The 72,089-nt window shown below is 43.9% G+C and overlaps 1 protein-coding gene across 1 annotated transcript; it reads right to left on the reverse strand.

The window, feature by feature from the left end:
* Nucleotides 1-7,515: 7,515 nt before the first annotated feature.
* Nucleotides 7,516-28,710, reverse strand: LOC129845433 (NLR family CARD domain-containing protein 3-like). Its single transcript, XM_055913355.1, has 10 exons — nucleotides 28,556-28,710; nucleotides 24,584-24,700; nucleotides 24,115-24,199; nucleotides 23,757-23,985; nucleotides 21,586-23,383; nucleotides 18,593-18,766; nucleotides 16,022-16,195; nucleotides 8,957-9,130; nucleotides 8,717-8,763; nucleotides 7,516-8,258 (listed from the first exon to the last, which is right to left on the reverse strand). Exons 1-10 carry the CDS (start codon nucleotides 28,681-28,683, stop codon nucleotides 7,720-7,722), a joined length of 3,465 nt encoding a protein of 1,154 aa, XP_055769330.1. The 5' UTR covers nucleotides 28,684-28,710; the 3' UTR covers nucleotides 7,516-7,719.
* Between the last annotated feature and the right edge of the window lie 43,379 nt (nucleotides 28,711-72,089).

Below are 72,089 nucleotides of genomic sequence, written 5' to 3' on the forward strand. Positions count from 1 at the left end.
ATAACCTTCTTTGTTGCTCAGTGAATTGTCCTGACCACGTCCAGTTCTTTCACACAGTAATGCTCCAGCATCCACTCAGAGATTATGCATCTAATGCATTCCTCAAATACTGCAGAGTTGTTAAGCAAGTCCCTGAGATGGTCCTGTTCAACCACATTTATTAGTTTATTTGTCAGATGAAACCTGAGGGGAACACTGTAGTGTCATAATGCATCAACAATGGTTCTGAGGTCCTCAACAATGTGATTCTGTTCCGTAGCTGGGATGCAGTGTTCTTTCCTGATTTTATCAATAAAAAGACAGATATTGTTTTAGAGACCTTCAATCAGCTGCTCAGTGTTGATCTCTGTGGCTTTGAACATATTCAGCCTCTGGCAGACTCTCTACATCGCTCATGTCATCTTCAATGGGATCAGTCCCAGTCTCAAATTCATCATGAGGACAATTCTCATCTAAGTTGTCTCTTAAAAGCTCTCTGTGGTTTTGGTAGATGTGTGACCGATAGACGCTGAAACATCTTTTTGTTTTCCCACACCCATTAACTCCACAGGTAATTAGAACATGTGGTTCATGCTGGTGATAGAGGACAATATGTGTGAGTCGTCTGGACACAGAGAAAGTTTGCTCGTTGCAAAGTGGACTATTGAATAGAGTTGGCATTCTTCAGAAAGATTGTGAACCTTGGAATGATGGGATGGAATCATGGAGATCATTGGTACTCAGCCACTTGCAGACATCATCAAGGGACCAGTCTTCCACAGCCACACTCTAATTCAAGTTGACACTAAAACCAGCAGCTACTCTTCCTGGGGTCCAACAACTATAAAGTTGTATCCAGGTATATTAGACATCTCTTTACAGGACAATGGGACAGTGGTGGTAACAGCAGCTACTCTTCCTGGAGTCCAACAACTGTAAAGTTGTATCCAGGTATATTACACATCTCTTTACAGGACAATGGGACAGTGGTGGTAACAGCAGCTACTCTTCCTGGAGTCCAACAACTGTAAAGTTGTATCCAGGTATATTACACATCTCTTTACAGGACAATGGGACAGTGGTGGTAACAGCAGCTACTCTTCCTGGGGTCCAACAACTATAAAGTTGTGTCCAGGTATATTAGACATCTCTTTACAGGACAATGGGACAGTGGTGGTAACAGCAGCTACTCTTCCTGGAGTCCAACAACTGTAAAGTTGTATCCAGGTATATTACACATCTCTTTACAGGACAATGGGACAGTGGTGGTAACAGCAGCTACTCTTCCTGGGGTCCAACAACTATAAAGTTGTGTCCAGGTATATTAGACATCTCTTTACAGGACAATGGGACAGTGGTGGTAACAGCAGCTACTCTTCCTGGAGTCCAACAACTGTAAAGTTGTATCCAGGTATATTACACATCTCTTTACAGGACAATGGGACAGTGTTGGAAGCAGAGGATGGACTTCTGGATCAAGTTATGAGCCCCCAAAACATGGGGAAAAGTACTTTGCAAACCAAGCTGATGTGGATCGATTAGTTTGTAAGCCCATATCACCGACAGGGGTAATGCCTGAATGTAATATGCACTGCATGTTAAGGATACCTGCCATTGTTACCTTATGCACAACTAACACCACTAATATTTAAATGATGCAGTTGTCCCTCCACTTCATTTGTTTGACTCAGTGGTCTGATGGTTGAAGACGGTATGTTGGTATTGTGTATGTTGAATGTAATATTATTGGTTGACTCAGTGGTTGGAGACGGTATGTTGGCATTGTGTATGTTGAATGTAATATTATTGGTGGACTCAGTGACTTAGTGTTACTACCATTTAGTGAAAGGATGGAATGACTTAGTGTTACTACCATTTAGTGAAAGGATGGAATGACTTAGTGTTACTACCATTTAGTGAAAGGATGGAATGACTTAGTGTTACTACCATTTAGTGAAAGGATGGAATGACTTCAGAGTGTTACTACCATTTAGTGAAAGGATGGAATGACTTCAGAGTGTTACTACCATTTAGTGAAAGGATGGAATGACTTAGTGTTACTACCATTTAGTGAAAGGATGGAATGACTTAGTGTTACTACCATTTAGTGAAAGGATGGAATGACTTCAGAGTGTTACTACCATTTAGTGAAAGGATGGAATGACTTCAGTGTTACTACCATTTAGTGAAAGGATGGAATGACTTAGTGTTACTACCATTTAGTGAAAGGATGGAATGACATCAGAGTGTTACTACCATTTAGTGAAAGGATGGAATGACTTAGTGTTACTACCATTTAGTGAAAGGATGGAATGACATCAGAGTGTTACTACCATTTAGTGAAAGGATGGAATGACTTAGTGTTACTACCATTTAGTGAAAGGATGGAATGACTTCAGAGTGTTACTACCATTTAGTGAAAGGATGGAATGACTTAAGAGTGTTACTAACATCATATCAAACATAAAACATTTACAACTGCTCTTTTTATTAACACTGAACAATAAAATAAACCCAACAAGATCTTAGTGAGTTACAGTTCATATAAGGACATCAGTCAGTTGAAATACAATAAATGTAAAATGTAAATGTAATGTAAATACATTCATTAGGCCCTAATCTATGGATTTCACATGACTGGGAACACAGATATACATCTGTTTGTCAGATACCTTAATAAAACAGTAGGAGTGTGAATCAGAAAATCAGTCAGTATCTGGTGTTGCCACCATTTGTCTCATGCATCGTGACACATCTCCTTCACATAAAGTTGATCAGGCTGTTGATTGTGGCCTGTGGAATGTTGTCCCACTCCTCTTCAATGGCCGTGCAAAGTTGCTGGATATTGGCGGAATTGAACACGCTGTCATACACATCTATCCAGAGCATCCCAAACATGCTCAATGGGTGACATGTCTGGTGAGTACTCAGGCTTCCAGGAATTGTGTTCAGATCCTTCCGACATCGGGCCGTGCATTATCATGCTGAAACATGAGGTGATTGGTGAGGATGAATGGCACGACAATGGGATCTCATCACGGTATCTCTGTGCATTCAAATTGCCATCGATAAAATGCAATTGTGTTTGTTGTCCGTAGTTTATGCCTGCCCATACCATAACCCCACCACCACCACCAGGGGGCACTCTGTTCACAATGTTGACATCAGCAAATCGCTCCTCCACACAACGCCATACACATGGTCTGCGGTTTTTAGGCCGGTTGGACGTACTACCAGATTCTCTACAACAACGTTCAAGGAGGCTTAGAGAAATGAACATTCAATTCTCTATTAACATCTCTGGTGGACATTCCTGCAGTCAGCATGCCAACTGCACGCTCCCTCAAAACTTGAGACATCTCTGGTATTGTGTTCTGTGACAAAACTGTATATTTTATAGTGGCCTTTTATTGTCCCCAGCACAAGGTGCACCTTTGTAATGATCATGCTGTTTAATCAGCTTCTTGATATGCCACACCTGTCAGGTGGATGGATTATCTTGGTAAAGGAGAAATGCTCACTACCATGGATGTAAAAAAAAAAGAGACAGAAACAAGCTTTTAGTGTGTATGTAACATTTATGGAATATTTTATTTCAGCTCATGAAACATGGGACCAACACTTTACATCTCATCGCCAATCTTTTGTTATTTTTTGTGGGTTTCATAAGCACGTCTGTATAACAATTCAATAATGATGAGACTGAAGACAAGAATCAGTTCAACCATTTATCTGGAACGTGATCATCTCAACACATAAAAATCCCCATGCTCTGCAGCACAACCCCAATATACAACAAATACATACAAAATAAGTAAGTGGACAGTAAGCAAAACTCAGAGGACTTAAAATGTTTAGTTCTAGAAAGTAGGGCCATGGGACAGGGTCAGAAAGGTCAGTATGTTTGATACCTGGTTACAGAGGTGCCATAACAAGCATAAGGTCCATTATAACACAGTGAAGTAGGGCCATGGGACGGGGTCAGAAAGGTCAGTATGTTTGATACCTGGTTACAGAGGTGCCATAACAAGCATAAGGTCCATTATAACACAGTGAAGTAGGGCCATGGGACGGGGTCAGAAAGGTCAGTATGTTTGATACCTGGTTACAGAGGTGCCATAACAAGCAGAAGGTCCATTATAACACAGTGAAGTAGGGCCATGGGACGGGGTCAGAAAGGTCAGTATGTTTGATAGCTGGTTACAGAGGTGACATAACAAGCAGAAGGTCCATTATAACACAGTGAAGTAGGGCCATGGGACGGGGTCAGAAAGGTCAGTATGTTTGATAGCTGGTTACAGAGGTGACATAACAAGCAGAAGGTCCATTATAACACAGTGAAGTAGGGCCATGGGACGGGGTCAGAAAGGTCAGTATGTTTGATAGCTGGTTACAGAGGTGACATAACAAGCAGAAGGTCCATTATAACACAGTGAAGTAGAGGTGGGAACTAAAAGCAGACATGGAAAGTGAGACACTGTGAGGAGGTCAGGGGTCAAACACTAGATCAAGACAGGTAGAAATGTCAGGGCTGGAAATAGACAGAGACACATTCTGATCATGGCTCAGACCTGACCTGAGACACCCAATCAGAAGATGCCAAAACAAAGTCCTGACCTGAGACACCCAATCAGAAGATGTCATAACAAAGTCCTGACCTGAGACACCCAATCAGAAGATGTCCTGACCTGAGACACCCAATCAGAAGATGTCATAACAAAGTCCTGACCTGAGACACCCAATCAGAAGATGCCATAACAAAGTCCTGACCTGAGACACCCAATCAGAAGATGACATATCAAAGTCCTGACCTGAGACACCCAATCAGAAGATGTCATAACAAAGTCCTGACCTGAGACACCCAATCAGAAGATGCCATAACAAAGTCCTGACCTGAGACACCCAATCAGAAGATGCCAAAACAAAGTCCTGACCTGAGACACCCAATCAGAAGATGTCATAACAAAGTCCTGACCTGAGACACCCAATCAGAAGATGTCCTGACCTGAGACACCCAATCAGAAGATGCCAAAACAAAGTCCTGACCTGAGACACCCAATCAGAAGATGTCCTGACCTGAGACACCCAATCAGAAGATGCCATAACAAAGTCCTGACCTGAGACACCCAATCAGAAGATGACATATCAAAGTCCTGACCTGAGACACCCAATCAGAAGATGTCATAACAAAGTCCTGACCTGAGACACCCAATCAGAAGATGCCATAACACAGTCCTGACCTGAGACACCCAATCAGAAGATGTCATAACAAAGTCCTGACCTGAGACACCCAATCAGAAGATGTCCTGACCTGAGACACCCAATCAGAAGATGTCATAACAAAGTCCTGACCTGAGACACCCAATCAGAAGATGTCATAACAAAGTCCTGACCTGAGACACCCAAACAGAAGATGTCCTGACCTGAGACACCCAATCAGAAGATGCCATAACAAAGTCCTGACCTGAGACACCCAATCAGAAGATGCCATATCAAAGTCCTGACCTGAGACACCCAATCAGAAGATGCCATATCAAAGTCCTGACCTGAGACACCCAATCAGAAGATGTCCTGACCTGAGACACCCAATCAGAAGATGCCATAACAAAGTCCTGACTTGAGACACCCAATCAGAAGATGCCATATCAAAGTCCTGACCTGAGACTTCCAATCAGAAGATGCCATAACAAAGTCCTGACCTGAGACACCCAATCAGAAGATGTCATAACAAAGACCTGGCCAGTAGGCTATATGGGATTTCCTTTCATCAACACCCAGAACATTTAAATGAGGCATCTGTCAATAGAAAGTTACTCTAGAGCTTTAGTGAAAGGATGGAATGACTTAGTGTTACTACCATTTAGTGAAAGGATGGAATGACTTAGTGTTACTACCATTTAGTGAAAGGATGGAATTACTTATTGTTACTACCATTTAGTGAAAGGATGGCATGACTTAGTGTTACTACCATTTAGTGAAAGGATGGAATGACTTAGTGTTACTACCATTTAGTGAAAGGATGGAATGACTTAGTGTTACTACCATTTAGTGAAAGGATGGAATGACTTAGTGTTACTACCATTTAGTGAAAGGATGGAATGACTTAGTGTTACTACCATTATATTTCAGCTCATGAAACATGGGACCAACACTTTACATGTTCCCTTTATATTGTGTATTTACAGGAATAAACTGGTGTGTGTGTGTCCTGTGTGTGTGTGTGTCAAAACAATGGACACACACACGTTCACACACACACACACACACACACACACTGACACGCATTCACATACACACTGTGTGTCCTGTGTGTCAGTGTGTGTGTGTGTCCAGCGTGTGTGTGTGTCCTGCGTGTCAGTGTGTGTGTGTGTGCTCCGTGTGTGTGTGTGTGTGTCCATTGTGTGTCTGTGTGCATGTGTGTCTGCGTGTGTGTGGGTCCTGTGTGTGTGTGTGTGTGTGTCTCCGTGTGTGTGTGTCCAGTGTGTATGTGTGTGTGTGTGTGTGTTTGAGTGTCCAATGTGTGTTTGTGAGTGTCCAATGTGTGTGTGTCTAAGTGTGTGTAGGTCCGGTGTGTGTGTGTGTGTGTCCGTGTGTGTGTGTCCAGTGTGTGTGTGTGTGTGTGTGTGTGTCCAATGTGTGTCTGTGAGTGTCCAGTGTGTGTGTGTCTGCGTGTGTGTGGGTCCTGTGTGTGTGTGTGTGTTTCCGTGTGTGTGTGTCCAGTGTGTGTGTGTGTGTTTGTGTGTCCAATGTGTGTCTGTGAGTGTCCAGTGTGTGTGTGTCTGCGTGTGTGTGGGTCCTGTGTGTGTGTGTGTGTGTCTCTCCGTGTGTGTGTGTGTGTGTCTCCGTGTGTGTGTGTGTGTGTGTGTTTGTGTGTGTGTGTGTTTGTGTGTCCAATGTGTGTTTGTGAGTGTCCAGTGCGTGTGTGTCTGCGTGTGTGTGGGTCCTGTGTGTGTGTGTGTGTGTCTCCGTGTGTGTGTCCAGTGTGTGTTTGTGTGTGTGTGTGTGTGTGTGTCTCCGTGTGTGTGTGTGTGTGTGTGTGTGTGTCTCCGTGTGTGTGTGTGTGTGTCTCTCCGTGTGTGTGTGTCCAGTGTGTGTGTGTGTGTGTGTGTGTGTGTGTGTTTGTGTGTCCAATGTGTGTCTGTGAGTGTCCAGTGTGTGTGTGTGTCTGCGTGTGTGTGGGTCCTGTGTGTGTGTGTGTGTCTCCGTGTGTGTGTGTGTGTGTGTCTCCGTGTGTGTGTGTGTCCAGTGTGTGGACGTGTTTAACTATTCTTGTGGGGACCAGAAGTCCCTACAAGAATAGTAAACAAAGTAAACAGCTGGGGACATTTTGTTAGTCCCCACAAGGTCAAATGCTATTTCTAGGGGGTTTAGGGTTAAGGTTAGAATTAGTGTTAGGGTTAGAATTAAGTTAAATATTAAGGTTAGGAGCTAGGGTTAGTTGTAGGGTTAGGGTTAGGAGCTAGGGTTAGGTTTAGGATAAAGTTGAGGTTTTTGGGTTAGGGTTAGGGTTAGGGTAAGAGTACGGGTTAGGATTAGGGTTAGGGGTTAGGGAAAATAGGATTTTGAATGGGACTGAATTGTATGTCCCCACAAGGTTAGCCGTACAAGACTGTGTGTGTGTGTGTGTGTGTGTGTGTGTGTGTGTGTGTGTGTGTGTGTGTGTGTGTGTGTGTGTGTGTGTGTGTGTCCAATGTGTGTCTGTGAGTGTCCAGTGTGTGTGTGTCAATGTGTGTGTGTGTGTCAGGTTATTATTTCCAGGGACACTGAGGAGTCAACATCATCAACCCTAAACCCTGGATAGAGGGGCTCAGTGAATGTGGAGGTGAATGTGATCAGGTGGGTCAGTGTGTCAGAGGAGGCTCTATAGAAGGACAGAGTGCCGGCTGGCCAGTCCAGATAGACTCCTACTCTGTGGGGGCTGGAGGAGGGGACGTCTATGGTAGTGGGATTATTATTGTGATAGACAGAGTAACTGTTGTCAGAGCAGAACAGACTCCAGGACGTGTTATTGTATCCAAGACAACAGTCCTTAACCCCTCCTCTCCTGCTGATTCCTTTATATGTCACTCCTATATCAGCCCTTCTCCCACTCCACTCTACCTCCCAGTAACAGCGCCCAGTCAGACGCTCTCTACACAGCACCTGTCCCCAGTCCTCAAATCTCTCTGGGTGATCAGGATACGGCTGCTCCTCTGTCCTCCATGTCACCTTTCTGTTCTCCTCAGACAGAGAGAGGCGTCTGTCTACTGTGTTTAGGTCCAGTGTGAGATCACAGACATCTGATGGATGAAACCAGACACAATATTAGAAATCATCATCATTCACATTAGAATGTTAACTCACTTTTCACTAATTCATTTAATGTAGATGTTTCTATGTTCTATGTTATACTGTATGGTAAAACAAACTTATTCCCATTACGCACGCACACACACACACACACACACACACACACACACACACACACACACACACACACACACACACACACACACACACACACACACACACACACACACACACACACACACACACACACACACACACACACACACACACACACACACACACACAAAAGCAACTCTTTGTAAACTTTGGTGTCCCTGATTTCTGCTTCTGTAGAACTACAGCTGATATTTAATATGACCAAGTAAGTAATGATGGTGGTCTTTGACTTTGACTTAACTTGAATTAAGACTTATTCTTAGTCATATTCTTCACAGCAGTCAACACTCACATTTTCTAAGCCCAGGTTTCATTGTGTTCTCTCCACCATGTTCCACACTGTAGCGGTAAGCAGAAGAACAGACATTGAGTGACACACACACACACACACACACACACACACACACACACACACTGACACACACACAGTCAGCATTTAACTTTGTCCAAGTGGTGGTAAGAATGTTTGTCTTAACTAGCCTGATAAGTCAAACATGTCTGATATGAACATTGACATAAACCCTTTACACACTTGAGTTTCTCCAGTCTGCAGTGTGGATCCTCCAGTCCAGCAGAGAGCAGTCTGACTCCTGAGACTCCTGGGTGATTGTAGCTCAGGTCCAGCTCTCTCAGGTGTGAGGGGTTTGACCTCAGAGCTGAGACCAGAGAAGCACAGCCTTCCTCTGTGACTAGACAGCCTGACAGCCTGCAAAGAGTCAAATCATATTAAAATCACACTGATATTCTTTGGTGGTGAAAATAGTGACAGTATATTTTTCTCCATATTCATGTCACACCCTGCTCTGTTTCACCTGTCTTGTGATTGTCTCCACCCCCTCCAGGTGTCGCTTATTTCCCTGGTGTATATATCCCTGTGTTTCCCTGGTGTATATATCCCTGTGTTTCTCTGGTGTATATATCCCTGTGTTTCCCTGGCGTATATATCCCTGTGTTTCCCTGGCGTATATATCCCTGTGTTTCCCTGGTGTATATATCCCTGTGTTTCCCTGGTGTATATATCCCTGTGTTTCCCTGGTGTATATATCCCTGTGTTTCCCTGGCGTATATATCCCTGTGTTTCCCTGGTGTATATATCCCTGTGTTTCCCTGATGTATATATCCCTGTGTTTCCCTGATGTATATATCCCTGTGTTTCCTGGTGTATATATCCCTGTATATATATCCCTGTGTTTCCCTGGTGTATTTATCCCTGTGTTTCTCTGGTGTATTTATCCCTGTGTTTCCCTGGTGTATATATCTCTGTGTTTCCCTGGTGTATTTATCCCTGTGTTTCCCTGGTGTATATATCCCTATGTTTTCCTGGTGTATATATCCCTGTGTTTCCTGTTTCTCTCTACCAGTTTGTCTTACATGTTTATCAAGTCAACCAGCGTTTATCCCTACTCCTGCTTCTATTCTTTTTTGATAGTCCTCCCGGTTTTTGTCCCTTGCCTGTTTTCTGGACACTGTAGCCACCTGCCTGACCATTCTGCCTGTCCTGACCTCTAGCCTGCCTGACCATTCTGCCTGTCCTGACCTCTAGCCTGCCTGACCATTCTGCCTGTCCTGACCTCTAGCCTGCCTGACCATTCTGCATGTCCTGACCTCTAGCCTGCCTGACCATTCTGCCTGTCCTGACCTCTAGCCTGCCTGACCATTCTGCCTGTCCTGACCTCTAGCCTGCCTGACCATTCTGCATGTCCTGACCTCTAGCCTGCCTGACCATTCTGCCTGTCCTGACCTCTAGCCTGCCTGACCATTCTGCCTGTCCTGACCTCTAGCCTGCCTGACCATTCTGCCTGCCTGACCAGTCTGCCTGTCCTGACCTCAAGTCTGCCTGACCATTCTGCCTGTCCTGACCTCTAGCCTGCCTAAACATTCTGCCTGTCCTGACCTCGAGCCTGCCTGACCATTCTGCCTGTCCTGACCTCAAGTCTGCCTGACCATTCTGCCTGTCCTGACCTCTAGCCTGCCTGACCATTCTGCCTGCCTGACCAGTCTGCCTGTCCTGACCTCAAGTCTGCCTGACCATTCTGCCTGTCCTGACCTTTAGCCTGCCTGACCTCTAGCCTGTCTGACCATTCTGCCTGTCCTGACCTCTAGCCTGCCTGACCATTCTGCCTGTCCTGACCTCTAGCCTGCCTGACCATTCTGCCTGTCCTGACCTCGAGTCTGCCTGCCAAACTGTACCTCCTGGACTCTGATCTGGTTATGACCTTTTGCCTATATTAATAAATATCAAAGACTCTAACCATCTGCCTCCCGTGCCATCTGGGTCTCGCCTTGTGCCTTAAACCACACTGCTATTCTTTGAGGGTATCACCTTTTATTTGAAGTATTCTGACCAATTCACTCATAGTGTATTAAAGTGGTCAAAAGTATACTATTTGGTCCCATATTCTTTGAACACAATGACTACATCAAGCCTGTGACTGCAATGACTGAGAAAGATCATGAATGAATCATGAATAATAATGAGTGAGAAAGTTGGAGGCTACAACAAAACATGCTAACCTCTCACCATTACCAATAATAGACTAAAACAAAACATGCTAACCTCTCACCATTACCAATAACAGAGGCTACAACAAAACATGCTAACCTCTCACCATTACCAATAACAGAGGCTACAACATAACATGCTAACCTCTCACCATTACTAATAACAGAGGCTACAACAAAACATGCTAACCTCTCACCATTACCAATAACAGAGGCTACAACAAGACATGCTAACCTCTCACCATTACCAATAACAGAGGCTACAACAAAACCTGCTAACCTCTCACCATTACCAATAACAGAGGCTAAAACAAAACATGCTAACCTCTCACCATTACCAATAACAGAGACTACAACAAAACATGCTAACCTCTCACCATTACCAATAACAGAGTCTACAACAAAACATGCTAACCTCTCACCATTACCAATAACAGAGGATACAACAAAACATGCTAACCTCTCACCATTACCAATAACAGAGGCTACATCAAAACATGCTAACCTCTCACAATTACTAATAACAGAGGCTACAACAAAACATGCTGACCTCTCACCATTACCACTGACAGAGACTACAAGAAAACATACTAACCTCTCACCATTACCAATAACAGAGGCTACAACAAAACATGGTAACCTCTCACCATTACCAATAACAGAGGCTACAAGAAAACATACTAACCTCTCACCATTACCAATAACAGAGGCTACAACAAAACATGGTAACCTCTCACCATTACCAATAACAGAGGCTACAAGAAAACATACTAACCTCTCACCATTACCAATAACAGAGGCTACAACAAAACATGCTAACCTCTCACCTTTAACCTCAAATAAAAGGTGACATTCTGTACTGTCACCTAATATGAAACATTCTATCTCAAATCCAAAATGCTGGAGTGAAGCTGTAAGCTTCACTGTCCAAACACATATGTTGTGGACTATGTATGTCTGGTAAACACATGTGGATCTGGTGAAAAGTTAGTCATTGAGTGAACAGGTTTTTATTTTTTATATTATTTTATTACAATATTTACTAACGACATGCCAGTGTGTCTATGTATGTGGATGACTCAACATGCCACTGGCTTTGAGTAAGACCAGTGTGTCTATGTATGTAGATAACTCAACATGCCACTTTGAGTAAGGCCAGAGTGTCTATGTATGTAGATGACTCAACATGCCACTTTGAGTAAGGCCAGAGTGTCTATGTATGTGGATGACTCAACATGCCACTTTGAGTAAGGCCAGTGTGTCTATGTATGTAGATGACTCAACATGCCACTTTGAGTAAGGCCAGTGTGTCTATGTATGTAGATGACTCAACATGCCACTTTGAGTAAGACCAGTGTGTCTATGTATGTGGATGACTCAACATGCCACTGGCTTTGAGTAAGGCCAGTGTGTCTATGTATGTGGATGACTCAACATGTCACTGGCTTTGAGTAAGGCCAGAGTGTCTATGTATGTAGATGACTCAACATGCCACTTTGAGTAAGGCCAGTGTGTCTATGTATGTGGATGACTCAACATGCCACTTTGAGTAAGGCCAGAGTGTCTATGTATGTAGATGACTCAACATGCCACTTTGAGTAAGGCCAGTGTGTCTATGTATGTGGATGACTCAACATGCCACTGGCTTTGAGTAAGGCCAGTGTGTCTATGTATGTAGATGACTCAACATGCCACTGGCTTTGAGTAAGGCCAGTGTGTCTATGTATGTAGATGACTCAACATGCCACTGGCTTTGAGTAAGGCCAGTGTGTCTATGTATGTGGATGACTCAACATGCCACTGGCTTTGAGTAAGGCCAGTGTGTCTATGTATGTAGATGACTCAACATGCCACTGGCTTTGAGTAAGGCCAGTGTGTCTATGTATGTGGATGACTCAACATGCCACTGGCTTTGAGTAAGGCCAGTGTGTCTATGTATGTAGATGACTCAACATGCCACTGGCTTTGAGTAAGGCTAGTGTGTCTATGTATGTAGATGACTCAACATGCCACTTTGAGTAAGGCCAGTGTGTCTATGTATGTAGATGACTCAACATGTCACTGGCTTTGAGTAAGGCCAGTGTGTCTATGTATGTGGATGACTCAACATGCCACTGGCTTTGATTAAGGCCAGTGTGTCTATGTATGTGGATGACTCAACATGCCACTTTGAGTAAGGCCAGTGTGTCTATGTATGTGGATGACTCAACACGTCAGCGACTGAAATGACTGCAACACTTAACCTCTCATAATGTCTGGAACAGAGTGAATGTAATGGAACACATGGAAACCACGTGTTTGATACCATTCCACTTATTCCCCTCCAGCCATTACAAGCCTCTCCTCCACAATTAACAAAGAGCTGCAGTTAGTTTCAGAGTGGGTGGCAAGGAATAAGTTAGCCCTAAATATTTATAAAACTAAAAACATTGAATTTGGGACAAATCACTCACTAAAACTTAAACCTCAAATAAATATTGTAATAAATCATGTGGAAATTGAGCAAGTTGAGATGACTAAACTGCTTGAAGTAACACTAGATTGTAAACTGTCATGTTCAAAACATGTTGATACAACAGTAGCTAAGATGGGGAGAAGTCTGTCCATAATAAAGCACTGCTCTGCCTTCTTAACAATACTATCAACAAGGCAGGTCCTACAGGCCCTAGATTCTATCTTCTTAACAACACCATCAACAAGGCAGGTCCTACAGGCCCTAGTTTCTACCTTCTTAACAACACTATCAACAAGGCAGGTCCTACAGGCCCTAGTTTCTACCTTCTAAACAGCACTATCAACAAGGCAGGTCCTACAGGCCCTAGTTTCTACCTTCTTAACAACACTATCAACAAGGCAGGTCCTACAGGCCCTAGTTTCTACCTTCTTAACCTCTAACGAGTCACAACCCCGGATCCGGGATCCCCCCCATCAAAAAAGCTGACTAGCCTAGCCTAAAGCCACAGGGATATCATATAATCAAATGTTCATGAAATCACAAGTCCAAGACACCAAATGAAAGATCCAGATCTTGTGAATCCAGCCATCATTTCCGATTTTAAAATGTTTTACAGGGAAGACACAATATGTAAATCTATTAGCTAACCATCATAGCAAAAGACACAACTTTTTTTTCTCCACCATTTTTTTCCTGCATGGGCAGCTATCACAATTTCGACTAAATAAAGATATATATAGCCACTAACCAAGAAACAACTTCATAAGATGACAGTCTGATAACATATTTATGGTATAGCATATGTTTTTTTAGAAAAATGTGCATATTTCAGGTATAAATCACAGTTCTACATTGCAGCTGCAATCTGAAATAGCGTTGGAAGCAGCCGGAATAATTACAGAGACCGACGTCAATTACCAAAATACTCATCCTAAAACATTTCTGAAAAATACACAGCATACAGCAAATGAAAGCCCAACATCTTGTGAATCCAGCCATCATTTCTGATTTTTTAAATGTTTTACAGGGAAGCTGCTAATTCTACAGGAGTAGAGGACATCTTTCAACCAAAAGACGATTGTTCTGGACAAAGGACCACTTGCCCAAGATTCTGATGGAAGCTCATCAAAAAGTAAGAAGTCTTTATGCTGTTAATTCATATTTATGTTGAAAAATGTTAAACAATAATTCCGCCATGAATTACGGTTACAACACTTTCAACAAGGCAGGTCATACAGGCCCTAGTTTCTACCTTCTTAACAACACCATCAACAAGGCAGGTCATACAGGCCCTAGTTTCTACATTCTTAACAACACCATCAACAAGGCAGGTCCTACAGGCCCTAGTTTCTACCTTCTTAACAACACTATCAACAAGGCAGGTCCTACAGGCCCTAGTTTCTACCTTCTTAACAGTACTATCAACAAGGCAGGTCCTACAGGCCATAGTTTCTACCTTCTTAACAACACCATCAACAAGGCAGGTCCAACAGGCCCTAGTTTCTACCTTCTTAACAACACTATCAACAAGGCAGGTCCTACAGGCCCTAGTTTCTACCTTCTTAACAACACTATCAACAAGGCAGGTCCTACAGGGCCTAGTTTCTACCTTCTTAACAACACTATCAACAAGGCAGGTCCTACAGGCCCTAGTTTCAACCTTCTTAACAACACCATCAACAAGGCAGATCCTACAGGCCCTCGTTTCTACCTTCTTAACAACACTATCAACAAGGCAGGTCCTACAGGCCCTAGTTTCTACCTTCTTAACAACACCATCAACAAGGCAGGTCCTACAGGCCCTAGTTTCTACCTTCTTAACAACACTATCAACAAGGCAGGTCCTACAGGCCCTGGTTTTATCGCATCTTGACTACTGTTCAGTCATGTGGTCAGGTGCCACAAAAAAGGATTTAGGAAAGTTGCAATTGGCTCAGAACAGGGCAGCACGGTTGGCCCTTGGATGGACACAGAGAGCTAACATTAATAATATGCATGTCAATCTCTCCTGGCTGAAAGTGGAGGAGAGATTGACTTCATCACTACCAGTTTTTGTAAAACGTGCTGACATTCTGAATGTACCGAGCTGTCTTTTTAAATAACTAGCTCACAGCTCAGACACCCATGTATACCCCACAAGACATGCCACAAGAGGTCTCTTCACAGTCCGCAAGTCCAGAACAGACTATGGGAGGCACACAGTACTACATGGAACTCTATTCCACATTAAGTAACTGATGCAAGCATTAAAATTAGATTTTAAAAAAATGATTAAAAAAACACCTTATGGAACAGCGGGGCCTGTGAAGAGATACACACATTGGCACACACACACACACACACACACACACACACACACACACACACACACACACACACACACACACACACACACACACACTAACAAACACACTAACATACACACACACACACACTGTAGATATGTGGTAGGAGCCTGAGGGCACACAGTGTGTTCTGAAATCTGTGAATGTATTGTAATGTTGTAAAATTGTATGAACTGGCTTAATTTTGCTGGACCCCAGGACCCTAGGAAGAGTAGCTGCTGCTTTAGCAGGAACTAATGGGGATCCATAATAAATACAATACAAAATCTTGTTGACCAACTACAGGAATACTGACCTCAGAGTCTCCAGTTTACAGTGGGGATTCCCCAGTCCAGCAGAGAGCAGCTTCACTCCTGAATCCTTCAGGTCATTGTTACTCAGATCCAGCTCTCTCAGGTGTGAGGGGTTTGAACTGAGAACTGAGACCAGAGAAGCACAGCCTTCCTCTGTGACTAGACAGTGTGACAGCCTGCAAAGAGTCAAATCATATTAAAATCACACTGCTATTCTTTGGTGGTGAAAATAGTGACAGTATATTATTTCAACATATTCAGATACATCAGTGTCCTGAAACATGCCATATCTATTTATAAATGGATGTTTCATTAAAAATGACAAATGATCAAAGTATTGCCTGCAGATAGAAACATGTATAGTACAAATATTTGAGTAGACTGACCAGACCAGTTTAAAAAGCAGTATCAGTCAAAAGACAGACAGTGAGGTATCAGATTTAGATTGTTTTGAGTATACAGTCCACACCATATCTATTTTGACAGTGAAGCTAACATTTTAAATGTGGCTCAATACTTTAACATTTTGGATTTCAGATCAAATGTTTCATATGAGGTGACAGTATATAATGTCACCTTTTATTTGAGGGTATTTTAATACAAATCTGTTTCATGTTTAGAAATGAAAGCACTTTATGTATCTCGTCCCCCTATTTGAAGAAGTCATAAGTATTCTGACCAATTAACTCATAGTGTATTAAAGTAGTCAAAAATGTAGTATTTGGTCTGATATTCCTTTAACGCAATGACTTCATTAAGCCTGTGACTCAAAATCATTGATTGTACTTGCAGTTTGTTTTGGTTGTGTTTTGGTTGTGTTTTTCCCAATATTAAAATGGTGGATGATGACTGGAGTAATTTTCCGTCTAAGTGAGTAGATAACATGTTTCTAAACAATACTAAATTAATCCTGATTATGTCTTGATTAAGAAAAATTATGAATGAATCATGAATAATAATGAGTGAGAAAGTTACAGAGGTTACAACAAAACATACTAACCTCTCACCATTACCAATAACAGAGGCTACAACAAAACATGCTAACCTCTCACCATTACCAATAACAGAGGCTACAACAAAACATGCTAACCTCTCACCGTTACCAATAACAGAGGCTACAACAAAACATACTAACCTCTCACCATTACCAATAACAGAGGCTACAACAAAACATGCTAACCTCTCGCCATTACCAATAACAGAGACTACAACAAAACATGCTAACCTCTCACCATTACCAAAACAGAGGCCACAACAAAACATGTTAAACTCTCACCATTACCAATAACAGAGGTTACAACAAAATATACTAACCTCTCACCATTACCAATAACAGAGGCTACAACAAAACATGCTAACCTCTCACCATGACCAATAACAGAGGCCACAACAAAACATGCTAACCTCTCACCATTACCAATAACAGAGGCTACAACAAAACATACTAACCTCTCACTATTACCAATAACAGAGGCTACAACAAAACATGCTAACCTCTCACCATTACCAATAACAGAGACTACAACAAAACATGCTAACCTCTCACCATTACCAATAACAGAGACTACAACAAAACATGCTAACCTCTCACCATTACCAATAACAGAGGCTACAACAAAACATGCTAACCTCTCACCATTACCAATAACAGAGACTACAACAAAACATGCTAACCTCTCACCATTACCAATAACAGAGGCTACAACAAAACATGCTAACCTCTCACCATTACCAGTAACAGAGGCTACAACAAAACATACTAACTCTCACTATTACCAATAACAGAGGCTACAACCAAACATGCTAACCTCTCACCATTACCAATAACAGAGGCTACAACAAAACATGCTAACCTCTCACATTAACAATAACATAGGCTACAACAAAACATGCTAACCTCTCACCATTACCAATAACAGAGGATACAACAAAACATGCTAATCTCTCACCATTACCAATAACAGAGACGACAACAAAACATGCTAACCTCTCACCATTACCAATAACAGAGGATACAACAAAACATGCTAACCTCTCACCATTACCAATAACAGAGGCAACAACAAAACATGCTAACCTCTCACCATTACCAATAACAGATGCTACAACAAAACATGCTAACCTCTCACCATTACCAATAACAGAGGCTACAACAAAACATGCTAACCTCTCACCATTACCAATAACAGAGCCTACAACAAAACATGCTAACCTCTCACCATTACCAATAACAGAGGCTACAACAAAACATGCTAACCTCTCACCATTACCAATATCAGGGGAGATTAGCATTTATACTGATATTTGTGCCTCTATAAAGTTGTTATTCATCATTATTCATATCTAAACGGTAAAATATATGTATGAATTCCCTCAAATAGAAGGTGACATTCTGTACTGTCACCTAATATGAAAAATTCTATCTCAAATCCAAAATGCTGGAGCATAGCACCAAATGTAAAACTGTAAGCTTCACTGTCCAAACACATATGGTGTGGACTATGTGTGTCTGGTAAACACATGTGGATCTGGTGAACAGTTATCACTATTTGACCAACTACAGGAATACTGACCTCAGAGTCTCCAGTTCACAGTGGGGATTCCCCAGTCCAGCAGAGAGCAGCTTCACTCCTGAATCCTTCAGGTCATTGTTACTCAGATCCAGCTCTCTCAGGTGTGAGGGGTTTGACTCCAGAGCTGAGACCAGAGAAGCACAGCCTTCCTCTGTGACTAGACAGCCTGACAGCCTGCAAAGAGTCAAATCATATTAAAACCACACTGCTATTCTTTGGTGGTGAAAATAGTGACAGTATATTTTTTTAAACATTTTCAGATACATCAGTGTCCTGAAACCTGTCTTATCTATTCAGAAATGGATGTTTCATTAAAAATGATCAAAGTATTGCTTGTCGAGAGAAAAATGTATAGTACAAATATTTGAGTAGACTGACCAGACCAGTTTAAAAAGCAGTATCAGTCAAAAGACAGACAATGAGGTATCAGATTTAGATTGTATTGAGTATACAGTCCACACCATATCTATTTTGACAGTGAAGCTAACATTTTAAATGTGGCTCAATACTCCAGCATTTTGGATTTGAGATCAAATGTTTCATATAAGGTGACAGTATATAATGTCACCTTTTATTTGAGGGTATTTTAATACATATCTGTTTCACAATTTAGAAAACTAAAAGCACTTTATGTATCTAGTCCCCTATTTGAAGAAGTCATAAGTATTCTGACCAATTCACTTATAGTGTATTAAAGAAGTTAAACGGTTAGTATTTGGTCCCATATTCTTTGAACACAATGACTTCATCAAGCCTGTGACTGAGAAAGATCATGAATGAATCATGAATAATAATGAGTGAGAAAATTACAGAGGCCACAACAAAACATGCTAACCTCTCACCATTACCAATAACAGAGGCTACAACAAAACATGCTAACCTCTCACCATTACCAATAACAGAAGCTACAACAAAACATACTAACCTCTCACCATTACCAATAACAGAGGACACAACAAAACATGCTAACCTCTCACCATTACCAATAACAGGGGCTACAACAAAACATGCTAACCTCTCACCATTACCAATAACAGAGACTACAACAAAACATACTAACCTCTCACCATTACCAATAACAGAGGACACAACAAAACATACTAACCTCTCACCATTACCAATAACAGAGGACACAACAAAACATACTAACCTCTCACCATTACCAATAACAGAGACTACAACAAAACATGCTAACCTCTCACCATTACCAATAACAGAGACTACAACAAAACATGCTAACCTCTCACCATTACCAATAACAGAGGACACAACAAAACATGCTAACCTCTCACCATTACCAATAACAGAGGCTACAACAAAACATACTAACCTCTCACCATTACCAATAACAGAGACTACAACAAAACATGCTAACCTCTCACCATTACCAATAACAGAGGATACAACAAAACATGCTAACCTCTCACCATTAACAATAACAGAGACTACAACAAAACATGCTAACCTCTCACCATTACCAATAACAGAGGCTACAACAAAACATGCTAACCTCTCACCATTAACAATAACAGAGACTACAACAAAACATGCTAACCTCTCACCATTACCAATAACAGAGGATACAACAAAACATGCTAACCTCTCACCATTAACAATAACAGAGACTACAACAAAACATGCTAACCTCTCACCATTAACAATAACAGAGACTACAACAAAACATGCTAACCTCTCACCATTACCAATAACAGAGGCTACAACAAAACATGCTAACCTCTCACCATTAACAATAACAGAGACTACAACAAAACATGCTAACCTCTCACCATTACCAATAACAGAGGATACAACAAAACATGCTAACCTCTCACCATTAACAATAACAGAGACTACAACAAAACATGCTAACCTCTCACCATTACCAATAACAGAGGCTACAACAAAACATGCTAACCTCTCACCATTAACAATAACAGAGACTACAACAAAACATGCTAACCTCTCACCATTACCAATAACAGAGGATACAACAAAACATGCTAACCTCTCACCATTAACAATAACAGAGACTACAACAAAACATGCTAACCTCTCACCATTACCAATAACAGAGGCTACAACAAAACATGCTAACCTCTCACCATTAACAATAACAGAGACTACAACAAAACATGCTAACCTCTCACCATTACCAATATCAGAGACTACAACAAAACATGCGAACCTCTCACCATTACCAATAACAGAGGCTACAACAAAACATGCTAACCTCTCACCATTACCAATAACAGAGGATACAACAAAACATACTAACATCTCACCATTACCAATAACAGAGACTACAGCAAAACTTACCAACCTCTCACCATTAACCTCAAATAGAAGGTGACATTCTGTACTGTCACCTAATATGAAACATTCTATTTCAAATCCAAAATGGTGGAGCATAGCACCAAATGTAAAACTGTAAGCTTCACTTTCCAAACACATATGGTGTGGACTATGTGTGTCTGGTAAACACATGTGGATCTGGTGAACAGTTATCACTTGTTGACCAACTACAGGAATACTGACCTCAGAGTCTCCAGTTTACAGTGGGGATTCCCCAGTCCAGCAGAGAGCAGCTTCACTCCTGAGTCTCCTGGGTGATTGTAGCTCAGGTCCAGCTCTCTCAGGTGTGAGGGGTTTGACTCCAGAGCTGAGACCAGAGAAGCACAGCCTTCCTCTTTGACTCCACAGCCTGACAGCCTGACAAAGAGATCATCATGACTTCACAAACACACTGTTAATTTAACACCAGTAGTGTAGAAGGACAATGGCAGATGCATTTGGTTTATTATCCAAAACAACATATAGATTCATCTTCCATCTCCTAGAATTGTATGGTCATAATGTTATACTAATGTGAACATCAATGCATTTTTTCAATATGTTATTCAATTTAATATTATATACATATTATAAGACATATTTCCCTAAACTGAAAATTTCTTTCTGATGATTAGTTCTTATATGTCATTTTATTTACTCACAGAGCAGCTCTGGAGGCTTTGACCACTGGCAGCAGCCTCAGAAGACCTTCCTCTGATCTGGAGTATTTCTTCAGGTCAAACACATCCAGCTCCTTTTCTGAAGTCAGCAACACAAAGACCAGAGCTGACCACTGTGCAGGTGACAGGTTGGGTTTTGAGAGACTTCCTGAGTTCAGGAAGCTTTGGATCTCCTCCACTAGAGAATGGTCATTCAGTTCATTCAGACAGTGGAACAGATTGATGCTCCTCTCTGGAGAAGGATTCTTCTCGATCTTCTCCTTGATGTACTTGACTGTTTCTTCATGGCTCTGTGAGCTGCTTCTTGTCTTTGTCAGTAGACCTCGTAAGTGCTTCTGATTGGACTCCAGTGAGAGGCCCAGAAGGAAGCGGAGGAAAAGGTCCAGGTTTCCCGTCTCACTTTGTAAGGCTTTATCCATAGCACTCTTGTAGACAGTAACTTTATGCTTGTCTCTGAACAGCGCAGAAAGGTTCCTGGACGTTGATTGCGGTTCGGCCATTAGATTCTCATTGTTGTTGATGAATGAGAGGAACACATATACAGCAGCCAGAAACTCCTGAATGCTCAGATGAACAAAGCAGTACACCTTGTCCTGGTACAGCACACATTCCTCTTTAAAGAGCTGTGTGCACAATCCTGAGTACACTGAGGCTTCATTGACATCAATGCCAGCCTCTTTCAGGTCTTCTTCATAGAAAATAAGATTGCCATTAACAAGCTGTTGAAAAGCCAGTTTTCCCAGTGACAGAATGATATCTTGATTCCAGTGCGGACCTGTCTCTTCGTTCCCAAGATACTTTTCATTCCTCTGTTTGGTATGAAACACCACAAGGTGTGTGTACATCTCAGTCAGAGTCTTGGGCATCTCTTCTCTCTTATGTTTCAGCATGTGTTCAAGGACTGTTGCAGAAATCCAACAGAAGACTGGAATGTGGCACATGATGTGGAGGCTCCTTGATGTCTTTATGTGTGAGATGATTCTGCTGGCCAGGTCATCATCACTGAATCTCTTCCTGAAGTACTCCTCCTTCTGTGGGTCATTGAACCCTCGTACCTCTGTCACCTGGTCAACACACCATGAAGGGATCTTATTGGCTGCTGCAGGTCGGGTAGTTATCCAGAGGAAAGCAGAGGGAAGCAGATTTCCTTTGATGAGATTTGTCAGCAGAACATCCACTGAGGTTGACTCTGTGACGTCCCAACAGATCTTGTTCTTCTGGAAGTCTAGGGGCAGTCGGCACTCATCCAGACCATCAAAGATGAACAGAACTTTGTACTTGTTGTAGTTGGAGATTCTTGATTGTTTTGTTTCCATTGAGAAGTGATTGAGAAGTTCAATGAAAGTGTGTTTTTCCCCTTTCATCAAATTCAGCTCCCGAAAAGGGAATGAAAATACAAATTGGACATCCTGATTTGCTTTTCCTTCAGCCCAGTCCAGAATGAACTTCTGCACAGAGACTGTTTTTCCAATGCCAGCGACTCCCTTTGTCAGTACAGTTCTGATAAGTTTGTCTTGTCCAGTTAAGGGTTTGAAGATGTCGTTACATTTGATTGCAGTCTCTGGTCTTGCTTGTTTCCTGGTTGTTGTCTCAATCTGTCTCAGCTCATGTTCATTATTGACCTCTCCTGTTCCACCCTCTGTGATGTAGAGCTCTGTGTAGATCTTATTGAGAAGTGTTGGGTTTCCTTGTTTAGCGATCCCCTCAAATACACATTGAAACTTCTTCTTTAGATTAGATTTGAGTTCACGTTGGCAAATCACAGCAAGCTCATCTGAATCTAGAAATAACACAGAGGATATTAATATTACGTCTGTTTTAATGCATACAGTATTGTAGGACTGTTAAAACGTTTAAATTATATTCATTTATTCTCTTAACTGACTGTATAAATGTGTAAATGTTTTCATAATGCATTACAGACTGGTGTGACTGATTATATTATTATTGGTATTATTGATGGTATTATTAATGTTGTCTCTCTCTATAAATGAATCACCACAACACATCCCTGCTGCTACTTGATGAGGTCACTAGGTGTTGTGTTAAGGCTGCTACAATATCATTGAGTTACACAGCTACTTTATCTGTACTTGAGCTACAGCTTTTAAATGTTATAAAACAGAATTCAACATGAGGCAGACAGATCTTACATTTCTCCAGTGTGTCAGCAAGCTCCTTCTGGTTCATTTTCCTCAGGACGTGCAGTGTGATCTTCAGAGCCCCCTCTCTGGCACTGCTCTCCTGCTTCTCATCTTCAGCATCCACCACTTCCTTATCCTGCTTCTGCCTCTCAAAGCCTTCTGGGAGTTCTGGACTAAGAATCCTCTTGAACATCTTCAGCTCGTTCTTCACAAATGTCATAATATTCTCTTCAAGCATCTGAAATAAATAAAGTAAATAAGTTAAGCAAGAGATTAAATCCTTTCTCATTAACACATTAATGAATGATTGACAGATCAACTTTACTTGAGGTAAACCAAAACAAATGTACATAACAGGACCACATACACTGAATATGGAGGCCAGGTCTGTTTGATGACTCTGGGAAGACTGACCACTGAGAATCTCTGACTCTGATCTCTCCTGTTGGTTTCTGTGGACAAAACATGAGATTACATCTCCTCATCCAGGGAGTACACACACACACACACACACACACACACACACACACACACACACACACACACACACACACACACACACACACACACACACACACACACACACACACACACACACACACACATACACACACACACACATACACACATACACACACACACACACACACACACACACACACACACACAGAGAGAATGTTGTGTTTGTTTAATATTGTTTTAGGACTATGGAAATGGAAAAAAGGATTAGCCTATGGATTATGAAGACAACGAAATAAATGGGAAAATGGGAGAGGAGAAATGACTAGAGACAGTGTTGTTTAACTCACTGACGATGACCCATGAGTTCTTCTTACCTTTGTTCAGTAGAAAAGTCTCCCTCTCTAAACTCTATAGGTTGACTCATAGACCAGTCACTCTTCATGGACACACAGCTGGGTACAGGGGAGGCTGTTCTCTTCCGCTTGATTGGTCTTCAACACAACAGAGACAAACATTACATCTCTCATCTACTCTGAGCTCAGATGGGGAAACATAAGAAGACTTTCATTCCAAAACGCTATATATCACTTTTCAGAAATGTTGGTAAATTCGATTTTATTGTTTGAAGAAATTATGAAAGAGATTGGTGTTTTTTCACTATTTAATCATGGCATGGGTATGTTCAATGACAGACATGTATTTTTTTTAAACTATCACTTGATGGCTTCATTTCAGAGACAAATAATCATGTTTTTTTGCAAAATTCTGTATCTGCCTCACTCTCGCTAGGTTTTACACAGTAATAATATATATCTGTCTCACTCTCAGAGAAATCAGTAGTACTGCTAGGTTTTACACAGTAATAATATATATCTACCTCACTCTCAGAGAAATCAGTAGTACTGCTAGGTTTTACACAGTAATAATATATATCTGCCTCACTCAGAGAAATCAGTAGTACTGCTAGGTTTTACACAGTAATAATATATATATATGCCTCACTCAGAGAAATCAGTAGTACTGCTAGGTTTTACACAGTAATAATATATATCTGCCTCACTCAGAGAAATCAGTAGTACTGCTAGGTTTTACACAGTAATAATATATATCTGCCTCACTCAGAGAAATCAGTAGTACTGCTAGGTTTTACACAGTAATAATATATATCTGCCTCACTCTCAGAGAAATCAGTAGTACTGCTAGGTTTTACACAGTAATAATATATATCTGCCTCACTCAGAGAAATCAGTAGTACTGCTAGGTTTTACACAGTAATAATATATATCTGCCTCACTCAGAGAAATCAGTAGTACTGCTAGGTTTTACACAGTAATAATATATATCTGCCTCACTCAGAGAAATCAGTAGTACTGCTAGGTTTTAAACAGTAATAATATATATCTGCCTCACTCTCAGAGAAATCAGTAGTACTGCTAGGTTTTACACAGTAATAATATATATCTGCCCCACTCTCAGAGAAATCAGTAGTACTGCTAGGTTTTATACAGTAATAATATATATCTGCCTTACTCTCAGAGAAATCAGTAGTACTGCTAGGTTTTATACAGTAATAATATATATCTGCCTCACTCTCAGAGAAATCAGTAGTACTGCTAGGTTTTACACAGTAATAATATATATATCTTCCTCACTCAGAGAAATCAGTAGTACTGCTAGGTTTTACACAGTAATAATATATATATCTGCCTCACTCAGAGAAATCAGTAGTACTGCTAGGTTTTACACAGTAATAATATATATCTGCCTCACTCAGAGAAATCAGTAGTACTGCTAGGTTTTACACAGTAATAATATATATCTGCCTCACTCTCAGAGAAATCAGTAGTACTGCTAGGTTTTACACAGTAATAATATATATCTGCCTCACTCAGAGAAATCAGTAGTACTGCTAGGTTTTACACAGTAATAATATATATCTGCCTCACTCTCAGAGAAATCAGTAGTACTGCTAGGTTTTACACAGTAATAATATATATCTGCCTCACTCTCAGAGAAATCAGTAGTACTGCTAGGTTTTACACAGTAATAATATATATATCTGCCTCACTCAGAGAAATCAGTAGTACTGCTAGGTTTTACACAGTAATAATATATATCTGCCTCACTCAGAGAAATCAGTAGTACTGCTAGGTTTTACACAGTAATAATATATATCTGCCTCACTCAGAGAAATCAGTAGTACTGCTAGGTTTTACACAGTAATAATATATATCTGCATCACTCAGAGAAATCAGTAGTACTGCTAGGTTTTACACAGTAATAATATATATCTGCCTCACTCAGAGAAATCAGTAGTACTGCTAGGTTTTACACAGTAATAATATATATCTGCCTCACTCTCAGAGAAATCAGTAGTACTGCTAGGTTTTACACAGTAATAATATATATCTGCCTCACTCAGAGAAATCAGTAGTACTGCTAGGTTTTACACAGTCAAATGTGACCAACTGTGTCGATTCGTTCGCCAAATTTGAAATTGTGTTTTTTACATTGGATAAAAGTAGAGACTCAGGGCTAGAAAATAGTATACACTACAGTTGAGGAACAATGGGAAAGTCATTCAGCTTTGAAAGTTGATAAACTTGTAACCTCACTTTTGAGAAAATGTCCTTTGAATATTTTGGTTCCTACTGGAGAGCTCTTCTTTGTCTACAGGGCTTTTACTTTGGCAGATAGAGTCACCCATCTAAATAAATAGATTTATTTTATTTGTTATAATTTATTCAAATACATTTTTATTAGTCACATGCGCCGAATACAAAAAGGTGTAGATCTTACAGTGAAATGCTTAGTGCCCCTAACCAACAATGCAGAAAAATACAGATAAGAATAAGAGATAAAAGTGATTAAAGAGCAGCAGTAAAATAACAACAGTGAGACTATATACAGGGGGGGGGGGGGGGGGTACCGATACAGAGTCAATGTGCGGGGGCACCGGTTATTTGATGTAATATTGACATGTAGGTAGAGTTATTAAAGTGACTATGCATAGATGACAACAGAGAGTAGCAGCGATGTAAAAGGGGGGGGGGCAATGCAAATGGTCTGGATAGCCATTTGACTAGATGTTCAGGAGTCAATGATGTATGTATAATAATTATGTATAACAAGTGATACCATGTATGTCTGCATAGCACTTTGTCTTCATTTTGGCAGATTAACTCATGCTTATTTCTGAAGAGAAACTCAGGTTGGAGTTGGAGCTGTGGCCGAAAGGTGGCTGGTTTGAATCCCTGGCCGGCGCTGGAAAAAACAGGCAGAATTGATCTGACCACTGGAGGGCTGCTGGGTTCACATCCTCAAAACATTCACCTTTCGTTGATCAGAACTCTAGAGGTTCATCTTCACTGAACCCAAAAATATATATAACTTTTAGTGAGTCCATATATTAAGGAAGTGATAGAAGCCTTTTTGGTTCTATAAGGAACCTTCTTTTCTAAGAGTGTATAATAAACACGTTTTTCTTTTGATTATTTAATTATCTACATCATGTTATTTCAAGTTCTCCCTTTGGAGCGCAACATCATATTGTTAATAAATAATCCTAATTTGGGCATGGCTATAAATTGGGCATTTGAAGGCATCTAGTTGCGTAATATGTGTTTGATGAAAATTAACATTTTAGGCAACATTATTGGCAAGGGACTTGATGCTACTATGCCAAAGCTATTTAGAGTTGTTAAACGGGTGTGAAGAGTGTGTTGATATAACGGTAATATTGTCAAAATTCTTATGGAACAACAATCAGAATTGGTAAAAACAATATGCATTCCATTATATTAGGCAATAATTAAGAGTAGGCAAAGTGGTCGTTTTGTGTGAAAATTCTATCAAATGTCTTACATTGCAACGAGTACAGTCAGGGTGCCGTGGAACCTCTGCAGTACCTCCACAGACCCCGGACTGAGAACCCTGCAGTACCTCCACAGACCCCGGATTGAGAACCCCTGCAGTACCTCCACAGACCCCAGATTGAGAACCCCTGCAGTACCTCCACAGACCCCGGATTGAGAACCCCTGCAGTACCTCCACAGACCCCGGATTGAGAACCCCTGCAGTACCTCCACAGACCCCGGATTGAGAACCCCTGCAGTACCTCCACAGACCCCGGATTGAGAACCCCTGCAGTACCTCCACAGACCCCGGATTGAGAACCCCTGCAGTACCTCCACAGACCCCGGATTGAGAAGACCGGGGTCTGTGGAGAACCCCTGATTTAGCAGATGGTCTTATCCAGAGAAATTTACAGGAAGTGCATTTATCTTAAGATAGCTATTTATTTTGGAAATAAACTTAATAAATTCTTCATAAAATTGTCATCTTACCTCTTAGCTTTGGTGTCATGTCCCCCAGAGAGATGCATTTTAGAGGCAGGGCCCCCCTCCTCTCTCTCCCCAGAGAGACTCATTTTAGAGGCAGGGCCCCCCTCCTCTCTCTCCCCAGAGAGACTCATTTTAGAGCACTGACCCCTAAACAGAGATCCAGCATGTTGGTTGTGGTTAACACAGTGACAACTAAACAGAGATCCAACATGTTGGTTGTGGTGAACACAGTGACAAGTCATTCTTGAATGTCAATTGTTCTCATTTATCTTTGAGAAATAAAACATTTACTAACAGACATATCGAAACAGTCAGGTGATTTAATGCAATCACATGAATATGTAGTTGTGACATTTCATCTCCATGGTAACTGTCAATAATGATAATAAGTCACTGTTTGTTACTTCTTATGGCTGAAGGGGCAGTATTGAGTAGCTTGGATGAAAGGTGCCCATATCAAACGGCCTGCTCCTCAGTCATAGTTGCTAATATTAGCATATTATTATTAGTATTGGATAGAAAACACTCTAAAGTTTCTAAAACTGTTTGAATTATGTCTGTGAGATTAACAGAACTCATGTTGGCAGGCAAAATCCTAAATTGAAATCAAAACAGGAAGTCAGAAATCTGAGCTTGTATGTATTCACCAGAGTCCCCAATGAAATCCCCTTGAGATATGAATGATTGTGCACTGCCTAGGGGTTCCACTAGATGTCAACCATCAATAGAAATTATAATGAGACTTCTATGATGTTGTGGGAGTGAATGAGAGCAGAATCAGTCAGGTGTCCATCAAGCAGCCATTTTGAGATCACACTTTTTCCTCATGCTAGTCACTTGTGTTCCATTGCTCACGAAGACAAGAAAGAATACTCCGGTTGGAACTTTATTGAAATGTTATAAACATCCTAATGATTGATTCTGTACTTAGTTTGAAATGTTTCTTCGACCGGTAATATCACTTTTTGAAGTTTTTGTCGATATAACGCTGACCAGAATTAGCGTTTGGATACGTATACCAAACGCGCTAACAAAAGAAGGTATTTGGACATAAATAACGGATTTTTTCGAACAAAACAAACATTTATTGTGGACCTGGGATTCCTGGTGTGCTTTCTGATGTAGATCATCAAAGATAAGGGAATATTTATCATATATTTTCTTGTTTATGTTGACGCCATCTTTGCGGCTGTGGTGTTTTACTTTTGAGCGCCGTCTCAGATTATTGCATGCGTTTATTTTTCCGTAAAGTTTTTTTGAAATCTGACACAACGGTTGCATTAAGGAGAGGTATATCTATAATTCCATGTGTATAACTTGTATTATCATCTATATTTATGATGAGTATTTCTGTTGAAACGATGTGGCTATGCAAAGTCACTTGATGTTTTTGCATTTAGTGAATCTAACGCCTCAATGTAAACTCAGATTTTTTGATATAAATATGAATTTAATCAAACAAAACATGCATGTATTGTGAAACATGAAGTCCTATGAGTGTCATCTGATGAAAATAATCGAAGGTTAGTGATTAATTTTATCTCTATTCTGGTTTTTGTGAAGTTATCTTTAGCTGGAAAAAATGGCTGTGGTTATTGTGGTTTTGTGGTGACCTAACATAATCGTTTGTAGTGCTTTCGCTGAAAAGCCTATTTGAAATCGGACACTTTGGTTGGATTAACAACAGATTACCTTTAAAATGATATAAGACACATGAATGTCTGAGGAATTTTAATTATGAGATTTCTGATTTTTTAATTTGGCGCCCTGCACTTCGACTGCCTGTTGTCATATCGATCCCGTTAACGGGACTGCAGCCATAAGAAGTTTTAAGGTAGTTATAGACAGTACAGCAACAACAATAACAATAATAATAATAATAAGTCACTGTTTGTTAAGGTAGGTATAGACAGTACAGCAACAGCAACAATAATAATAATAATAATAATAATAAGTCACTGTTTGTTAAGGTAGTTATAGACAGTACAGCAACAATAATAATAATAATAATAATAATAATAATAATAACAATAAGTCACTGTTTGTTAAGGTAGTTCTAGACAGTACAACAACAATAATAATAATAATAATAATAATAATAATAAGTCACTGTTTGTTAAGGTAGTTCTAGACAGTACAACAACAATAATAATAATAATAATAATAATAATAATAATAATAATAACAATAAGTCACTGTTTGTTAAGGTAGTTATAGACAGTACAGCAACAATAATAATAATAATAAGTCACTGTTTGTTAAGGTAGTTATAGACAGTACAGCAACAATAATAATAATATTAATAATAATAACAATAAGTCACTGTTTGTTAAGGTAGTTATAGACAGTACAGCAACAATAATAATAATAATAAGTAACTGTTTTTTAAGGTCGTTATAGACAGTACAGCAACAATAATAATAATAATAATAAGTCACTGTTTAAGGTAGTTCTAGACAGTACAGCAACAATAATAATAATAACAATAATAATAATAATAAGTCACTGTTTGTTAAGGTAGTTATAGACAGTACAGCAACAACAATAATAATAATAATAATAATAATAATAAGTCACTGTTTGTTAAGGTAGTTATAGACAGTACAGCAACAATAATAATAATAATAATAATAATAATAATAACAATAAGTCACTGTTTGTTAAGGTAGTAATAGACAGTACAGCAACAATAATAATAATAATAAGTCACTGTTTGTTAAGGTAGTTATAGACAGTACAGCAACAATAATAATAATAATAATAAGTCACTGTTTAAGGTAGTTCTAGACAGTACAGCAACAACAATAATAATAATAATAATAATAAGTCACTGTTTGTTAAGGTAGTTTATTTTATTTTATTTTATTTAACCTTTATTTAACCAGGTAGGCAAATTGAGAACACGTTCTCATTTACAATTGCGACCTGGCCAAGATAAAGCAAAGCAGTTCGACACATACAACAACACATAGTTACACATGGAGTAAAAACAAACATATAGTCAATAATACAGTGAAAAAAAATAAGTCTATATACAATGTGAGCAAGTGAGGTGAGATAAGGGAGGTAAAGGCAAACAGATATATGTATAAATAAATAAAAATATAAAAGGCCATGGAGGCGAAGTGAGTACAACACAGCAAGTAAAATAAAAACTAAAAAAAAATAATAATAATAATAATAAAAAAAAACAAAAAAATAAAAATAAAAAAAACACTGGAATGGTTGGTTTGCATTGGAAGAAAGTGCAAAGTAGAGACAGAAATAATGGGGTGCAAAGGAGCAAAATAAATTAATAAATAAGTACAGTAGGTAAAGAGGTAGTTGTTTGGGCTAAATTGTAGATGGGTTATGTACAGGTGCAGTAATCTATGAGCTGCTCTGACAGCTGGTGCTTAAAGCTAGTGAGGGAGATAGGTGTTTCCAGTTTCAGAGATTTTTGTAGTTCGTTCCAGTCATTGGCAGCAGAGAACTGGAAGGAGAGGCGTCCAAAGGAAGAATTGGTTTTGGGGGTGACTAGAGAGATATACCTGCTGGAGCGCGTGCTACAGGTAGGTGCTGCTATGGTGACCAGCGAGCTGAGATAAGGGGGGACTTTACCTAGCAGGGTCTTGTAGATGACCTGGAACCAGTGGGTTTGGCGACGAGTATGAAGCGAGGGCCAGCCAACGAGAGTGTACAGGTCGCAGTGGTGGGTAGTATATGGGGCTTTGGTGACAAAACGGATGGCACTGTGATAGACTGCATCCAATTTATTGAGTAGGGTTTTGGAGGCTATTTTGTAAATGACATCACCGAAGTCGAGGATTGGTAGGATGGTCAGTTTTACAAGGGTATGTTTGGCAGCATGAGTAAAGGATGCTTTGTTGCGGAATAGGAAGCCAATTCTAGATTTGACTTTGGATTGGAGATGTTTGATGTGGGTCTGGAAGGAGAGTTTACAGTCTAACCAGACACCTAGGTATTTGTAGTTGTCCACATATTCTAAGTCAGAGCCGTCCAAAGTAGTGATGTTGGACAGGCGGGCAGGAGCAGGCAGCGATCGGTTGAAGAGCATGCATTTGGTTTTACTTGTATTTAAGAGCAGTTGGAGGCCACGGAAGGAGAGTTGTATGGCATTGAAGCTCGCCTGGAGGGTTGTTAACACAGTGTCAAAAGAAGGGCCAGAAGTATACAGAATAGTGTCGTCTGCGTAGAGGTGGATCAGAGAATCACCAGCAGCAAGAGCGACATCATTGATGTAAACAGAGAAGAGAGTCGGTCCAAGAATTGAACCCTGTGGCACCCCCATAGAGACTGCCAGAGGCCCGGACAACAGACCCTCCGATTTGACACACTGAACTCTATCAGAGAAGTAGTTGGTGAACCAGGCGAGGCAATCATTAGAGAAACCAAGGCTGTCGAGTCTGCCAATGAGGATGTGGTGATTGACAGAGTCAAAAGCCTTGGCCAGGTCAATGAATACGGCTGCACAGTATTGTTTCCTATCGATGGCGGTTACGATATCGTTTATGACCTTGAGCGTGGCTGAGGTGCACCCATGACCAGCTCTGAAACCAGATTGCATAGCGGAGAAGGTGTGGTGTGATTCGAAATGGTCGGTAATCTGTTTGTTGACTTGGCTTTCGAAGACCTTAGAAAGGCAGGGTAGGATAGATATAGGTCTGTAGCAGTTAGGGTCAAGGGTGTCCCCCCCTTTGAAGAGGGGGATAACCGCAGCTGCTTTCCAATCTTTGGGGATCTCAGACGACACGAAAGAGAGGTTGAAGAGGCTAGTAATAGGGGTGGCAACAATTTCAGCAGATAGTTTTAGAAAGAAAGGGTCCAGATTATCTAGCCCGGCTGATTTGTAAGGGTCCAGATTTTGCAGCTCATTAAGAACATCAGCTGACTGTATTTGGGAGAAAGAGAAATGGGGAAGGCTTGGGCGAGTAGCAGAGGGGAGGGCAGTGCTGTTGTCCGGGGTAGGGGTAGCCAGGTGGAAAGCATGGCCAGCCGTAGAAAAATGCTTATTGAAATTCTCAATTATAGTGGATTTGTCGGTGGTGACAGTGTTTCCTATCTTCAGAGCGGTTGGAAGCTGGGAGGAGGTGTTCTTATTCTCCATGGACTTTACGGTGTCCCAGAACTTTTTTGAATTTGTGTTGCAGGAAGCAAATTTCTGCTTGAAAAAGCTAGCCTTGGCTGTTCTAACTGCCTGTGTATATTGGTTTCTGGCTTCCCTGAAAAGTTGCATATCACGGGGGCTGTTCGATGCTAATGCAGAACGCCATAGGATGTTTTTCTGTTGGTTAAGGGCAGTCAGGTCAGGAGAGAACCAAGGGCTATATCTGTTCCTGGTTCTAAATTTCTTGAATGGGGCATGCTTATTCAAGATGGTGAGGAAGGCATTTTTAAAAAATGACCAGGCATCCTCTACTGACGGGATGAGATCAATATCCTTCCAGGATACCCCGGCCAGGTCGATTAGGAAGGCCTGCTCGCTGAAGTGTTTCAGGGAGCGTTTGACAGTGATGAGTGGAGGTCGTTTGACCGCTGACCCATTACGGATGCAGGCAATGAGGCAGTGATCGCTGAGATCTTGGTTGAAAACAGCAGAGGTGTATTTGGAGGGCAAGTTTGTTAGGATGATATCTATGAGGGTACCCGTGTTTACGGAATTGGGGTGGTACCTGGTAGGTTCATTGATAATTTGTGTGAGATTGAGGGCATCAAGCTTAGATTGTAGGGTGGCTGGGGTGTTGAGCATGTTCAAATTTAGGTCGCCTAGCAGCACGAGCTCTGAAGATAGATGGGGGGCAATCAGTTCACATATAGTGTCCAGAGCACAGCTGGGGGCAGAGGGTGGACCTGGATAGTATAACAGAACTCTGCAGGCAGTCTTTGCAGTAGATTGCAACACCGCCCCCTTTGGCCGTTCTATCTTGTCTGAAAATATTGTAATTGGGGATAAAAATGTCTGAATTTTTGGTGGTCTTTCTAAGCCAGGATTCAGACACGGCTAAAACATCCGGGTTGGTAGAGTGTGCTAAAGCAGTGAACAAAACAAACTTAGGGAGGAGGCTTCTAATGTTAACATGCATGAAGCCAAGGCTATTACGGTTACAGAAGTCATCAAAAGAGAGCGCCTGGGGAATAGGAGTGGAGCCAGGTACTGCAGGGCCTGGATTCACCTCTACATCACCAGAGGAACAGAGGAGAAGTACGATAAGGGTACGGCTAAAAGCTATGAGAATTGGTCGCCTAGAGCTACTAGAGCAGAGAGTAAAAGGAAGTTTCTGGGGGCGATAAAATAGTTTAAAGGAATAATGTACAGACAAAGGTATGGTAGGATGTGAATACAGTGGAGGTAAACCTAGGTATTGAGTGATGATGAGAGAGATCTTGTCTCTAGAAACATCATTGAAACCAGGTGATGTCATCGCATATGTGGGTGGTGGAACTGAGAGGTTGGATATGGTATAGAGAGCAGGGCTAGAATCTCTACAGTGAAATAAGCCAATAAACACTAACCAGAACAGCAATGGACAAGGCATATTTACATTAAGGAGAGGCATGCTTAATCGAGTGATCAATAAGGGTCCAGTGAGTAGAGGTTGGTTGGGGTCGTGGCGATCCAGACAGCTGGCCGGGTATATGGCTATCGGTAGCAGCATAGGATGGAGGTCTGTTTGTAGATACCTCGTGCGTTTCCGTCGGTAGGTTCCGTGTAGTGGGGTTTTGTTCAGATAGCAGCCGATAAGACAGCTAACGATTAGCGGGCCTCAGATGAGCGTTCAGGTAACGTCGGGACGGAGGTGCCGGTTGGATAAATCCCTCGGGCAGATAACGTCGGCAGTCAGTCGTGAAGGCCCGGTGGGGTTCCGTATCTGCAGCAGCAACAAAAGAAACGGGTCCGGATGGTGATGGAACTCCTCAGCTGGCTAGCTCCAGCATGATTTGAGTTTGCTCCGGGGTCGACGTAAGCCAATAGTCACACGGTATGCAGCTAGCTAGCTGCGAAATCAAGGTGCAAGTGTCCAGAGCCTGCGGTTGGAATCCGGGGAAACTGAGAGAAAAAAAGTCCCGGAATGCTCCGGTCCGAGTCGCGTTGCACAAAAGTGCCGGTAGATTATCGAGCTAAAGGAATAGCTGATGACCGCAAAACGTGGGCAGCTGAAACACCAACGCTAGCCAGCAAACCGGCTAATTTCGGGGCAGCTACAGATTAGCTTCTGGCTAGCTATCGGAGTAGCTTCTGGTTAGCTTTCAGGCTAGCTTCTGAATTAGCCCCTGGCTATCTTCCACGATGGATTTTCAGATTGAGGTAAATAATACTTATTGTAATTGGTGAAGCGGGTTGCAGGAAAGCTTTTGCAGGAAAGCTTTTGTAGTTGAGTTCTTGGATAATAAAATAAATTAAAGATATGTGAAGAAAAGGTGTAAATATATATATATACAGGACACGACACGACAACACGGAAAAAGACGTCTGAACTGCTAAGCCACCTTGGACAGACAGCAACACAAGGTCATGTCTCACTTATTTGTATTCACTAACAGTAGGCTATTTATTGTCTTTAAAGCTGTTATTTTCTAAATGTATCTGAGAATGTAGACAGAAGGGCTAAAACAGACATGATTGATCTGAGGGGGAAATCACTGATCCATTCAGAAAGGTTTGCAACAAGTAAGAGATGTTATATTATGTAAAGTAGACTAGGTTATAATGTATAGTAGTGAGTTGTTAGTGATATGTAGATGTTATATTATGTAAAGTAGACTAGGTTATAATGTATAGGAGTGGGTTGTTAGTGATATGTAGATGTTATATTATGTAAAGTAGACTAGGTTATAATGTATAGTAGTGGGTTGTTAGTGATATGTAGATGTTATATTATGTAAAGTAGGCTAGGTTATAATGTATAGTAGTGGGTTGTTAGTGATATGTAGATGTTATATTATGTAAAGTAGGCTAGGTTATAATGTATAATAGCAGTTTGGTAGTGATATGCAGATCGAGGTCTATACCTCGGCTATAGCCTACATATCATAGATGACCAGTCTAAACCTGTTCAGGTCAGTTCACATAATGTTATAGTCCTACCAGTAGCAGGACAGAGAATGTACTGTATATAGCCTACATATCATAGATGACCAGCCTAAACCTGTTCAGGTCAGTTCACATAATGTTATAGTCCTACCAGTAGCAGGACAGCGCATGTACACTATATATACAAAAGTATGTGGACACCCCTTCAAATTAGTGGATTCAGCTATTTCAGCCACACTCGTTGCTGACAGGTCTATAAAATCAAGCAGACAGCCATGCAATCTCCATAGACAAAACATTCGCAGTAGAATTACCCGTACCAAAGAGCTCAGTGACTTTCAACATGGCACCGTCATAGGATGCCACATTTCCAACAGAGACCATCAGGTTGGTCGGCATGATTAGTGATCATACTGTAGCTCAAACCTACTGTGACTGTTGAATGTCTGACGATGACCTAACTTTATAATAGTTCGTAGCCTACCTACCAGAATCTGCCCGTCTTTCCTTCAAATCAACACATGTATCTGTCTTCTAATGCAGTGGTGGAAAGTACTTCAGTAAAAATACTATAAAGTTCTACTTACAGTTGAAGTTAGAAGTTTACATACACCTTAGCCAAAAACATTTAAACTCAGTTGTTCACAATTCCTGACATTAAATCCGAGTCAGAATTCCCTGATTTTGGTCAGTTAGGATCACCACTTTATTTTAAGAATGTGAAATTGTAGAGAGAATGATTTATTTCAGCTTTTATTTATTTCATCACATTCCCAGTGGGTCAGACGTTTACATACACTCAATTAGTATTTGGTAGCATCCTTTAAATTGTTAAACTTAGGTCAAACATTTTGGGAAGCCTTCCACAAGCTTCACACAATAAGTTGAGTGAATTTTGGCCCATTCCTCCTGACAGAGCTGGTGTAACTGAATCAGGTTTGTAGGCCTCCTTGCTCGCACACGCTTTTTCAGTTCTGCCCACAAATGTTCTATAGGATTAAAAAATATATATATATATTTCACCTTTATTTAACCAGGTAGGCAAGTTGAGAACACGTTCTCATTTACAACTGCGACCTGGCAGGATTGAAGTCAGGGCTTTGTGATGGCCGCTCCAATTGCTTAACTTTGTTGTCCTTAAGCCATTTTGCCACAACTTTGGAAGTATGCTTGGGGTCATTGTCCATTTGGAAGACCCATTTGCGACCAAGCTTTAACTTCCTGACGGATGTCTTGAGATGTTGCTTCAATATATCCACATAATTTCCATCCTCATGATGCCATCTGTTTTGTGAAGTGCACCAGTCTTTCCTGCAGTAAAACACCCCCACAACATCATGCTGCTACCCCCGTGCTTCATGGTTGGGATGGTGTTCTTCGGCTTGCAAGCCTCCCCCTTTTTCCTCCAAACATAACAATGGTCATTATGGCCAAACAGTTATACTTTTGTTTCATCAGACCAGAGGACATTTCTCCAAAAAGTACGATCTTTGTCCCCATGTGCAGTTACAAAGACTAAGGAGATGATTGTGGACTACAGTAAAAGGAGGACTGAGCACGCACCCATTCTCATCGACGGGACTGTAGTGGAGCAGGTTGAGAGCTTCAAGTTCCTTGGTGTCCACATCAACAACAAACTAGAATGGTCCAAACATACCAAGAGAGTCGTGAAGAGAGCATGACAAAGCCTATTCCCCCTCAGGAGACTAAAAAGATTTGACATGGGTGCTGAGATCCTCAAAAGGTTCTACAGCTGCAACATCGAGAGCATCCTGACCGGTTGCATCACTGCCTGGTACGGCAATTGCTCGGCCTCCGACCGCAAGGCACTACAGAGGGTAGTGTGTAAGGCCCAGTACATCACTGGGGTTAAGCTGCCTGCCATCCAGGACCTCTACACCAGGCAGTGTAGAGCAATTTTAAATCTCTGGGCTGTTTCAAAAAACCATTGTCATTAACGTTGAAAACACTTGTAATTTAACACCTGCCTCAGCCCACTAGAACAGCTGAGTAATCTAACACCAGCCTCAGACCACTAGAACAGCTGAGTAATCTAACACCTGCCTCAGATCACTAGAACAGCTGAGTAATCTAACACCTGCCTCAGACCACTAGAACAGCTGAGTAATCTAACACCTGTCTCAGACCACTAGAACAGCCGAGTAATCTAACACCTGCCTCAGACCACTAGAACAGCTGAGTAATCTAACACCTGCCTCAGACCACTAGAACAGCTGAGTAATCTAACACCTGCCTCAGACCACTAGAACAGCTGAGTAATCTACCACCTGCCTCAGACCACTAGAACAGCTGAGTAATCTAACACCTGCCTCAGACCACTAGAACAGCTGAGTAATCTACCACCTGCCTCAGACCACTAGAACAGCTGAGTAATCTAACACCTGCCTCAGACCACTAGAACAGCTGAGTAATCTAACACCTGCCTCAGACCACTAGAACAGCTGAGTAATCTACCTCCTGCCTCAGACCACTAGAACAGCTGAGTAATCTACCACCTGCCTCAGACCACTAGAACAGCTGAGTAATCTACCACCTGCCTCAGACCACTAGAACAGCTGAGTAATCTACCACCTGCCTCAGACCACTAGAACAGCTGAGTAATCTAACACCTGCCTCAGACCACTAGAACAGCTGAGTAATCTACCACCTGTCTCAGACCACTAGAACAGCTGAGTAATCTAACACCTGCCTCAGACCACTAGAACAGCTGAGTAATCTAACACCTGCCTCAGACCACTAGAACAGCTGAGTAATCTACCACCTGCCTCAGACCACTAGAACAGCTGAGTAATCTAACACCTGCCTCAGACCACTAGAACAGCTGAGTAATCTAACACCTGCCTCAGACCACGAGAACAGCTGAGTAATCTTACACCTGCCCCAGACCACTAGAACAGCTGAGTAATCTACCACCTGCCTCAGACCACTAGAACAGCTGAGTAATCTAACACCTGCCTCAGACCACTAGAACAGCTGAGTAATCTACCACCTGTCTCAGACCACTAGAACAGCTGAGTAATCTAACACCTGCCTCAGACCACTAGAACAGCTGAGTAATCTAACACCTGCCTCAGACCACTAGAACAGCTGAGTAATCTAACACCTGCCTCAGACCACTAGAACAGCTGAGTAATCTAACACCTGCCTCAGACCACTCGTAGAAGAGCTGAGTAATCTAACACCTGCCTCAGACCACTAGAACAGCTGAGTAATCTACCACCTGCCTCAGACCACTAGAACAGCTGAGTAATCTAACACCTGCCTCAGACCACTAGAACAGCTGAGTAATCTAACACCTGCCTCAGACCACGAGAACAGCTGAGTAATCTTACACCTGCCCCAGACCACTAGAACAGCTGAGTAATCTACCACCTGCCTCAGACCACTAGAACAGCTGAGTAATCTAACACCTGCCTCAGACCACTAGAACAGCTGAGTAATCTACCACCTGTCTCAGACCACTAGAACAGCTGAGTAATCTAACACCTGCCTCAGACCACTAGAACAGCTGAGTAATCTAACACCTGCCTCAGACCACTCGTAGAAGAGCTGAGTAATCTTACACCTGCCCCAGACCACTAGAACAGCTGAGTAATCTACCACCTGCCTCAGACCACTAGAACAGCTGAGTAATCTAACACCTGCCTCAGACCACTAGAACAGCTGAGTAATCTACCACCTGTCTCAGACCACTAGAACAGCTGAGTAATCTACCACCTGCCTCAGACCACTAGAACAGCTGAGTAATCTAACACCTGCCTCAGACCACTAGAACAGCTGAGTAATCTACCACCTGTCTCAGACCACTAGAACAGCTGAGTAATCTAACACCTGCCTCAGACCACTAGAACAGCTGAGTAATCTAACACCTGCCTCAGACCACTAGAACAGCTGAGTAATCTAACACCTGCCTCAGACCACTAGAACAGCTGAGTAATCTAACACCTGCCTCAGACCACTCGTAGAAGAGCTGAGTAATCTTACACCTGCCCCAGACCACTAGAACAGCTGAGTAATCTAACACCTGCCTCAGACCACTAGAACAGCTGAGTAATCTAACACCTAACTCTGACTACTAGAACAGCTGAGTAATCTAACACCTGCCTCAGACCACGAGAACAGCTGAGTAATCTTACACCTGCCCCAGACCACTAGAACAGCTGAGTAATCTACCACCTGCCTCAGACCACTAGAACAGCTGAGTAATCTAACACCTGCCTCAGACCACTAGAACAGCTGAGTAATCTACCACCTGTCTCAGACCACTAGAACAGCTGAGTAATCTAACACCTGCCTCAGACCACTAGAACAGCTGAGTAATCTAACACCTGCCTCAGACCACTAGAACAGCTGAGTAATCTAACACCTGCCTCAGACCACTAGAACAGCTGAGTAATCTAACACCTGCCTCAGACCACTCGTAGAAGAGCTGAGTAATCTAACACCTGCCTCAGACCACTAGAACAGCTGAGTAATCTAACACCTGCCTCAGACCACTAGAACAGCTGAGTAATCTAACACCTAACTCTGACTACTAGAACAGCTGAGTAATCTAACACCTGCCTCAGACCACGAGAACAGCTGAGTAATCTTACACCTGCCCCAGACCACTAGAACAGCTGAGTAATCTACCACCTGCCTCAGACCACTAGAACAGCTGAGTAATCTAACACCTGCCTCAGACCACTAGAACAGCTGAGTAATCTAACACCTGCCTCAGACCACTAGAACAGCTGAGTAATCTAACACCTGCCTCAGACCACTAGAACAGCTGAGTAATCTAACACCTGCCTCAGACCACTAGAACAGCTGAGTAATCTAACACCTGCCTCAGACCACTAGAACAGCTGAGTAATCTAACACCTGCCTCAGACCACTAGAACAGCTGAGGAATCTAACACCTGCCTCAGACCACTAGAACAGCTGAGTAATCTAACACCTGCCTCAGACCACTAGAACAGCTGAGTAATCTAACACCTGCCTCAGACCACTACAACAGCTGAGTAATCTAACACCTGCCTCAGACCACGAGAACAGCTGAGTAATCTTACACCTGCCTCAGACCACTAGAACAGCTGAGTAATCTAACACCTGCCTCAGACCACTAGAACAGCTGAGTAATCTAACACCTGCCTCAGACCACTAGAACAGCTGAGTAATCTAACACCTAACTCTGACTACTAGAACAGCTGAGTAATCTAACACCTGCCTCAGACCACGAGAACAGCTGAGTAATCTTACACCTGCCTCAGACCACTAGAACAGCTGAGTAATCTACCACCTGCCTCAGACCACTAGAACAGCTGAGTAATCTAACACCTGCCTCAGACCACTAGAACAGCTGAGTAATCTAACACCTGCCTCAGACCACTAGAACAGCTGAGTAATCTAACACCTGCCTCAGACCACTAGAACAGCTGAGTAATCTAACACCTGCCTCAGACCACTAGAACAGCTGAGTAATCTAACACCTGCCTCAGACCACTAGAATAGCTGAGTAATCTAACACCTGCCTCAGACCACTAGAACAGCTGAGTAATCTAACACCTGCCTCAGACCACTCGAACAGCTGAGTAATCTAACACCTGCCTCAGACCACTAGAACAGCTGAGTAATCTACCACCTGCCTCAGACCACTAGAACAGCTGAGTAATCTAACACCTGCCTCAGACCACTAGAACAGCTGAGTAATCTACCACCTGCCTCAGACCACTAGAACAGCTGAGTAATCTAACACCTGCCCCAGACCACTAGAACAGCTGAGTAATCTAACACCTGCCTCAGACCACTAGAACAGCTGAGTAATCTACCTCCTGCCTCAGACCACTAGAACAGCTGAGTAATCTACCACCTGCCTCAGACCACTAGAACAGCTGAGTAATCTACCACCTGCCTCAGACCACTAGAACAGCTGAGTAATCTACCACCTGCCCCAGACCACTAGAACAGCTGAGTAATCTAACACCTGCCTCAGACCACTAGAACAGCTGAGTAATCTAACACCTGCCTCAGACCACTAGAACAGCTGAGTAATCTACCACCTGCCTCAGACCACTAGAACAGCTGAGTAATCTAACACCTGCCTCAGACCACTCGTAGAAGAGCTGAGTAATCTAACACCTGCCTCAGACCACTAGAACAGCTGAGTAATCTAACACCTGCCTCAGACCACTAGAACAGCTGAGTAATCTAACACCTAACTCTGACTACTAGAACAGCTGAGTAATCTAACACCTGCCTCAGACCACGAGAACAGCTGAGTAATCTTACACCTGCCTCAGACCACTAGAACAGCTGAGTAATCTACCACCTGCCTCAGACCACTAGAACAGCTGAGTAATCTAACACCTGCCTCAGACCACTCGTAGAAGAGCTGAGTAATCTAACACCTGCCTCAGACCACTAGAACAGCTGAGTAATCTAACACCTGCCTCAGACCACTAGAACAGCTGAGTAATCTAACACCTAACTCTGACTACTAGAACAGCTGAGTAATCTAACACCTGCCTCAGACCACGAGAACAGCTGAGTAATCTTACACCTGCCTCAGACCACTAGAACAGCTGAGTAATCTACCACCTGCCTCAGACCACTAGAACAGCTGAGTAATCTAACACCTGCCTCAGACCACTAGAACAGCTGAGTAATCTAACACCTCCCTCAGACCACTAGAACAGCTGAGTAATCTAACACCTGCCTCAGACCACTAGAACAGCTGAGTAATCTAACACCTGCCTCAGACCACTAGAACAGCTGAGTAATCTACCACCTGCCTCAGACCACTAGAACAGCTGAGTAATCTACCACCTGCCTCAGACCACTAGAACAGCTGAGTAATCTAACACCTGCCTCAGACCACTACAACAGCTGAGTAATCTAACACCTGCCTCAGACCACGAGAACAGCTGAGTAATCTTACACCTGCCTCAGACCACTAGAACAGCTGAGTAATCTAACACCTGCCTCAGACCACTAGAACAGCTGAGTAATCTAACACCTGCCTCAGACCACTAGAACAGCTGAGTAATCTAACACCTAACTCTGACTACTAGAACAGCTGAGTAATCTAACACCTGCCTCAGACCACGAGAACAGCTGAGTAATCTTACACCTGCCTCAGACCACTAGAACAGCTGAGTAATCTACCACCTGCCTCAGACCACTAGAACAGCTGAGTAATCTAACACCTGCCTCAGACCACTAGAACAGCTGAGTAATCTAACACCTGCCTCAGACCACTAGAACAGCTGAGTAATCTAACACCTGCCTCAGACCACTAGAACAGCTGAGTAATCTAACACCTGCCTCAGACCACTAGAACAGCTGAGTAATCTAACACCTGCCTCAGACCACTAGAATAGCTGAGTAATCTAACACCTGCCTCAGACCACTAGAACAGCTGAGTAATCTAACACCTGCCTCAGACCACTCGAACAGCTGAGTAATCTAACACCTGCCTCAGACCACTAGAACAGCTGAGTAATCTACCACCTGCCTCAGACCACTAGAACAGCTGAGTAATCTAACACCTGCCTCAGACCACTAGAACAGCTGAGTAATCTACCACCTGCCTCAGACCACTAGAACAGCTGAGTAATCTAACACCTGCCCCAGACCACTAGAACAGCTGAGTAATCTAACACCTGCCTCAGACCACTAGAACAGCTGAGTAATCTACCTCCTGCCTCAGACCACTAGAACAGCTGAGTAATCTACCACCTGCCTCAGACCACTAGAACAGCTGAGTAATCTACCACCTGCCTCAGACCACTAGAACAGCTGAGTAATCTACCACCTGCCCCAGACCACTAGAACAGCTGAGTAATCTAACACCTGCCTCAGACCACTAGAACAGCTGAGTAATCTAACACCTGCCTCAGACCACTAGAACAGCTGAGTAATCTAACACCTGCCTCAGACCACTAGAACAGCTGAGTAATCTAACACCTGCCTCAGACCACTCGTAGAAGAGCTGAGTAATCTAACACCTGCCTCAGACCACTAGAACAGCTGAGTAATCTAACACCTGCCTCAGACCACTAGAACAGCTGAGTAATCTAACACCTAACTCTGACTACTAGAACAGCTGAGTAATCTAACACCTGCCTCAGACCACGAGAACAGCTGAGTAATCTTACACCTGCCTCAGACCACTAGAACAGCTGAGTAATCTACCACCTGCCTCAGACCACTAGAACAGCTGAGTAATCTAACACCTGCCTCAGACCACTAGAACAGCTGAGTAATCTAACACCTCCCTCAGACCACTAGAACAGCTGAGTAATCTAACACCTGCCTCAGACCACTAGAACAGCTGAGTAATCTAACACCTGCCTCAGACCACTAGAACAGCTGAGTAATCTACCACCTGCCTCAGACCACTAGAACAGCTGAGTAATCTACCACCTGCCTCAGACCACTAGAACAGCTGAGTAATCTAACACCTGCCTCAGACCACTAGAACAGCTGAGTAATCTACCTCCTGCCTCAGACCACTAGAACAGCTGAGTAATCTACCACCTGCCTCAGAACACTAGAACAGCTGAGTAATCTACCACCTGCCTCAGAACACTAGAACAGCTGAGTAATCTAACACCTGCCTCAGACCACTAGAACAGCTGAGTAATCTAACACCTGCCTCAGACCACTAGAACAGCTGAGTAATCTAACACCTGCCTCAGACCACTAGAACAGCTGAGTAATCTAACACCTGCCTCAGACCACTCGTAGAAGAGCTGAGTAATCTAACACCTGCCTCAGACCACTAGAACAGCTGAGTAATCTAACACCTGCCTCAGACCACTAGAACAGCTGAGTAATCTAACACCTAACTCTGACTACTAGAACAGCTGAGTAATCTAACACCTGCCTCAGACCACGAGAACAGCTGAGTAATCTTACACCTGCCTCAGACCACTAGAACAGCTGAGTAATCTACCACCTGCCTCAGACCACTAGAACAGCTGAGTAATCTAACACCTGCCTCAGACCACTAGAACAGCTGAGTAATCTAACACCTGCCTCAGACCACTAGAACAGCTGAGTAATCTAACACCTGCCTCAGACCACTAGAACAGCTGAGTAATCTAACACCTGCCTCAGACCACTACAACAGCTGAGTAATCTAACACCTGCCTCAGACCACGAGAACAGCTGAGTAATCTTACACCTGCCTCAGACCACTAGAACAGCTGAGTAATCTACCACCTGCCTCAGACCACTAGAACAGCTGAGTAATCTAACACCTGCCTCAGACCACTAGAACAGCTGAGTAATCTAACACCTGCCTCAGACCACTAGAACAGCTGAGTAATCTAACACCTGCCTCAGACCACTAGAACAGCTGAGTAATCTAACACCTGCCTCAGACCACTAGAACAGCTGAGTAATCTAACACCTGCCTCAGACCACTAGAACAGCTGAGTAATCTACCACCTGTCTCAGACCACTAGAACAGCTGAGTAATCTACCACCTGCCTCAGACCACTAGAACAGCTGAGTAATCTAACACCTGCCTCAGACCACTATAACAGCTGAGTAATCTAACACCTGCATCAGACCACTAGAATAGCTGAGTAATCTAACACCTGCCTCAGACCACTAGAACAGCTGAGTAATCTACCACCTGCCTCAGACCACTAGAACAGCTGAGTAATCTAACACCTAACTCTGACTACTAGAACAGCTGAGTAATCTAACACCTGCCTCAGACCACTAGAACAGCTGAGTAATCTAACACCTGCCTCAGACCACTAGAACAGCTGAGTAATCTACCACCTGCCTCAGACCACTAGAACAGCTGAGTAATCTAACACCTGCCTCAGACCACTAGAACAGCTGAGTAATCTAACACCTGCCTCAGACAACTCGTAGAAGAGCTGAGTAATCTAACACCTGTCTCAGACCACTAGAACAGCTGAGTAATCTAACACCTGCCTCAGACCACTAGAACAGCTGAGTAATCTAACACCTGCCTCAGACCACTAGAACAGCTGAGTAAGCTAACACCTGCCTCAGACCACTAGAACAGCTGAGTAATCTAACACCTGCCTCAGACCACTAGAACAGCTGAGTAATCTAACACCTGCCTCAGACCACGAGAACATCTGAGTAATCTTACACCTGCCTCAGACCACTAGAACAGCTGAGTAATCTAACACCTGCCTCAGACCACTAGAACAGCTGAGTAATCTAACACCTGCCTCAGACCACTAGAACAGCTGAGTAATCTAACACCTGCCTCAGACCACTAGAACAGCTGAGTAATCTAACACCTGCCTCAGACCACTAGAACAGCTGAGTAATCTAACACCTGCCTCAGACCACTAGAACAGCTGAGTAATCTAACACCTGCCTCAGACCACTAGAACAGCTGAGTAATCTAACACCTGCCTCAGACCACGAGAACATCTGAGTAATCTTACACCTGCCTCAGACCACTAGAACAGCTGAGTAATCTAACACCTGCCTCAGACCACTAGAACAGCTGAGTAATCTAACACCTGCCTCAGACCACTAGAACAGCTGAGTAATCTAACACCTGCCTCAGACCACTCGTAGAAGAGCTGAGTAATCTAACACCTGCCTCAGACCACTAGAACAGCTGAGTAATCTAACACCTGCCTCAGACCACTAGAACAGCTGAGTAATCTAACACCTAACTCTGACTACTAGAACAGCTGAGTAATCTAACACCTGCCTCAGACCACGAGAACAGCTGAGTAATCTTACACCTGCCTCAGACCACTAGAACAGCTGAGTAATCTACCACCTGCCTCAGACCACTAGAACAGCTGAGTAATCTAACACCTGCCTCAGACCACTAGAACAGCTGAGTAATCTAACACCTAACTCAGACCACTAGAACAGCTGAGTAATCTAACACCTGCCTCAGACCACTAGAACAGCTGAGTAATCTAACACCTGCCTCAGACCACTAGAACAGCTGAGTAATCTACCACCTGCCTCAGACCACTAGAACAGCTGAGTAATCTAACACCTGCCTCAGACCACTAGAACAGCTGAGTAATCTAACACCTGCCTCAGACCACTAGAACAGCTGAGTAATCTACCTCCTGCCTCAGACCACTAGAACAGCTGAGTAATCTACCACCTGCCTCAGACCACTAGAACAGCTGAGTAATCTACCACCTGCCTCAGACCACTAGAACAGCAGAGTAATCTAACACCTGCCTCAGACCACTAGAACAGCTGAGTAATCTAACACCTGCCTCAGACCACTAGAACAGCTGAGTAATCTAACACCTGCCTCAGACCACTAGAACAGCTGAGTAATCTAACACCTGCCTCAGACCACTCGTAGAAGAGCTGAGTAATCTAACACCTGCCTCAGACCACTAGAACAGCTGAGTAATCTACCACCTGCCTCAGACCACTAGAACAGCTGAGTAATCTAACACCTGCCTCAGACCACTAGAACAGCTGAGTAATCTACCTCCTGCCTCAGACCACTAGAACAGCTGAGTAATCTACCACCTGCCTCAGAACACTAGAACAGCTGAGTAATCTACCACCTGCCTCAGAACACTAGAACAGCTGAGTAATCTAACACCTGCCTCAGACCACTAGAACAGCTGAGTAATCTAACACCTGCCTCAGACCACTAGAACAGCTGAGTAATCTAACACCTGCCTCAGACCACTAGAACAGCTGAGTAATCTAACACCTGCCTCAGACCACTCGTAGAAGAGCTGAGTAATCTAACACCTGCCTCAGACCACTAGAACAGCTGAGTAATCTAACACCTGCCTCAGACCACTAGAACAGCTGAGTAATCTAACACCTAACTCTGACTACTAGAACAGCTGAGTAATCTAACACCTGCCTCAGACCACGAGAACAGCTGAGTAATCTTACACCTGCCTCAGACCACTAGAACAGCTGAGTAATCTACCACCTGCCTCAGACCACTAGAACAGCTGAGTAATCTAACACCTGCCTCAGACCACTAGAACAGCTGAGTAATCTAACACCTGCCTCAGACCACTAGAACAGCTGAGTAATCTAACACCTGCCTCAGACCACTAGAACAGCTGAGTAATCTAACACCTGCCTCAGACCACTACAACAGCTGAGTAATCTAACACCTGCCTCAGACCACGAGAACAGCTGAGTAATCTTACACCTGCCTCAGACCACTAGAACAGCTGAGTAATCTACCACCTGCCTCAGACCACTAGAACAGCTGAGTAATCTAACACCTGCCTCAGACCACTAGAACAGCTGAGTAATCTAACACCTGCCTCAGACCACTAGAACAGCTGAGTAATCTAACACCTGCCTCAGACCACTAGAACAGCTGAGTAATCTAACACCTGCCTCAGACCACTAGAACAGCTGAGTAATCTAACACCTGCCTCAGACCACTAGAACAGCTGAGTAATCTACCACCTGTCTCAGACCACTAGAACAGCTGAGTAATCTACCACCTGCCTCAGACCACTAGAACAGCTGAGTAATCTAACACCTGCCTCAGACCACTATAACAGCTGAGTAATCTAACACCTGCATCAGACCACTAGAATAGCTGAGTAATCTAACACCTGCCTCAGACCACTAGAACAGCTGAGTAATCTACCACCTGCCTCAGACCACTAGAACAGCTGAGTAATCTAACACCTAACTCTGACTACTAGAACAGCTGAGTAATCTAACACCTGCCTCAGACCACTAGAACAGCTGAGTAATCTAACACCTGCCTCAGACCACTAGAACAGCTGAGTAATCTACCACCTGCCTCAGACCACTAGAACAGCTGAGTAATCTAACACCTGCCTCAGACCACTAGAACAGCTGAGTAATCTAACACCTGCCTCAGACAACTCGTAGAAGAGCTGAGTAATCTAACACCTGTCTCAGACCACTAGAACAGCTGAGTAATCTAACACCTGCCTCAGACCACTAGAACAGCTGAGTAATCTAACACCTGCCTCAGACCACTAGAACAGCTGAGTAAGCTAACACCTGCCTCAGACCACTAGAACAGCTGAGTAATCTAACACCTGCCTCAGACCACTAGAACAGCTGAGTAATCTAACACCTGCCTCAGACCACGAGAACATCTGAGTAATCTTACACCTGCCTCAGACCACTAGAACAGCTGAGTAATCTAACACCTGCCTCAGACCACTAGAACAGCTGAGTAATCTAACACCTGCCTCAGACCACTAGAACAGCTGAGTAATCTAACACCTGCCTCAGACCACTAGAACAGCTGAGTAATCTAACACCTGCCTCAGACCACTAGAACAGCTGAGTAATCTAACACCTGCCTCAGACCACTAGAACAGCTGAGTAATCTAACACCTGCCTCAGACCACTAGAACAGCTGAGTAATCTAACACCTGCCTCAGACCACGAGAACATCTGAGTAATCTTACACCTGCCTCAGACCACTAGAACAGCTGAGTAATCTAACACCTGCCTCAGACCACTAGAACAGCTGAGTAATCTAACACCTGCCTCAGACCACTAGAACAGCTGAGTAATCTAACACCTGCCTCAGACCACTCGTAGAAGAGCTGAGTAATCTAACACCTGCCTCAGACCACTAGAACAGCTGAGTAATCTAACACCTGCCTCAGACCACTAGAACAGCTGAGTAATCTAACACCTAACTCTGACTACTAGAACAGCTGAGTAATCTAACACCTGCCTCAGACCACGAGAACAGCTGAGTAATCTTACACCTGTCTCAGACCACTAGAACAGCTGAGTAATCTACCACCTGCCTCAGACCACTAGAACAGCTGAGTAATCTAACACCTGCCTCAGACCACTAGAACAGCTGAGTAATCTAACACCTAACTCAGACCACTAGAACAGCTGAGTAATCTAACACCTGCCTCAGACCACTAGAACAGCTGAGTAATCTAACACCTGCCTCAGACCACTAGAACAGCTGAGTAATCTACCACCTGCCTCAGACCACTAGAACAGCTGAGTAATCTAACACCTGCCTCAGACCACTAGAACAGCTGAGTAATCTAACACCTGCCTCAGACCACTAGAACAGCTGAGTAATCTACCTCCTGCCTCAGACCACTAGAACAGCTGAGTAATCTACCACCTGCCTCAGACCACTAGAACAGCTGAGTAATCTACCACCTGCCTCAGACCACTAGAACAGCAGAGTAATCTAACACCTGCCTCAGACCACTAGAACAGCTGAGTAATCTAACACCTGCCTCAGACCACTAGAACAGCTGAGTAATCTAACACCTGCCTCAGACCACTAGAACAGCTGAGTAATCTAACACCTGCCTCAGACCACTCGTAGAAGAGCTGAGTAATCTAACACCTGCCTCAGACCACTAGAACAGCTGAGTAATCTAACACCTGCCTCAGACCACTAGAACAGCTGAGTAATCTAACACCTAACTCTGACTACTAGAACAGCTGAGTAATCTAACACCTGCCTCAGACCACGAGAACAGCTGAGTAATCTTACACCTGCCTCAGACCACTAGAACAGCTGAGTAATCTACCACCTGCCTCAGACCACTAGAACAGCTGAGTAATCTAACACCTGCCTCAGACCACTAGAACAGCTGAGTAATCTAACACCTGTTTCAGACCACTAGAACAGCTGAGTAATCTAACACCTGCCTCAGACCACTAGAACAGCTGAGTAATCTAACACCTGCCTCAGACCACTACAACAGCTGAGTAATCTAACACCTGCCTCAGACCACGAGAACAGCTGAGTAATCTTACACCTGCCTCAGACCACTAGAACAGCTGAGTAATCTACCACCTGCCTCAGACCACTAGAACAGCTGAGTAATCTAACACCTGCCTCAGACCACTAGAACAGCTGAGTAATCTAACACCTGCCTCAGACCACTAGAACAGCTGAGTAATCTAACACCTGCCTCAGACCACTAGAACAGCTGAGTAATCTAACACCTGCCTCAGACCACTAGAACAGCTGAGTAATCTAACACCTGCCTCAGACCACTATAACAGCTGAGTAATCTAACACCTGCATCAGACCACTAGAATAGCTGAGTAATCTAACACCTGCCTCAGACCACTAGAACAGCTGAGTAATCTACCACCTGCCTCAGACCACTAGAACAGCTGAGTAATCTAACACCTAACTCTGACTACTAGAACAGCTGAGTAATCTAACACCTGCCTCAGACCACTAGAACAGCTGAGTAATCTAACACCTGCCTCAGACCACTAGAACAGCTGAGTAATCTACCACCTGCCTCAGACCACTAGAACAGCTGAGTAATCTAACACCTGCCTCAGACCACTAGAACAGCTGAGTAATCTAACACCTGCCTCAGACAACTCGTAGAAGAGCTGAGTAATCTAACACCTGTCTCAGACCACTAGAACAGCTGAGTAATCTAACACCTGCCTCAGACCACTAGAACAGCTGAGTAATCTAACACCTGCCTCAGACCACTAGAACAGCTGAGTAATCTAACACCTGCCTCAGACCACTAGAACAGCTGAGTAATCTAACACCTGCCTCAGACCACGAGAACAGCTGAGTAATCTAACACCTGCCTCAGACCACGAGAACATCTGAGTAATCTTACACCTGCCTCAGACCACTAGAACAGCTGAGTAATCTAACACCTGCCTCAGACCACTAGAACAGCTGAGTAATCTAACACCTGCCTCAGACCACTAGAACAGCTGAGTAATCTAACACCTGCCTCAGACCACTAGAACAGCTGAGTAATCTAACACCTGCCTCAGACCACTAGAACAGCTGAGTAATCTAACACCTGCCTCAGACCACTAGAACAGCTGAGTAATCTAACACCTGCCTCAGACCACTAGAACAGCTGAGTAATCTAACACCTCCCTCAGACCACTCGTAGAAGAGCTGAGTAATCTAACACCTGTCTCAGACCACTAGAACAGCTGAGTAATCTAACACCTGCCTCAGACCACTAGAACAGCTGAGTAATCTAACACCTGCCTCAGACCACTAGAACAGCTGAGTAATCTAACACCTAACTCAGACTACTAGAACAGCTGAGTAATCTAACACCTGCCTCAGACCACTAGAACAGCTGAGGAATCTAACACCTGCCTCAGACCACTCGTAGAAGAGCTGAGTAATCTAACACCTGTCTCAGAACACTAGAACAGCTGAGTAATCTAACACCTGCCTCAGACCACTAGAACAGCTGAGTAATCTAACACCTGCCTCAGACCACTAGAACAGCTGAGTAACCTAACACCTGCCTCAGACCACTAGAACAGCTGAGTAATCTAACACCTGCCTCAGACCACTAGAACAGCTGAGTAATCTAACACCTAACTCAGAACACTAGAACAGCTGAGTAATCTAACACCTGCCTCAGACCACTAGAACAGCTGAGTAATCTAACACCTGTCTCAGACCACTAGAACAGCTGAGTAATCTAACACCTGCCTCAGACCACTAGAACAGCTGAGTAATCTAACACCTGCCTCAGACCACTAGAACAGCTGAGTAATCTAACACCTGCCTCAGACAACTCGTAGAAGAGCTGAGTAATCTAACACCTGTCTCAGACCACTAGAACAGCTGAGTAATCTAACACCTGCCTCAGACCACTAGAACAGCTGAGTAATCTAACACCTGCCTCAGACCACTAGAACAGCTGAGTAATCTAACACCTGCCTCAGACCACTAGAACAGCTGAGTAATCTAACACCTGCCTCAGACCACTCGTAGAAGGGCTGAGTAATCTAACACCTGTCTCAGACCACTAGAACAGCTGAGTAATCTAACACCTGCCTCAGACCACTAGAACAGCTGAGTAATCTAACACCTGCCTCAGACCACTAGAACAGCTGAGTAATCTAACACCTGCCTCAGACCACTAGAACAGCTGAGTAATCTAACACCTGCCTCAGACCACTCGTAGAAGAGCTGAGTAATCTAACACCTGCCTCAGACCACTAGAACAGCTGAGTAATCTAACACCTGCCTCAGACCACTAGAACAGCTGAGTAATCTAACACCTAACTCTGACTACTAGAACAGCTGAGTAATCTAACACCTGCCTCAGACCACTAGAACAGCTGAGTAATCTACCACCTGCCTCAGACCACTAGAACAGCTGAGTAATCTACCACCTGCCTCAGACCACTAGAACAGCTGAGTAATCTAACACCTGCCTCAGACCACTAGAACAGCTGAGTAATCTAACACCTGCCTCAGACCACTAGAACAGCTGAGTAATCTAACACCTGCCTCAGACCACTAGAACAGCTGAGTAATCTAACACCTGCCTCAGACCACTACAACAGCTGAGTAATCTAACACCTGCCTCAGACCACTAGAACAGCTGAGTAATCTAACACCTGCCTCAGACCACTAGAATAGCTGAGTAATCTAACACCTGCCTCAGACCACTAGAACAGCTGAGTAATCTACCACCTGCCTCAGACCACTAGAACAGCTGAGTAATCTAACACCTAACTCTGACTACTAGAACAGCTGAGTAATCTAACACCTGCCTCAGACCACTAGAACAGCTGAGTAATCTAACACCTGCCTCAGACCACTAGAACAGCTGAGTAATCTACCACCTGCCTCAGACCACTAGAACAGCTGAGTAATCTAACACCTGCCTCAGACCACTAGAACAGCTGAGTAATCTAACACCTGCCTCAGACCACTAGAACAGCTGAGTAATCTACCTCCTGCCTCAGACCACTAGAACAGCTGAGTAATCTACCACCTGCCTCAGACCATTAGAACAGCTGAGTAATCTACCACCTGCCTCAGACCACTAGAACAGCTGAGTAATCTAACACCTGCCTCAGACCACTAGAACAGCTGAGTAATCTACCACCTGCCTCAGACCACTAGAACAGCTGAGTAATCTAACACCTGCCTCAGACCACTAGAACAGCTGAGTAATCTAACACCTGCCTCAGACCACTCGTAGAAGAGCTGAGTAATCTAACACCTGCCTCAGACAACTAGAACAGCTGAGTAATCTAACACCTGCCTCAGACCACTAGAACAGCTGAGTAATCTAACACCTAACTCTGACTACTAGAACAGCTGAGTAATCTAACACCTGCCTCAGACCACGAGAACAGCTGAGTAATCTACCACCTGCCTCAGACCACTAGAACAGCTGAGTAATCTAACACCTGCCTCAGACCACTAGAACAGCTGAGTAATCTAACACCTGCCTCAGACCACTAGAACAGCTGAGTAATCTAACACCTGCCTCAGACCACTAGAACAGCTGAGTAATCTAACACCTGCCTCAGATCACTACAACAGCTGAGTAATCTAACACCTGCCTCAGACCACGAGAACAGCTGAGTAATCTTACACCTGCCTCAGACCACTAGAACAGCTGAGTAATCTAACAGCTGCCTCAGACCACTAGAACAGCTGAGTAATCTACCACCTGCCTCAGACCACTAGAACAGCTGAGTAATCTAACACCTGCCTCAGACCACTAGAACAGCTGAGTAATCTAACACCTGCCTCAGACCACTAGAACAGCTGAGTAATCTAACACCTGCCTCAGACCACTAGAACAGCTGAGTAATCTAACACCTGCCTCAGACCACTAGAACAGCTGAGTAATCTAACACCTGCCTCAGACCACTAGAACAGCTGAGTAATCTACCACCTGTCTCAGACCACTAGAACAGCTGAGTAATCTACCACCTGCCTCAGACCACTAGAACAGCTGAGTAATCTAACACCTGCCTCAGACCACTATAACAGCTGAGTAATCTAACACCTGCCTCAGACCACTAGAATAGCTGAGTAATCTAACACCTGCCTCAGACCACTAGAACAGCTGAGTAATCTACCACCTGCCTCAGACCACTAGAACAGCTGAGTAATCTAACACCTAACTCTGACTACTAGAACAGCTGAGTAATCTAACACCTGCTTCAGACCACTAGAACAGCTGAGTAATCTAACACCTGCCTCAGACCACTAGAACAGCTGAGTAATCTACCACCTGCCTCAGACCACTAGAACAGCTGAGTAATCTAACACCTGCCTCAGACCACTAGAACAGCTGAGTAATCTAACACCTGCCTCAGACAACTCGTAGAAGAGCTGAGTAATCTAACACCTGTCTCAGACCACTAGAACAGCTGAGTAATCTAACACCTGCCTCAGACCACTAGAACAGCTGAGTAATCTAACACCTGCCTCAGACCACTAGAACAGCTGAGTAATCTTACACCTGCCTCAGACCACTAGAACAGCTGAGTAATCTAACACCTGCCTCAGACCACTAGAACAGCTGAGTAATCTTACACCTGCCTCAGACCACTAGAACAGCTGAGTAATCTAACACCTGCCTCAGACAACTCGTAGAAGAGCTGAGTAATCTAACACCTGTCTCAGACCACTAGAACAGCTGAGTAATCTAACACCTGCCTCAGACCACTAGAACAGCTGAGTAATCTAACACCTGCCTCAGACCACGAGAACATCTGAGTAATCTTACACCTGCCTCAGACCACTAGAACAGCTGAGTAATCTAACACCTGCCTCAGACCACTAGAACAGCTGAGTAATCTAACACCTGCCTCAGACCACTAGAACAGCTGAGTAATCTAACACCTGCCTCAGACCACTAGAACAGCTGAGTAATCTAACACCTGCCTCAGACCACTAGAACAGCTGAGTAATCTAACACCTGCCTCAGACCACTAGAACAGCTGAGTAATCTAACACCTGCCTCAGACCACTAGAACAGCTGAGTAATCTAACACCTCCCTCAGACCACTCGTAGAAGAGCTGGGTAATCTAACACCTGTCTCAGACCACTAGAACAGCTGAGTAATCTAACACCTGCCTCAGACCACTAGAACAGCTGAGTAATCTAACACCTGCCTCAGACCACTAGAACAGCTGAGTAATCTAACACCTAACTCAGACTACTAGAACAGCTGAGTAATCTAACACCTGCCTCAGACCACTAGAACAGCTGAGTAATCTAACACCTGCCTCAGACCACTAGAACAGCTGAGGAATCTAACACCTGCCTCAGACCACTCGTAGAAGAGCTGAGTAATCTAACACCTGTCTCAGAACACTAGAACAGCTGAGTAATCTAACACCTGCCTCAGACCACTAGAACAGCTGAGTAATCTAACACCTGCCTCAGACCACTAGAACAGCTGAGTAATCTAACACCTGCCTCAGACCACTAGAACAGCTGAGTAATCTAACACCTGCCTCAGACCACTAGAACAGCTGAGTAATCTAACACCTAACTCAGAACACTAGAACAGCTGAGTAATCTAACACCTGCCTCAGACCACTAGAACAGCTGAGTAATCTAACACCTGTCTCAGACCACTAGAACAGCTGAGTAATCTAACACCTGCCTCAGACCACTAGAACAGCTGAGTAATCTAACACCTGCCTCAGACCACTAGAACAGCTGAGTAATCTAACACCTGCCTCAGACAACTCGTAGAAGAGCTGAGTAATCTAACACCTGTCTCAGAACACTAGAACAGCTGAGTAATCTAACACCTGCCTCAGACCACTAGAACAGCTGAGTAATCTAACACCTGCCTCAGACCACTAGAACAGCTGAGTAATCTAACACCTGCCTCAGACCACTAGAACAGCTGAGTAATCTAACACCTGCCTCAAACCACTAGAACAGCTGAGTAATCTAACACCTGCCTCAGACCACTCGTAGAAGAGCTGAGTAATCTAACACCTGTCTCAGACCACTAGAACAGCTGAGTAATCTAACACCTGCCTCAGAACACTAGAACAGCTGAGTAATCTAACACCTGCCTCAGACCACTAGAACAGCTGAGTAATCTAACACCTAACTCAGACTACTAGAACAGCTGAGTAATCTAACACCTGCCTCAGACCACTAGAACAGCTGAGTAATCTAACACCTGCCTCAGACCACTAGAACAGCTGAGTAATCTAACACCTGCCTCAGACCACTAGAACAGCTGAGTAATCTAACACCTGCCTCAGACCACTAGAACAGCTGAGTAATCTAACACCTGCCTCAGACCACTAGAACAGCTGAGTAATCTACCTCCTGCCTCAGACCACTAGAACAGCTGAGTAATCTAACACCTGCCTCAGACCACTAGAACAGCTGAGTAATCTAACACCTGCCTCAGACCACTAGAACAGCTGAGTAATCTAACACCTGCCTCAGACCACTCGTAGAAGAGCTGAGTAATCTAACACCTGTCTCAGAACACTAGAACAGCTGAGTAATCTAACACCTGCCTCAGACCACTAGAACAGCTGAGTAATCTAACACCTGCCTCAGACCACTAGAACAGCTGAGTAATCTAACACCTGCCTCAGACCACTAGAACAGCTGAGTAATCTAACACCTGCCTCAGACCACTAGAACAGCTGAGTAATCTAACACCTGCCTCAGACCACTAGAACAGCTGAGTAATCTAACACCTGCCTCAGACCACTCGTAGAAGAGCTGAGTAATCTAACACCTGTCTCAGACCACTAGAACAGCTGAGTAATCTAACACCTGCCTCAGAACACTAGAACAGCTGAGTAATCTAACACCTGTCTCAGACCACTAGAACAGCTGAGTAATCTAACACCTGCCTCAGACCACTAGAACAGCTGAGTAATCTAACACCTGCCTCAGACCACTAGAACAGCTGAGTAATCTAACACCTGCCTCAGACCACTAGAACAGCTGAGTAATCTAACACCTGCCTCAGACAACTCGTAGAAGAGCTGAGTAATCTAACACCTGTCTCAGACCACTAGAACAGCTGAGTAATCTAACACCTGCCTCAGACCACTAGAACAGCTGAGTAATCTAACACCTGCCTCAGACCACTAGAACAGCTGAGTAATCAAACACCTAACTCTGAATCCTAGAACAGCTGAGTAATCTAACACCTGCCTCAGACCACTAGAACAGCTGAGTAATCTAACACCTGCCTCAGACCACTAGAACAGCTGAGTAATCTAACACCTGCCTCAGACCACTAGAACAGCTGAGTAATCTAACACCTGCCTCAGACCACTAGAACAGCTGAGTAATCTAACACCTGCCTCAGACCACTAGAACAGCTGAGTAATCTTACACCTGCCTCAGACCACTAGAACAGCTGAGTAATCTAACACCTGCCTCAGACCACTAGAACAGCTGAGTAATCTAACACCTGCCTCAGACCACTAGAACAGCTGAGTAATCTAACACCTGCCTCAGACCACTAGAACAGCTGAGTAATCTAACACCTGCCTCAGACCACTAGAACAGCTGAGTAATCTAACACCTGCCTCAGACCACTCGTAGAAGAGCTGAGTAATCTAACACCTGTCTCAGACCACTAGAACAGCTGAGTAATCTAACACCTGCCTCAGAACACTAGAACAGCTGAGTAATCTAACACCTGCCTCAGACCACTAGAACAGCTGAGTAATCTAACACCTAACTCAGACTACTAGAACAGCTGAGTAATCTAACACCTGCCTCAGACCACTAGAACAGCTGAGTAATCTAACACCTGCCTCAGACCACTAGAACAGCTGAGTAATCTAACACCTGCCTCAGACCACTAGAACAGCTGAGTAATCTAACACCTGCCTCAGACCACTAGAACAGCTGAGTAATCTAACACCTGCCTCAGACCACTAGAACAGCTGAGTAATCTACCTCCTGCCTCAGACCACTAGAACAGCTGAGTAATCTAACACCTGCCTCAGACCACTAGAACAGCTGAGTAATCTAACACCTGCCTCAGACCACTAGAACAGCTGAGTAATCTAACACCTGCCTCAGACCACTCGTAGAAGAGCTGAGTAATCTAACACCTGTCTCAGAACACTAGAACAGCTGAGTAATCTAACACCTGCCTCAGACCACTAGAACAGCTGAGTAATCTAACACCTGCCTCAGACCACTAGAACAGCTGAGTAATCTAACACCTGCCTCAGACCACTAGAACAGCTGAGTAATCTAACACCTGCCTCAGACCACTAGAGCAGCTGAGTAATCTAACACCTAACTCAGAACACTAGAACAGCTGAGTAATCTAACACCTGCCTCAGACCACTAGAACAGCTGAGTAATCTAACACCTGTCTCAGACCACTAGAACAGCTGAGTAATCTAACACCTGCCTCAGACCACTAGAACAGCTGAGTAATCTAACACCTGCCTCAGACCACTAGAACAGCTGAGTAATCTAACACCTGTCTCAGACCACTAGAACAGCTGAGTAATCTAACACCTGCCTCAGACCACTAGAACAGCTGAGTAATCTAACACCTGCCTCAGACCACTAGAACAGCTGAGTAATCTAACACCTGCCTCAGACAACTCGTAGAAGAGCTGAGTAATCTAACACCTGTATCAGACCACTAGAACAGCTGAGTAATCTAACACCTGCCTCAGACCACTAGAACAGCTGAGTAATCTAACACCTGCCTCAGACCACTAGAACAGCTGAGTAATCTAACACCTAACTCTGACTACTAGAACAGCTGAGTAATCTAACACCTGCCTCAGACCACTAGAACAGCTGAGTAATCTAACACCTGCCTCAGACCACTAGAACAGCTGAGTAATCTAACACCTGCCTCAGACCACTAGAACAGCTGAGTAATCTAACACCTGCCTCAGACCACTCGTAGAAGAGCTGAGTAATCTAACACCTGTCTCAGACCACTAGAACAGCTGAGTAATCTAACACCTGCCTCAGAACACTAGAACAGCTGAGTAATCTAACACCTGTCTCAGACCACTAGAACAGCTGAGTAATCTAACACCTGCCTCAGACCACTAGAACAGCTGAGTAATCTAACACCTGCCTCAGACCACTAGAACAGCTGAGTAATCTAACACCTACCTCAGACCACTAGAACAGCTGAGTAATCTAACACCTGCCTCAGACCACTAGAACAGCTGAGTAATCTAACACCTGTCTCAGACCACTAGAACAGCTGAGTAATCTAACACCTGCCTCAGACCACTAGAACAGCTGAGTAATCTAACACCTGCCTCAGACCACTAGAACAGCTGAGTAATCTAACACCTGTCTCAGACCACTAGAACAGCTGAGTAATCTAACACCTGCCTCAGACCACTAGAACAGCTGAGTAATCTAACACCTGCCTCAGACCACTAGAACAGCTGAGTAATCTAACACCTGCCTCAGACCACTAGAACAGCTGAGTAATCTAACACCTGCCTCAGACAACTCGTAGAAGAGCTGAGTAATCTAACACCTGTCTCAGACCACTAGAACAGCTGAGTAATCTAACACCTGCCTCAGACCACTAGAACAGCTGAGTAATCTAACACCTGCCTCAGACCACTAGAACAGCTGAGTAATCTAACACCTGCCTCAGACCACTAGAACAGCTGAGTAATCTAACACCTGCCTCAGACCACTAGAACAGCTGAGTAATCTAACACCTGCCTCAGACCACTAGAACAGCTGAGTAATCTAACACCTGCCTCAGACCACTAGAACAGCTGAGTAATCTAACACCTGCCTCAGACCACTCGTAGAAGAGCTGAGTAATCTAACACCTGCCTCAGACCACTCGTAGAAGAGCTGAGTAATCTAACACCTGTCTCAGACCACTAGAACAGCTGAGTAATCTAACACCTGCCTCAGAACACTAGAACAGCTGAGTAATCTAACACCTGTCTCAGACCACTAGAACAGCTGAGTAATCTAACACCTGCCTCAGACCACTAGAACAGCTGAGTAATCTAACACCTGCCTCAGACCACTAGAACAGCTGAGTAATCTAACACCTGCCTCAGACCACTAGAACAGCTGAGTAATCTAACACCTGCCTCAGACAACTCGTAGAAGAGCTGAGTAATCTAACACCTGTCTCAGACCACTAGAACAGCTGAGTAATCTAACACCTGCCTCAGACCACTAGAACAGCTGAGTAATCTAACACCTGCCTCAGACCACTAGAACAGCTGAGTAATCTAACACCTAACTCTGACTACTAGAACAGCTGAGTAATCTAACACCTGCCTCAGACCACTAGAACAGCTGAGTAATCTAACACCTGCCTCAGACCACTAGAACAGCTGAGTAATCTAACACCTGCCTCAGACCACTAGAACAGCTGAGTAATCTAACACCTGCCTCAGACCACTAGAACAGCTGAGTAATCTAACACCTGCCTCAGACCACTAGAACAGCTGAGTAATCTAACACCTGCCTCAGACCACTAGAACAGCTGAGTAATCTAACACCTGCCTCAGACCACTAGAACAGCTGAGTAATCTAACACCTGCCTCAGACCACTAGAACAGCTGAGTAATCTAACACCTTACTCAGACTACTAGAACAGCTGAGTAATCTAACACCTGCCTCAGACCACTAGAACAGCTGAGTAATCTAACACCTGCCTCAGACCACTAGAACAGCTGAGTAATCTAACACCTGCCTCAGACCACTAGAACAGCTGAGTAATCTAACACCTGCCTCAGACCACTAGAACAGCTGAGTAATCTAACACCTGCCTCAGACCACTAGAACAGCTGAGTAATCTACCTCCTGCCTCAGACCACTAGAACAGCTGAGTAATCTAACACCTGCCTCAGACCACTAGAACAGCTGAGTAATCTAACACCTGCCTCAGACCACTAGAACAGCTGAGTAATCTAACACCTGCCTCAGACCACTCGTAGAAGAGCTGAGTAATCTAACACCTGTCTCAGACCACTAGAACAGCTGAGTAATCTAACACCTGCCTCAGACCACTAGAACAGCTGAGTAATCTAACACCTGCCTCAGACCACTAGAACAGCTGAGTAATCTAACACCTGCCTCAGACCACTAGAACAGCTGAGTAATCTAACACCTGCCTCAGACCACTAGAACAGCTGAGTAATCTAACACCTGACTCAGACCACTAGAACAGCTGAGTAATCTAACACCTGCCTCAGACCACTAGAACAGCTGAGTAATCTAACACCTGCCTCAGACCACTAGAACAGCTGAGTAATCTAACACCTGCCTCAGACCACTAGAACAGCTGAGTAATCTAACACCTACCTCAGACTACTAGAACAGCTGAGTAATCTAACACCTGCCTCAGACCACTAGAACAGCTGAGTAATCTAACACCTGCCTCAGACCACTAGAACAGCTGAGTAATCTAACACCTGCCTCAGACCACTAGAACAGCTGAGTAATCTAACACCTGCCTCAGACCACTAGAACAGCTGAGTAATCTAACACCTGCCTCAGACCACTAGAACAGCTGAGTAATCTAACACCTGCCTCAGACCACTAGAACAGCTGAGTAATCTAACACCTGCCTCAGACCACTAGAACAGCTGAGTAATCTAACACCTGCCTCAGACCACTAGAACAGCTGAGTAATCTAACACCTGCCTCAGACTACTAGAACAGCTGAGTAATCTAACACCTGCCTCAGACCACTAGAACAGCTGAGTAATCTAACACCTGCCTCAGACCACTAGAACAGCTGAGTAATCTAACACCTGCCTCAGACCACTAGAACAGCTGAGTAATCTAACACCTGCCTCAGACCACTAGAACAGCTGAGTAATCTAACACCTGCCTCAGACCACTAGAACAGCTGAGTAATCTAACACCTGCCTCAGACCACTAGAACAGCTGAGTAATCTAACACCTGCCTCAGACCACTAGAACAGCTGAGTAATCTAACACCTGCCTCAGACCACTAGAACAGCTGAGTAATCTAACACCTGCCTCAGACCACTCGTAGAAGAGCTGAGTAATCTAACACCTGTCTCAGACCACTAGAACAGCTGAGTAATCTAACACCTGCCTCAGACCACTAGAACAGCTGAGTAATCTAACACCTGCCTCAGACCACTAGAACAGCTGAGTAATCTAACACCTGCCTCAGACCACTAGAACAGCTGAGTAATCTAACACCTGCCTCAGACCACTAGAACAGCTGAGTAATCTAACACCTGCCTCAGACCACTAGAACAGCTGAGTAATCTAACACCTGCCTCAGACCACTAGAACAGCTGAGTAATCTAACACCTGTCTCAGACCACTAGAACAGCTGAGTAATCTAACACCTGCCTCAGACCACTAGAACAGCTGAGTAATCTAACACCTGCCTCAGACCACTAGAACAGCTGAGTAATCTAACACCTGCCTCAGACCACTAGAACAGCTGAGTAATCTAACACCTGCCTCAGACCACTAGAACAGCTGAGTAATCTAACACCTGCCTCAGACCACTAGAACAGCTGAGTAATCTAACACCTGCCTCAGACAACTCGTAGAAGAGCTGAGTAATCTAACACCTGTCTCAGACCACTAGAACAGCTGAGTAATCTAACACCTGCCTCAGACCACTAGAACAGCTGAGTAATCTAACACCTGCCTCAGACCACTAGAACAGCTGAGTAATCTAACACCTAACTCTGACTACTAGAACAGCTGAGTAATCTAACACCTGCCTCAGACCACTAGAACAGCTGAGTAATCTAACACCTGCCTCAGACCACTAGAACAGCTGAGTAATCTAACACCTGCCTCAGACCACTAGAACAGCTGAGTAATCTAACACCTGCCTCAGACCACTCGTAGAAGAGCTGAGTAATCTAACACCTGTCTCAGACCACTAGAACAGCTGAGTAATCTAACACCTGCCTCAGACCACTAGAACAGCTGAGTAATCTAACACCTGTCTCAGACCACTAGAACAGCTGAGTAATCTAACACCTGCCTCAGACCACTAGAACAGCTGAGTAATCTAACACCTGCCTCAGACCACTAGAACAGCTGAGTAATCTAACACCTGCCTCAGACCACTAGAACAGCTGAGTAATCTAACACCTGCCTCAGACAACTCGTAGAAGAGCTGAGTAATCTAACACCTGTCTCAGACCACTAGAACAGCTGAGTAATCTAACACCTGCCTCAGACCACTAGAACAGCTGAGTAATCTAACACCTGCCTCAGACCACTAGAACAGCTGAGTAATCTAACACCTAACTCTGACTACTAGAACAGCTGAGTAATCTAACACCTGCCTCAGACCACTAGAACAGCTGAGTAATCTAACACCTGCCTCAGACCACTAGAACAGCTGAGTAATCTAACACCTGCCTCAGACCACTAGAACAGCTGAGTAATCTAACACCTGCCTCAGACCACTAGAACAGCTGAGTAATCTAACACCTGCCTCAGACCACTAGAACAGCTGAGTAATCTAACACCTGCCTCAGACCACTAGAACAGCTGAGTAATCTAACACCTGCCTCAGACAACTCGTAGAAGAGCTGAGTAATCTAACACCTGTCTCAGACCACTAGAACAGCTGAGTAATCTAACACCTGCCTCAGACCACTAGAACAGCTGAGTAATCTAACACCTGCCTCAGACCACTAGAACAGCTGAGTAATCTAACACCTGACTCAGACAACTAGAACAGCTGAGTAATCTAACACCTGCCTCAGACCACTAGAACAGCTGAGTAATCTAACACCTGCCTCAGACCACTAGAACAGCTGAGTAATCTAACACCTGCCTCAGACCACTAGAACAGCTGAGTAATCTAACACCTGCCTCAGACCACTAGAACAGCTGAGTAATCTAACACCTGCCTCAGACAACTCGTAGAAGAGCTGAGTAATCTAACACCTGTCTCAGACCACTAGAACAGCTGAGTAATCTAACACCTGCCTCAGACCACTAGAACAGCTGAGTAATCTAACACCTGCCTCAGACCACTAGAACAGCTGAGTAATCTAACACCTGACTCTGACTACTAGAACAGCTGAGTAATCTAACACCTGCCTCAGACCACTAGAACAGCTGAGTAATCTAACACCTGCCTCAGACCACTAGAACAGCTGAGTAATCTAACACCTGCCTCAGACCACTAGAACAGCTGAGTAATCTAACACCTGCCTCAGACCACTCGTAGAAGAGCTGAGTAATCTAACACCTGTCTCAGACCACTAGAACAGCTGAGTAATCTAACACCTGCCTCAGACCACTAGAACAGCTGAGTAATCTAACACCTGCCTCAGACCACTAGAACAGCTGAGTAATCTAACACCTGCCTCAGACCACTAGAACAGCTGAGTAATCTAACACCTGCCTCAGACCACTAGAACAGCTGAGTAATCTAACACCTGCCTCAGACCACTAGAACAGCTGAGTAATCTAACACCTGCCTCAGACCACTCGTAGAAGAGCTGAGTAATCTAACACCTGTCTCAGACCACTAGAACAGCTGAGTAATCTAACACCTGCCTCAGACCACTAGAACAGCTGAGTAATCTAACACCTGCCTCAGACCACTAGAACAGCTGAGTAATCTAACACCTGCCTCAGACCACTAGAACAGCTGAGTAATCTAACACCTGCCTCAGACCACTAGAACAGCTGAGTAATCTAACACCTGCCTCAGACCACTAGAACAGCTGAGTAATCTAACACCTGCCTCAGACCACTAGAACAGCTGAGTAATCTAACACCTGCCTCAGACCACTAGAACAGCTGAGTAATCTAACACCTGCCTCAGACCACTAGAACAGCTGAGTAATCTAACACCTGCCTCAGACCACTAGAACAGCTGAGTAATCTAACACCTGCCTCAGACCACTAGAACAGCTGAGTAATCTAACACCTGCCTCAGACCACTAGAACAGCTGAGTAATCTAACACCTGCCTCAGACCACTAGAACAGCTGAGTAATCTAACACCTGCCTCAGACCACCGTAGAAGAGCTGAGTAATCTAACACCTGTCTCAGACCACTAGAACAGCTGAGTAATCTAACACCTGCCTCAGACCACTAGAACAGCTGAGTAATCTAACACCTGCCTCAGACCACTAGAACAGCTGAGTAATCTAACACCTGCCTCAGACCACTAGAACAGCTGAGTAATCTAACACCTGCCTCAGACCACTAGAACAGCTGAGTAATCTAACACCTGACTCAGACCACTAGAACAGCTGAGTAATCTAACACCTGCCTCAGACCACTAGAACAGCTGAGTAATCTAACACCTGCCTCAGACCACTAGAACAGCTGAGTAATCTAACACCTGCCTCAGACCACTAGAACAGCTGAGTAATCTAACACCTGCCTCAGACCACTAGAACAGCTGAGTAATCTAACACCTGCCTCAGACAACTCGTAGAAGAGCTGAGTAATCTAACACCTGTCTCAGACCACTAGAACAGCTGAGTAATCTAACACCTGCCTCAGACCACTAGAACAGCTGAGTAATCTAACACCTGCCTCAGACCACTAGAACAGCTGAGTAATCTAACACCTAACTCTGACTACTAGAACAGCTGAGTAATCTAACACCTGCCTCAGACAACTCGTAGAAGAGCTGAGTAATCTAACACCTGTCTCAGACCACTAGAACAGCTGAGTAATCTAACACCTGCCTCAGACCACTAGAACAGCTGAGTAATCTAACACCTGCCTCAGACCACTAGAACAGCTGAGTAATCTAACACCTGCCTCTGACTACTAGAACAGCTGAGTAATCTAACACCTGCCTCAGACCACTAGAACAGCTGAGTAATCTAACACCTGCCTCAGACCACTAGAACAGCTGAGTAATCTAACACCTGCCTCAGACCACTAGAACAGCTGAGTAATCTAACACCTGCCTCAGACCACTAGAACAGCTGAGTAATCTAACACCTGCCTCAGACCACTAGAACAGCTGAGTAATCTAACACCTGCCTCAGACCACTAGAACAGCTGAGTAATCTAACACCTGCCTCAGACCACTAGAACAGCTGAGTAATCTAACACCTGCCTCAGACCACTAGAACAGCTGAGTAATCTAACACCTGCCTCAGACCACTAGAACAGCTGAGTAATCTAACACCTGCCTCAGACCACTAGAACAGCTGAGTAATCTAACACCTGCCTCAGACCACTAGAACAGCTGAGTAATCTAACACCTGCCTCAGACCACTAGAACAGCTGAGTAATCTAACACCTGCCTCAGACCACTAGAACAGCTGAGTAATCTAACACCTGCCTCAGACCACTAGAACAGCTGAGTAATCTAACACCTGCCTCAGACCACTAGAACAGCTGAGTAATCTAACACCTGCCTCAGACCACTAGAACAGCTGAGTAATCTAACACCTGCCTCAGACCACTAGAACAGCTGAGTAATCTAACACCTGCCTCAGACCACTAGAACAGCTGAGTAATCTAACACCTGCCTCAGACCACTAGAACAGCTGAGTAATCTAACACCTGCCTCAGACCACTAGAACAGCTGAGTAATCTAACACCTGCCTCAGACCACTAGAACAGCTGAGTAATCTAACACCTGCCTCAGACCACTAGAACAGCTGAGTAATCTAACACCTGCCTCAGACCACTAGAACAGCTGAGTAATCTAACACCTGCCTCAGACCACTAGAACAGCTGAGTAATCTAACACCTGCCTCAGACCACTAGAACAGCTGAGTAATCTAACACCTGCCTCAGACCACTAGAACAGCTGAGTAATCTAACACCTGCCTCAGACCACTAGAACAGCTGAGTAATCTAACACCTGCCTCAGACCACTAGAACAGCTGAGTAATCTAACACCTGCCTCAGACCACTAGAACAGCTGAGTAATCTAACACCTGCCTCAGACCACTAGAACAGCTGAGTAATCTAACACCTGCCTCAGACCACTAGAACAGCTGAGTAATCTAACACCTGCCTCAGACCACTAGAACAGCTGAGTAATCTAACACCTGCCTCAGACCACTAGAACAGCTGAGTAATCTAACACCTGCCTCAGACCACTAGAACAGCTGAGTAATCTAACACCTGCCTCAGACCACTAGAACAGCTGAGTAATCTAACACCTGCCTCAGACCACTAGAACAGCTGAGTAATCTAACACCTGCCTCAGACCACTAGAACAGCTGAGTAATCTAACACCTGCCTCAGACCACTAGAACAGCTGAGTAATCTAACACCTGCCTCAGACCACTAGAACAGCTGAGTAATCTAACACCTGCCTCAGACCACTAGAACAGCTGAGTAATCTAACACCTGCCTCAGACCACTAGAACAGCTGAGTAATCTAACACCTGCCTCAGACCACTAGAACAGCTGAGTAATCTAACACCTGCCTCAGACCACTAGAACAGCTGAGTAATCTAACACCTGCCTCAGACCACTAGAACAGCTGAGTAATCTAACACCTGCCTCAGACCACTAGAACAGCTGAGTAATCTAACACCTGCCTCAGACCACTAGAACAGCTGAGTAATCTAACACCTGCCTCAGACCACTAGAACAGCTGAGTAATCTAACACCTGCCTCAGACCACTAGAACAGCTGAGTAATCTAACACCTGCCTCAGACCACTAGAACAGCTGAGTAATCTAACACCTGCCTCAGACCACTAGAACAGCTGAGTAATCTAACACCTGCCTCAGACCACTAGAACAGCTGAGTAATCTAACACCTGCCTCAGACCACTAGAACAGCTGAGTAATCTAACACCTGCCTCAGACCACTAGAACAGCTGAGTAATCTAACACCTGCCTCAGACCACTCGTAGAAGAGCTGAGTAATCTAACACCTGTCTCAGACCACTAGAACAGCTGAGTAATCTAACACCTGCCTCAGACCACTAGAACAGCTGAGTAATCTAACACCTGCCTCAGACCACTAGAACAGCTGAGTAATCTAACACCTACCTCTGACTACTAGAACAGCTGAGTAATCTAACACCTGCCTCAGACCACTAGAACAGCTGAGTAATCTAACACCTGCCTCAGACCACTAGAACAGCTGAGTAATCTAACACCTGCCTCAGACCACTAGAACAGCTGAGTAATCTAACACCTGCCTCAGACCACTAGAACAGCTGAGTAATCTAACACCTGCCTCAGACCACTAGAACAGCTGAGTAATCTAACACCTGCCTCAGACCACTAGAACAGCTGAGTAATCTAACACCTGCCTCAGACCACTAGAACAGCTGAGTAATCTAACACCTGCCTCAGACCACTAGAACAGCTGAGTAATCTAACACCTGCCTCAGACCACTAGAACAGCTGAGTAATCTAACACCTGCCTCAGACCACTAGAACAGCTGAGTAATCTAACACCTGCCTCAGACCACTAGAACAGCTGAGTAATCTAACACCTGCCTCAGACCACTAGAACAGCTGAGTAATCTAACACCTGCCTCAGACCACTAGAACAGCTGAGTAATCTAACACCTGCCTCAGACCACTAGAACAGCTGAGTAATCTAACACCTGCCTCAGACCACTAGAACAGCTGAGTAATCTAACACCTGCCTCAGACCACTAGAACAGCTGAGTAATCTAACACCTGCCTCAGACCACTAGAACAGCTGAGTAATCTAACACCTGCCTCAGACCACTAGAACAGCTGAGTAATCTAACACCTGCCTCAGACCACTAGAACAGCTGAGTAATCTAACACCTGCCTCAGACCACTAGAACAGCTGAGTAATCTAACACCTGCCTCAGACCACTAGAACAGCTGAGTAATCTAACACCTGCCTCAGACCACTAGAACAGCTGAGTAATCTAACACCTGCCTCAGACCACTAGAACAGCTGAGTAATCTAACACCTGCCTCAGACCACTAGAACAGCTGAGTAATCTAACACCTGTCTCAGACCACTAGAACAGCTGAGTAATCTAACACCTGCCTCAGACCACTAGAACAGCTGAGTAATCTAACACCTGCCTCAGACCACTAGAACAGCTGAGTAATCTAACACCTGCCTCAGACCACTAGAACAGCTGAGTAATCTAACACCTGCCTCAGACCACTAGAACAGCTGAGTAATCTAACACCTGCCTCAGACCACTAGAACAGCTGAGTAATCTAACACCTGCCTCAGACCACTAGAACAGCTGAGTAATCTAACACCTGCCTCAGACCACTAGAACAGCTGAGTAATCTAACACCTGCCTCAGACCACTAGAACAGCTGAGTAATCTAACACCTGCCTCAGACCACTAGAACAGCTGAGTAATCTAACACCTGCCTCAGACCACTAGAACAGCTGAGTAATCTAACACCTGCCTCAGACCACTAGAACAGCTGAGTAATCTAACACCTGCCTCAGACCACTAGAACAGCTGAGTAATCTAACACCTGCCTCAGACCACTCGTAGAAGAGCTGAGTAATCTAACACCTGTCTCAGACCACTAGAACAGCTGAGTAATCTAACACCTGCCTCAGACCACTAGAACAGCTGAGTAATCTAACACCTGCCTCAGACCACTAGAACAGCTGAGTAATCTAACACCTAACTCAGACTACTAGAACAGCTGAGTAATCTAACACCTGCCTCAGACCACTAGAACAGCTGAGTAATCTAACACCTGCCTCAGACCACTAGAACAGCTGAGTAATCTAACACCTGCCTCAGACCACTAGAACAGCTGAGTAATCTAACACCTGCCTCAGACCACGTAGAACAGCTGAGTAATCTAACACCTGCCTCAGACCACTAGAACAGCTGAGTAATCTAACACCTGCCTCAGACCACTAGAACAGCTGAGTAATCTAACACCTGCCTCAGACCACTAGAACAGCTGAGTAATCTAACACCTGCCTCAGACCACTAGAACAGCTGAGTAATCTAACACCTGCCTCAGACCACTAGAACAGCTGAGTAATCTAACACCTGCCTCAGACCACTAGAACAGCTGAGTAATCTAACACCTGCCTCAGACCACTCGTAGAACAGCTGAGTAATCTAACACCTGTCTCAGACCACTAGAACAGCTGAGTAATCTAACACCTGCCTCAGACCACTAGAACAGCTGAGTAATCTAACACCTGCCTCAGACCACTAGAACAGCTGAGTAATCTAACACCTGCCTCAGACCACTAGAACAGCTGAGTAATCTAACACCTGCCTCAGACCACTAGAACAGCTGAGTAATCTAACACCTGCCTCAGACCACTAGAACAGCTGAGTAATCTAACACCTGCCTCAGACCACTAGAACAGCTGAGTAATCTAACACCTGCCTCAGACCACTAGAACAGCTGAGTAATCTAACACCTGCCTCAGACCACTCTAGAACAGCTGAGTAATCTAACACCTGTCTCAGACCACTAGAACAGCTGAGTAATCTAACACCTGCCTCAGACCACTAGAACAGCTGAGTAATCTAACACCTGCCTCAGACCACTAGAACAGCTGAGTAATCTAACACCTGCCTCAGACTACTAGAACAGCTGAGTAATCTAACACCTGCCTCAGACCACTAGAACAGCTGAGTAATCTAACACCTGCCTCAGACCACTAGAACAGCTGAGTAATCTAACACCTGCCTCAGACCACTAGAACAGCTGAGTAATCTAACACCTGCCTCAGACCACTCGTAGAACAGCTGAGTAATCTAACACCTGTCTCAGACCACTAGAACAGCTGAGTAATCTAACACCTGCCTCAGACCACTAGAACAGCTGAGTAATCTAACACCTGCCTCAGACCACTAGAACAGCTGAGT

The sequence above is a fragment of the Salvelinus fontinalis genome, unplaced genomic scaffold (genome assembly GCF_029448725.1).
Source record: "Salvelinus fontinalis isolate EN_2023a unplaced genomic scaffold, ASM2944872v1 scaffold_0302, whole genome shotgun sequence".
NCBI classification, from domain to species: Eukaryota; Metazoa; Chordata; class Actinopteri; order Salmoniformes; family Salmonidae; genus Salvelinus; species Salvelinus fontinalis.

Bases quoted from the DNA above. Each gene is read 5' to 3' on its own strand.
- LOC129845433 (XM_055913355.1), bottom strand. From the start codon at position 28,683: ATGAGTCTCTCTGGGGAGAGAGAGGAGGGGGGCCCTGCCTCTAAAATG. The intron at 24,701-28,555 runs GTAAGATGACAA...GTTGTGTTGAAG, and splicing joins CATGACACCAAAGCTAAGAG to ACCAATCAAGCGGAAGAGAA. The intron at 16,196-18,592 runs GTCAGTATTCCT...GACTCTTTGCAG, and splicing joins TGTGAACTGGAGACTCTGAG to GCTGTCACACTGTCTAGTCA.